Raw genomic sequence first — 72,089 nt, forward strand, 5'->3', positions numbered from 1 at the left:
TTCTGATCTAAGAGTTCTTTTTGGAAAATACATATTGATTAAAGGGGTAAGACCTGGGCAGGCTAATGGTTTGTGTATGATTTTATGTACTGTTATTAACTGAATGTAAGAGAGGTAGTGGTGGAGTTCCAGACAGCTAAGGGCATGCAAAGCTTTGCAGTGATGGTTAAAGGAGTAGCAAACTTGACAATTTTATTGTAGCAGCTTTCAAGTTTTTTTTTTTTTTTTTTATGGATGATTGTAAATTGGTGCTCCATAGAACAGTGAGGGCAGAAGGAAGGTTTTGGCTAGAGTAATGTTTGTGTGGGTGCTCAGAAAATGATTGCTTCTGTATAGCATCCCTAGTTTTTGATAGATTTTCTTGATATTGCTTTGGATGTGGAGATCAAATTTAAGATTATCATAGGTTCATAGATTAGTACTTGGCTTACTGCCCTTGTGGACCATTTTAAGCCTAGCCAATTAGCTCACATGAGAATCAAACCCTGCATCTTGTGTCTGTAAGGTTATCACCTTAACCATTATGCCAACCTCCCACCCCAAATGTATAACTATTGGAGATAGATAGGCGAGACAGACACACTGCTTCAAGGGAGTATATTTACACACACCCACAGCTGCCCTTTTTGAGATTAGAGCCCCTACCTATCTAGTACTTTATTCCATTATACTATGTACTTATCGCATGCATCACAGAGCTTATGTTATATCAGCTATTATGATTCCTAATAGTTTGGTATGGTGGACTAACTCAATTTCAGTGCCATTTGCAGAAAAGATTTTGAAAGATGCTTTGTTAGGAGTGTGAGTTTTGGGAGTAAAGAGGAGGAGTTTGTTCTGTTGGGGGTTGAGTAGGAGTTGTGCCTTTGTAAGACAGGTTTCAATGGAGATGATAGCTTGTTGAGTGATTTCTTGGAGGTGAATTAAGGCATTTGAAGAGCAAATGATTAGGTAGAGTCATCTGCATATTGAATCCAGGTGCCTTCACAAGAAGATGAATGTAGTTTATTGATAAAAATATTGAATAGTAGAGGGTCAAGGATGGATCCTTGTGGGACTCCTGTGGCAGTGGGAAGGTAGGCAGAAATAGATCCTTGCCATTTTACAGCTTGTTGTCTGTTGGCAAAGTAGCTAGAGAAGCACTGAATAGATGGAGATGCTAGACCTGGAGTGGAAAGTTGATTGAGGAGTTTACTCTTCGAGACTATGTCAAAGGCTTTTGATAGATCTAAAAATACTGGAGATACAAGTTTATTAGAGTTGTGAGCTTTACTGACAGTGTCTGTAAATGATAGTAATGTAGTAGAAGTGCTGTGGTCTGGCTGAAATCCATGTTTTGTATTGGTGAATAGCTTATTTTGTAAGAGATAGCGGAGAAATTCTTGATGAATACATCTTTCAAGGATTTTAGAGAGGGAGACAGGATGGTTATAGGACAGAAATTTGTAATGTCAGTGGAATTACCTCCTTTATGTATGGGGGTAATATGCACCATTTTCCGCAAGTTAAGGACACAGGATTCTGTTATTGATCTATTAATAAGAATGCTGATTGGATATGCTATTGGATCTGTAGCTAGATTTAAGTATTCTGGGGAAAGGTTGTGAGCTGAGGAGGAACAAGGTTTTAGTTTATGTAAAACAATTTTTATGAGAGTTATAGAAACTGGTTGAAAGGTAAAGTGAGTGGGGTTGTCTGCATGTGTATTGAAGAGGTTGCAGCTAGATGAGTCTTGTGAAGGGAATGTGGTAGGGTGTAAGGTATGGGAAGTTTGCTGTGTCAAAGGGTGTGTGTCTGGTGAGTTTGAGATTAATTTAGCTATGCATTCTATGAAGTATGTATTGAAATAGGCAGCTGTTTGAAGAGGGGGAATGTCTGTATGGACTGTGATTCTTTTTGTACCTGGGCTGATGAGAGAGGATATGGAGGTCCAGAATTTTTAGGATTGTTTTTATGGCTATCTTGTAGCTGAGTATATTACAACTTTTTATCTGTATTAACTTGTTTCTTGACTTGGTTTCTTAGTTGTCTGAATAGGTGCCAGTTTCTGTCATTTTTATTTTTTTGCCAGTTAATACATTCTTTGTCTCCATCTTTCATAATGAGTTTACATTGGTTGGTAAGCCATGGGGTATGTTTGTTTTCAATTCTTTTTGTACACTGTCAGGCTAAGGTGATAAGAATATTTAGAAATGCTGCATTGAAGTATTCAGCTGCATCATTTAAGGGGAGTGTTTTTAGGATGGACCAGTTAACTGCCTTCAGAGATTCAGTGAAAGACTCCTTGGAGAATTTTGAGAGATTACAGGTAGTTTTGAGCTTATGTTCCTCTGTTAGTTGTATAATACGTCTGTGGGTATAAGCTGTCAGATGAACACTTAGTGTATTAGGGAGGGTACCTGATGAGGAAAATTAGATGGGTTGGTAACCAGAATCCAATCCAGGATAGATTATTGGGAGTTATTTTTGCCATTTCTTGTTGTGTAATTATAAGTTGAGTGAATCTAATGAGTTTCATGCTGTTGATCACTGAATTTGTGAATAAAGGCTGCCAGTCAATGTTTACATCACAGAGGAAGATAATTTCATTTGTGATTGTATCTGTTATCCAGGATAGTTTGTTTTCAAGTATTGAAATGTTCTGGCCTGGGGGGGGGGGGTATATAGCATGGCAATACATATGCTTTTGGCTCTGTTATGTTTTAGGAATGAAATTAAAATTTCTGATTTTCCAAAAGCTGGGATTGTGCCTGTATAGGGAACTATGAGCATATTTGGAAAGATTGTAGCTATTCCACCTAGCTTTTTATGTTTTCTATCAAATTTAATAGTATTATAAAAATGGGGTAGTATTTCAGCATCTTTTATTTCGGGCTTCAGCCATGTCTCAGTTGTGGCTATGATGTCTGTGTTGTGTTGGGTCATCCACGCGTAAAAATCTGTGATTTTGTTGCATATGCTTCAAACATTTAGCATGACTATTTTTAAACTTTTAGGGTGTATTTTATGGTTTGGGGTTTGAGTGGGACCCGGGCTGGGATGGATGTCACCACACTGATGTATGGTAGACAAAGAAGGTTTGTTTATTATGGCATTTTTAGCAGAGATGAGTAGAAGCATTACCTTAACATTGGGACTGACATTTTTTAGTATTTTGTGGTTACAACAGTGGAATGGAGTTATGGGAAATAAGTTTGAAGTGATTTTTGAGTAGCTAGTGGGTAGATGGTTGATGGGTGAGGATGAAGTAATGGTTGAGGCGTGTTTATTTGTTACTGCTACTAGTGGTGATGTTAGGAATGACAGGAGGAGAATAAATAAGGTGATACAGGAAGGAAATACAATGGTTAGTTTCGTAAAAATCTTTCAGTATGGTTAGATAAGATAATGAGCAGCGATAATAGTGCGGAGGGAGCAGAGTGAGATTTGTGAAGAAATTTTGAACTTGCTTGTACTTCAGAGAAATAGATTCCAAACAGTAGAGGTTCCAGGACTGATCCCTGTGGAACATCACTGGTTACAGGTCTGCTGCTGGAGGTAGATTCCCCTATTTTTGACTATATGTGTTCTATCAGTGAGTCAGTTAGCGACCCCTCTAACAATATAAGGGTTGATACCTAGCTGGATGAGTTTGTAAATTTTGCCTGTGGGAGTTTGTCAATGATGCCTGATGGGGATAGTGTCAAAAGCCTTGGCTAAGTCTAGGTAGCCTGTATGTACAGATTTCTCCTCATCCAGGGCCTTGGTGACTATCTCGAAGATGTCTACCAGGTTTAACATGCATGATCTCCCTTTGACAAATCTAAATTGAGTTGGGTCAAGTGTTTGGAGATTACCTATATCTTTGTTGATAACGTCCATGATAATTTGCTCCATGGCCTTGCAGATAAGGCTAGTCAGGCTAATAGGTCCATAGTTCCCAGGGTCAGTGGAAGCACCACCTTTGTGCAAGGGAATAACAGTGGCTGTTTTCCATTCAGCTGGGATGAAGCCGGTGCTTAGACTGTGATTGAAAAGAGTACCCAATGGTGTTGCTAATTTTTGTTGGAGCCCATGTAGGACGCAGCCTGAGATGTTATCAGGTCTCATAGATGCTGTGTTTTTGGCCTTAGAGAGGGTGTTTATGACCTGCTCTTTAGCCGATACAAGGTGGGGGCAGGTGGTAGGGATGTCATGGGGTACGTGTGGTGGAGAAAGGATAGTGAAGTTTGCAGAGAACCTGTTGGCCAACAGGTTGGCTATGTCCACACGCTCATTATATGTAGTATCATTAACTACCAGTTCAGCAAAAATCTTGGCCTTTCCTTTTACTTTACGGATGTAACTAAAGAATGCCTTATGGCTGTCTTTAGTTGAGGAAGATAATTTGGATTCATAGTTTGCTTTGGAGGGCTTCACAAGAAGTCTTATTTGCTTGTTTAAACTGAGGAGGAAGTGTTTTGAGTTTAGGGCTCACTCACTCTGACAGCAATATCTTCCTCTTATTGTAAAGCTGGTTAATGGCAATTGTCCACCAGGAAGATTTGCTCTTCCTTGTGGAGCTTGTTTTGGTCCTATCAGGTACGGCTGAGTCAATGCAGTTATACAGGTGTTTGTATAAAGCACTGGTGTAGAACTCGGCATAGTTGCCATTTCCACCTGAGGGGGGAGGTGCAGAGAAGCTATTTATACCATCCCATAAGAGGTTATAATCTGCTTTGGGGAAGTTTTTTAGTTTAGTTTCTGCTGGGGGGGGGGGTCAGGTGTGATAGTTACTTCAAACAAGACTTTGTTGTCAGATCTCACCAGAGAAGACCTCACAGTGGGGTGCTACAATGGTCCCCCATATTGGTAAGCACCAGTGTGGGATGTCAACCAGCTGGTCCAGGGCACTGAGTTAATGAAATTGAGGAACCTTTGGGCAAGTGAGTTTGAGCACGAGTAATTTGCCCAGTCAATGGATGGGTAATTGAAGTCACCCAAAACCATGGTGTTCAGATGTATCTTGATAGACTCAAGTAGATACAAATAGGTAGAGTGGGTGTCCTGATTCATGAAGGGGGTCCTGTAGCTGGCAATGACTTGAACAGATGTACTACCAACAGTTAATTGCACCTGAAGTATCTCCAGGGAATCATATTTTTTAACCAATTTGAATGTGTATTTATTTTTAGTGAATATTGATACACCACCTCCTTTAGTTTAGTTTGTAGTCTGAAGTTGTGGAAGGAGGTGTAACCCTGTATTATTTGGGTGCTCTCCACAGCCTTGAACCAGGTCTCCATGACTGCACAAATGTCTGCGTCTTCCAAGGTGAGGACTGCTTGCAGTGAGTGCAGTTTCATGTTAAAGACTTCTAGCATTTAGCAGCATAACCTCGAGGCTGTTTTTAAATGGAGTTTTTACGTCGGGAATTTTGTCCTTGAGACACTGCCTAAAAAAGGCACTATGGAGGTTGGAAGAACCTTAGCCAGTACCTGAAATCCCATGGGTGACAGAAGAAGACCATCTCTGGGAAGGCATCGAGGTCTGTCAGTCATGTCATCCCAGGCTGACAGATACTGGATCCCTTTAGAATGACACCAGATTGGATAGAAAGTTAGGTATAAGATAGGAGGGTGAGTAGAGGAGGTGGAGTAAGTGAGGTATAAGTATATATGTAGTTGGGGCTGGGTGGGAATTTGGGATAGGGCAGGGGGGCAGAGTGAGTGCTGAATGGAGTGGGTTGGCCCACGGTGGAATATGTACCAGGAAAACTATCGGTAAGACAAATCCTGATAATTTTAAAGACAAGACATTAAGACAAGCTCGTAGATTGCTGTTAACATACACTTAAGTTAACTGTAAAAGGCAGTATTGCAGTGACTTTGGCTTGAAATAATGCTAAAGTAGCTGGAGAAACAAGTGAGATGAGGGGAGGACCAATCAGGTACTTCAATAGAATGCAGTTACTCCCCTTCACATATGGTTTACCACCAAAAACAAACAATCAGGGAGGTAGAATGTTTATGGATAGGAAGACAAAGTCTTTGAGCTCTAAATACTTGTCATGAGTCATATCATTTAATTTTATGGTTATGGGCTTTTATTGCCTTTCCAGGGATGTCTTACACTGTTAGAGTAAAATATACTAAAGTGTTAATTTAGCTTCACCCTCAGCAGTAAAAGGCTTGTGGGTGGTGGTGGGAGTGACTATCCAGCAGATTCAACACTATAATACAGAACACACTAATGCGTAAATGACGGAAAACAATAAAATTTAGTTTGAGTATTGGAAATTGCCTTACATAGATTAAATGAACATATTGTTTTTTTGTAACTTTTGCAACTAGATGTGAAATTCAGTACAAGTTGTAATTATGTTAACTTATCAGCAGCAGTTGTCAGGCTTATTGTGTGCTTGGTACACTGTGAGAGAGAGAAAGAGAGAGAGAGAGATTAAAACAACTGGGATTGTTTGATGGTTGAACTAGGTATATAAAGCAACAGAGTATAGACAAATAGAACTTTAAGTAGTGTTTGGCAAACATGAGCAAGGCACTACATTTCACAGCCATGCATTTCTGCTTTGTATCCTTTAAACAGAAGCCTAACAGGAGATATGTCTAGGTATGCAAGTTTGAGACTACTAAAAACAAAAATGGAGGTTTCCACAGTTTAAAAGGACATAAGAAAAATAAACTAACTAACAAGATATATGTGTTGGTATGCAAGTGTGTGATTACTGAAATGGAGGTTTACAGATTTTAGAAGAACAGGTAGAATGCCTATCTCAATTAGTTCTCACTCTTTGCTACACAACATACAGTCGGTAAATGTGATATTTAAGCACTTAAGAATAAGCAGCTTAAGCTTGTAACATAAAAGAAAAACTAGACAATGACCAAATTATTTTCATAAACAGAACTGTCTCATATTATTAACAATTGATTAGACTAGATAGTAATTGTGTTGTTCATAAAACATAACATTGGGTATTACAAGTGAAACCTTCAGTAGAAGCAAAGAGAAACATGCAAATATATATGCTAGAGAGTACCACCAGAAGGAAAAAAAAATAATTAACCAGATGGCAACACACTACAAACTTACTTGCTGTAACTGTACACAGTACATAAAGCAAACGTTAGATGGTTTCACTGAATCCTCCAGCAAAAAGGCAGTAAAAGCTTGCTAATATATTTGCTACACATTAACAGCAAGAAAGACAACACTTAACCAGAATTTAACACAGTAGGAAAAAATAGATGCTACTACTGAGTCCTAGAGCAAAAAGCCAGCAGAAACGTGTTGATATATTTACTACACATTAACTGCAGAAAGACAACACTTAGCCAAACTTTAACATAGTAGAAGCTTATTTGTAATTGTTTCTAGTAGAAGGTTGAACCAGAATGAAATAAACCATATCTGTTAAGAAATTCAAAATGCAATGTACCCTACTGTAGAGTGAAGCAGCTGGAGGGGGAGGGATACACCTGGGTCATGGGGTAAGAACTGATCTTGAATTTGGAGCCACAAAGGCAAAAGTAGTTGGAGAACAACTGAGATGAGGGGAGGACCAATCAAGTACTTTACATATCTTGGAAACCACCAGCTCCTTCAGAATTATATATATTTTGGGCACATTCCTCTTAACTTAAACCACAGTTTCTGAACTATATATTCACTAATCCCCAGTCTGTCATCATCTCATGGGCAGAGACCACGTTCTACACATATACTAAAATACTTCCATGCAATCTTCCTTCAGACTATAAATAAATAAACAAACATCAAATATACAAACATCAAACAAATAAATAAAAATAATAAACACAGTTATATTTTTGTCCAGAAAATCCAGAAAGTATACGTCAGGAAGACATTTTTAAAGATAAGTTACTTCTCTTGCACAAAGGCAAGCTTGGATTCAGGCAGGAAATACCATGAAAACTGTTTCAATCAGATTAATAGACCTTCAGAATGAGACAAGCACTTGAGGATGAGTATGGAATTTTATAACATTTCTAGAGACATTTACTGCCATAAACATGGCAGTGCAAGACATTTCTCGGTCTCTGGCTGGAACCAGTGATCAGAGCAATAATTCTATTTAAAAAGAATTAAGAAAAAAGAATTAAAAAAGAATTTGTTTTGAGGTATCATCTGTGAAAAATGACATCCATTATGCAGCATAAAAGACCATGTCTAAATATCAGATGATATGCTGTCATCAAATGCTATAGAAAATCAGCAGGCATACATTAAGAAACTAGAGTGTACCCAAAAAAGTTATTTTCCATCCACTGGTCATAACTGTGTTCAGCTTCTTTCTGATGTAAGAAAGGTAGTACGTATAACTACTATAAACACATATTGAAAAATATCTGACAAAGTTGTCATAGTGAGTAAAAGTGTTATCTTTTCAGTGCTGAAATGTATTTTTCTCTTTCAGGAAGGCACTTCCTGGTAAAGCTGTCACTAACCCCAAAGAAACAAACAGTACCAAATTTGCTCTGTCAGGGGCTTTGTATGTGTTAGGAGGGCAGAAAGAGCACACAGAAACAGAAGAAGAAGAAGAAGGGTACATATGGTATGCATCAGGGCAGGCTCTTCAACACTGTTCTACTGTTGTATTTGCCATATCAAAAAACAGTATTGAAAACCAGAGATGTCAGTATCTTCACTCTAACCCTGTTCCTCTGAATAACTGAACAAATATATTGACTTGTATATTTTATTGTTTTATTTTCAGAGAAATAATGTACATGCTACCAATTTATTTTTTATCCTGCATTACTAGTAGATGGTAAATATGGAACAAAGCCCTTTTGCCTATAGAAAAATATCTGTGGGATTTTCATCATGTTTATTTTATTGTTTTAGTCTAAAGTTATCTTCATTTTTTTATCATCTCATGAGCAGAAATCACTTCCTGCTTATACCAAAATACTTCACTTTCATTTCAGCAGCACTCAACTTTAGACATGGTCCACCTTCAAACTAATAAATATATAAATGAATGAATGAATGAATAAATAAATAAATACAGACCTATATTTTCCTCCCAAAATTCCACAATGTATATGTCAGCAAGAAACTGTATTAAAGAAAGTTAATTGTGTACAACAACAAGATTAATGTCAAACAAGACATACCATGATAATCTTTGTAATCAATACACAGTGACAGTTTGCGAGGCTCCATGATATTAAATTTAAGGAACATATACATGATATCTTTTCAGGCTGTGCATACAGGTATATCCAGAACTTATCCATTTTCTTTTTGCCATTAGATTACAAATTAAAATATGAATCTGTTCAGAGGTGTAAGCAGCACTTCTCTTCACAAAATGCTATGCAAAATGCAGTGCTGGCTGGAGCAACATGGCTGCAACATTTCCAGACAGATCTGTATGTAATATGTAATATAATACCCAAATATGTTTCACAGCAGTTTTACTATAAAATAATAGCTGCTTCTTGAGAGACAGCTTGATTTAATATATAACAAATACAGTTTTATATGAACAGTTTATGCTTATATCAAAACTTTACTCTAACAACTTCACATTCCATGAGAATGCAGTCTACATTTATGAAGCTGCATAAAAAGTAGCTTTATTTAATTTAACACAACTAACATATTGGCATTCTGCCTTCAGTGTTATAGATAAAAATATGAAATAAAATTGACATACCATGAATAAAAAGAAATGATATAATATAAAGCATACTCAGCAACACTGAAACACCTTACCAGATTACCGGATAGTTGAAAAATGTATATCTGGGCCATTATGTATGCATGTATGTGTGTGTGTGTGTGTGTGTGTGTGTGTGTGTGTGTGTGTGTGTGTGTGTGTGTGTGTGTGTGTGTGTGTGTGTGTGTGTGTGTGTGTGTATATCTATATATATGTTACAGGCACTAAAAAGAAACATCAGATATAGAGGAGATTCTTAGAGCTTTTAAAATACTATGAAGAATTCAATAAGACAGCTGGGGAAACTGATGAGAAACTGATATTTTTGACTGAAAATAGAAGATATAATTTACTCCAGGATCAGATTATTTTTAAAACTGATAACAATACTAGAAGTAAGAGAACAAATTACCAAATTAAAACAAAATAAAAATCAGGCTTAGCTGGCATAATATCAGATATATATTTTTTTCCTTGGGAGATAATACAGCTATTGAAAATTTTTCATATACAGAATACTAATTCTATACCACAATCTTGCAAATACTCACTAATCTGGTCAACACTTTAACAAGCAAAAACCCAAAATGTGCTTATCATGCAAATCTATTTCAATACTTAAAACATATATTATAAAATATGCATGTTTATTATATCAAATGGATTAAAACATACTTCTTTGTTTACTAGATGATCAGACTGGGTTCATAATAAATCATCAAACACTAGATAATATAAAGGAATTATAACATTAATAGATTACGTTAATAGTATTGATCACAAACTGCCAGTCAGCAGTTTAGAATTAGAAAAAAGTGTTTAATTCTGTAAATTAGATTTAGCTTTTTAAAACATTAAAAGCTTAAAGTTTTCTTGATGCATTTGTAGAATTGATAAGATAATAATCCATAACTACCCAACTTTATATGAAAAATAGGGAGTTTTATATCTCAGTCATTAAGTATCAAAAAGGGTAAAAAAAAGGTTCTCCTCTATTCCCATTGTTATTTGCCATGGCCATCACTGTTTCAAGGCTAGGCACTGGTGGGATTTAGTAGATTGGTTAGTGGCAAATTTAGCTGTCTTGTTATAGCATTATTCAATTTTTATTAGCAGAGATTGCTGAAGGTTAGTGTGGATGGGTGCAGTGTATAGTAGAGAAGGCAGGAGATATGCCAAGGGATTTTGACTCTGTTAGTTAAAAAGTGTTTGCTACACATGCAAGTCCAGTTTTTCTGTATTTTGTATATTATATATAATATACATTTAATTTATAGTTCAGTATAGGTCATTAGTGCAAAATAAATGTGACAGTTCTATGGTATCCAAACACACACACATATGTATATATATATATATATATATATATATATATATATATATATAGTGTGTGTGTGTGTGTGTGTGTGCGTGTATGTGAAAAATACATATAAAGACCTCTATCCATTCACCAAAAAAATAAAAAATAAAATGCTTTGGATATCAAATATTTATATGAATGGTTTTATTGTAAACCCAACTAACTTCAATTACATAAATAACAATCCAAAACATTTAGAAATTTCATATACAGGTTTCCCCCTTTAAAATGGACCTCTTACATTTTTCTGTTGCTTTCATACCAGGTTTCATAGATGTCTTTAACAGTTTAAAACATAGTGATATTTTATATTAATTTACGTTTGAGAGGTTGTGGAGTTTTCTTCACAGACGCAGTAATGTGTAATTTGAATTAGACTCCAATGGCTGCATACTGGTACAAATCATTAAATATTTTATACCATTGAAAGTTTATGTAGTTATATAAAAGGTAAAATAATCTCACCCTTCATTACTGGAACATGTTATTTTAAGTATATAAAGAAGTGGAGATTTAAAAGATTTTATAACTTGGCATTATGGACCGCCTCAAATGAAATGAATCTTGTATGAAATATGTACATCAAACATATTTTCCTATTCTTACTGAAACTGACACATATTTAATTTTAATATCCTCTAAAATGACAACATCATCATTTTGGAAAAAAAATCTCTCATGGAAATTTTTACACAGGGATTTCATTACACTATATGGCATTACTAAGATGCATAAAGTACAATATTCCAGATGCTGGAGGTTCAGTAATTCAGGAAAGCAAATTGCCAACATGCATTATATGACTATGATATTTTAAAAAAAGTTTTTCAAAAGTTCAGATATTTGAAAATCCTTATGGCCTGATAATTGTAATTTGTTCAAACAATTGACACTATTTAATACCACAAACCCTAGATTCATACAAAAACGCAATATCCATCAAAAAATTGAAAGAAAAATATAATTTCTCTCTTTCTAGAATTCTTGAATATAGTCACGTTTGTATGAAGTGTTCACTATCAAGTTAATATCTAAATCATCTACTTTGAATTTTAAATACTGGATAAAATTACAGACTTTATTAAAGAAAGAAAAATGTTAAGAAACAGATACAGTTTAGAGAGTATATGCTGCACTACATATACTTAAAATAATATTTTATGATAAAGAACATTTCATGCGTGTGCTAGCCAATCTCTGAGCCCAACGGTAATTTCTCAGCTGAAATAGAGCCCTGCAACATTACAAAAACAACCCGCTCTACAGGAAATGGACCCTTCAACTGTTTAGTAATTAACCAACTTGCTGAGCCCAACAGTAATTTCTCAGCTGAAAAATAGAGCCCTGCAACACTCCAAAAATAAGCCACTCTACCAGAAATGGACCCTTCAACTGTTTAGTAATTAACCAGCTCGCTGAGCCCAACAGTAATTTCTCAGCTGAAGTAAAGCCCTGCAACACTCCAAAAACAACCCGCTCTACCAGAAATGGACCCTTCAACTATTTAGTAATTAACCAGCTCGCTGAGCCCAACAGTAATTTCTCAGCTGAAACAGAGCCCTGCAACACTCCAAAAACAACCCGCTCTACCAGAAACAGACCCTTCAACTGTTTAGTAATTAACCAGCATGCATGTTTCTCTTAGAATAATAGAGAGAATTAACTGCCTAATTACCTTTAATACTTGGTAATTTTCTAAACAATTTGGCTTGCACACTGTTCTGACTGTAAGCTCCCTGGCATAGCAAGTAAAAATTAAGCCACTTAGAATAGGATCCGCCTTCACACTATACTTAGTTTAACCCCAGAAGTTGGTATCGGAAGCATATACCCTGCAAAACTAATAGAAATAAGAAAAAAATATAATATACCAACTGAAACAGGCTGTTAGTAAGGTAACATAGTAGGAAGCCTGCAGTGTTTGCTTGTGAATAGCCCTGCTCCATTCACTCTCACTACGCTCAGGCTCACTCCGCTCCCCTACCCTGCCCCAAACCTCACCTGCCCCCCCACTACCTCTAAATATATATCTAACTAACCACTCCCACTACTCCTTCAACCAATCCCCAAGCTTATCTACTCTCTCTCTCTCTCTTAAACTTCAACTTCCTATCTTCTTAACATTTTCTACCCACTGATCTCTTATCCTACCTTGGATATGTATCCCACTTCTAGATCAGCCCACCCCATATGCAGTCAAATACTTTTTTTCACTCCTCCTCATCCTACTATGTGTATGCTATCAAACTGCCTATGAAAACCTACACCTCCTCAGCTATGACTACCCAAAAGCCCGGACCACAACTATCCTACCAAGTTGCACGTTCCCTAGTAATTTAAACCACAAAAATTCAATATACCAGAAGCCTTTTTTCAGTCACACAAATAAAGCCAAAGATGTACCTATCTCTGCCAAAATTAGATGCTATCTTTACTTAGTTCTTAAACTAATCAAACTAATAACAAGTATCCAGGCAAATAAACTTAAGTATAAAGACATTTACCCCAACCCGAGCCCACAAATTAATGCCTGCAAAACCAACAATCCTCCCATCCCCACCCACCTTCAGCAAAGATCCTTATCAAATCTCTTGGCAATTCATCTGAACATTAGAATCATTATAAACAAACTACAAGAATTACATGCTCTCATAGCAACATATAACCCAGACATTCTTGGTCTTTCAGAAACCTGGCTAAAACCTACCATAGCTGACAATGAAATTCTCCCTCCAGGCTACAACATTCTAAGATTGGATCAGATAGGGAAAAAGGGTGGAGGTGTAGCACTTATATACAAAAACACCCTTGAAATGACCAAAGTAGTCCATGACTCTCCCCAACACAAAAATGTAGAGATCTTAATTGCCAAAATAAAAATCAATAACAGGAAACACATCAATATTGTCTGTGGATACATTTCCTCAGGTAATAACATAGATATCTTAGAAGCCTTCCCCAATGGACTATCTAACTCTAATCCCCCAACAAAAACTATTATTCTAGGGCATTTCAACATAGATTGGAACCTGTTTTCCTCACAATCCCCATCCATCCACAGTAACTTATATGGGTTCTCCCAACTAAGTAAATCACCCATTAGACGAAATAAAAATATGAACAAAGGAAGTGTCCTAGACTGGATAGTTACTAACCAACGACCTCATAACTACATTTCCAGAACCCTCCTAGATGATTTAAGTCATTACCTCCCCATCTTTATCATAACAAACAAAAATAATAAAATCCATCAGCCCATTTATCAGACAATCAGGAATAAAAAGAATTTCAATCCATACAGCTTCCAATCTGATCTAAATCATTGTAATTGGTCTATACTCCACCCATTGCCTATAGATGAAGCTGTGAACCACTTTAATTCCACCTTTCTCTCCATCCTAGACTCACATGCACCCCCACATACTTCCACAGTCAAACCTAAGTCAGCACCTTTGCTTACCAAAATACCAAAATTAAAATTTCAGAAAGAAACTCAGCCCGGTCCAAATGGAGAACCACCAAATCTGTTACAGATCAGGTCAACTTCAGGCAACTTAGGAATGACACAAAAAGATCCATCCTAAAAGACAAAAGAGACTACTTCTACTAACCAAACATCAAAATCATCCACAAAAGTTTTGGGCAGTTATAAATAAAATATTAAGACCTGGCAAAGTTACCACTCCCACTCCCTCCACTCCGGCAGGAACTAACATTAATAATCTACCAGATACTTTCAATAGATACTTTACGGGCACCATACTCACTCTTGCTAAACAGCAAACAGACACCTCTACTGAAGCCAAACGTTACCAATGACAACACTACCTTTAGTCTACAACCTGTCCCCACAAGTTACATTAGAAAACTATTGTCTAAACTTAAACCAACTACCCTGGCTGCTGGCTGGCTCCCAGCAGAATACTTATATCTGGCAACTGATGTCATTCCCATCCCAATCTCAATCCTAATAAATAGGACAATTGCAGAAGCCACCATCCCCAGCATCTGGAAGGTATCACATATCATACCTCTCCATAAAGGTGGAAACTCTCTGGAGTTTTCCAATTATAGGGTCATAGCCATCCTCTCACCTTTAGCCAAAATCATGGAAAAGTGTATTCATAGCCAACTTATGCACTATCTAATCCAAAACAAACTTCTTACAAACTCACAATATGGCTTTAGACCCTTTCATACCACCACAACAGCATTGCTATTATTCACAGACTCCATCAACCGGAATAGGAATAATGGTAAAATCTCATCAGCACTCTTTTTAGACCTTCTAAAGCTTTCAATATGGTTAGTCATAACAAGCTAATACTCTCACTTTGTAAACTTTCCCTACACAACCAAACCATCAACTGGTTTCAACATTACCAACAAGGTAGAAATCAAGCAGTGATCTGGCAAAATAGTCTATCCAGCCTTCTACCTGTATCATTAGGAGTTCCACAAGGGTCCATATTAGGTCGTCTAATATTCTCAGTCTTTGTTAATGATCTGCAGACAGTCACCCCTGAAGCTACCTGTATACAATATGCAGACGATTCTACTTTAGTCTGATCAGCCAAATCCCTTCCAGAACTCCAAACCCAGAAAACATTTAGCTTAGTAGAAAACTGGTTTTCCAGCAGACATCTTCCACTAAATGCCAATAAAACCAAGCTTCTGCTCTTTTCCCCAACCCTTCGCTCCTCTCAGGTCATTTTCAGTATCACATCCAACAACAGTACCATTATAGCCCCTGTTAACCACACCAAACTACTTGGAGTAGTAATTGGCAACAATCTGAAATTTGACCTACATGTTAACCAAACAATCAAAAATACCAATAAAAAACTGAGCTCACTGTACAGAAACAAAGTCTACTTAACCCCTTTGGCCAGAACCAACACAGCACGTACCCACCTACTCTCCTCTCTTCTATATGCCTCACCCATTCTCACTAACCTCTCAAAAAATGAGCTAAATAAATTAACCATCTGCTACAACCATATTGCTAGATTCGCTGTAAGATCTACCCATCGCACACATCACTGTCAAAATCTAAAAGCACTAAACTGGCTCAAGTTCCCCAATCTACTTCTCTACAATCAGCTTACTATATCCCACACAATGCTTTACCAACCAGACAGAGTCCCAGGAATACAACCCTTAATTATCCCTCAAACCAATACCAGACCACAGAGATCTAATGACAAATTAATGTTAAAGATCTCTAAATCCTGTAATCAAGCTGGTGATTTAGTATCCCCTAACTACATAGCAAAAACTTGGAACTTACTCCCTCCTGCCATAACACTTGGACCCTCTCTAACAAAGTTTAAAATTGCAGTAAAAAATTATCTCACCAACCACTGTATATTTATTTTTATTTTATTTATTTGCAGTTTATTAACCGGGAAAGTCCATTGGGCCAAAATGAGCCCATTTTCAATGGAGGCCCGGAGAGAAGATCTCCATATACAATTATTACAAAGCTAATATCAGCAAAGTTAAGTACAGTACAGTTTTCAAAAGTACTAAAAACACAGTAATATAGAAGACAGAAAAATAACATTTGAACAAGGTGTTGTAACAAAGCAGTGAATGAAATTAAAACAAGTATTTTGTAGTACATAAGTATAATTTGGAGTGCAGGCACTTATACACTCAGTTTCCTGAGGTGAGAGGTAGGAAGAATTAGCAAGAGAGTAGCACATTGAAAGGTGAATAGGCTGAATTATGAGAAAAGAAAAAAGGGAGGGAGAGTGAAAATGAAATGAAGGGAGTCACTAGGTTGAGTTTTGAAAAAGGAGAGAAAAAAAAGGATGGAGGAGCAGAAATGATATAGAGGGAGTCAGGTGGGGTGAAAGCATGAACATTCCCACTGAGAAGACAGATGGGAAGGGATATGTACCTGCACTAGCCCAGGTTAATCTCCCTCAGCTCACTTGCTAAGTGCCTCCCATTTTTTTTCTCATCATTGCTACTGGCACTTCTACCCAGATAGCATACTGCATTCTAATCCTTTCTACCAAAGTTACGTAAACAATTTTTTTCTATTAATTTCTCCTGGAATTATATACACGCATTGTTATCTGAACTGTTGATATTACACTTTTAATTTTATTTTGTATTTGTTAAATATAATTTGTGCTTCTGGAGCTTTTCTCCCCTGGCCTCCACCGAAAATGGATATGTATCCAGTTGGACTTTCCCAGTTAGCAAATGTAAAATAAATAAAATAAATAAATTATAATTATTAATGAATTCAAACTCACATTGTAAATTAAAACACACATTGTAAATAACTGGTTTAGTCATTAGAATTCTGTTATTGTTTTATTTGATTATATTTATGATGTAATCATACAATAATACCTTTTTATAAAAGCAAAAAAACCTTACAAGCTGGCCAAGAGTTATGTTCATAAATAAATTAATGTTACATACTAAACATGTCCTTACTAGTAATACATTACACTGTACTAAAAACGTCATATACATCTCATTACTGTGTACCATGGCCCTAAGTATTGTAAATGCAAAAGTAAAACATGCTTTTTTTTCTTTTACAGTGTATGACACATCCAAATATAAATCTGGGTACTTGCAGTGAAACATAAAAAATGATTTTAACAAACACATCTTGTTCATGTACTTCCAATAAAAAACAGTGCTACTGCACTAATCATAGAAGCAGTTTAAATACATCTGAAATGTTCCGGTATTCAAACTGCAACTTTTATTTTAACTTGCTATATATCCTACTTATTCCATGGAACTGGTGGCATATTCAACTACAAAGCCATAACACTGTTTATGTTTAAGGACTTAAAAAGGATAACTGGTGGCATGCATGGTTGTAACATCCTTATAGGGACATATACAACATCCTTTACAGTGCAGATCAGTCAGTGATGTAATCTCTCAAAAAAAAAATTGAGTAAACCAAATCGTTCATTGCACCTGCAGAATTTTAAAAAGAAAGTGTAACCAGCCTAGAAACCATATTTCTGTGGACCAAGTCACTAAATACTGTATTCCAGTGTTTTTAATAATCTTAGCTGTGTTTTCAATGAAGTGGGCATACTTTGAAACAAATAAGCATTTTGTAAATCAAAGCTCTTTCTCTGAAAACATGTCTGAAATTCACAACTCTCTTCTTTGTCAACTCACATTTCTAACCATTTTATTTAAAGAAGTGGTAAGAACTATTTCAGTATAATTCCTGGCACTTAATCTGTTCAGCATATCCATAACTATTTGTGAGAACCCAGTGTCTTCAGAAGAGATCTAGTATTGTTGAAGAACACCCAATAAGGTAAAGAATTTAGATTATGGGTCATATGACTGAATACCAGGAAACAAAAGACAAATCCAATAAAACATGTTGTGAACTGGGAAAAAAAAGGGAAAAAAAAAAAAAAAACGGCACCAAGGGGTATCAAATTCCTTTATTCCATAAAGATTAAGCGCTTTTGTCCCCTTATAACCATAGACTTCATCAGAATCTGATTTAAAAGTTAAAACAGTCAGTTCAAATTCCCCACTCATAGTCACATGATGATAAATACCCAATTAATAGTGCAGGTAACAGCAACATGTGTTCAAAACCCAGTCCATATAAAAAAACATTTCACTCTTAAAGTAAAATATACTGAATAGTCATGACCATAAGATATGATAAAATCATTAAAACACTGACATTTTTTCAAAGAATGTATATATATATATATATATATATATATATATATACACACACACACACACACACACACACACACACACACACACACACACAATCTGTAAATATTCAAATACAACCAATCACACATTATAAGACAGGAGCTTTAAAACACTAGCGATAGATATAGTCTTATTAAGTCCAAGGGGGTACCAGGGCATTTAATCTGATTTGCCAACTAAGCTCCTTAGCCTCTATCAGATCTTCCCATGGCCACCCTTTTGGATTCTTAATAACTATATTGAGACCAAAATATGGAAATGGTGGGTTGGAAACTTTAAAACATGTTTGAATAAAGCATTTTGTTCTTTTCTGTTCTAAATATTTAACCCATATTCATAAATTCAGTCCCTCAAGGTTCTCTCTGTTTTCCCAATGTAAAATCCTTTGCAGTGTTGGTAAAGTGTGAGATAGATCACACCAGCTGAATTGCATGTACAGTGGAATGAAGACCTAATCCTAATGTTGTTAATAACTACCTCATCTTTTTCTAAAAGCCATTTACACTGGGAACAGACCCCACATTTAAAAGTACCTAACTTCTTAAAAAGGTCATATTATCTAATTCAATTGATTTGAAAAATTGTTTCAGACATTTCCCTTTTCTGTAAACTATATGGGGAACCTCCCCTAAAGTTTTCCTGACTTTATCAAAACAAGAAAAAATCCTCTAATTCCTTTTGAATGTACCTGAAATGTTGAGTAAATCTGTGGTAAAAGTAATAATAAAGGAACTAGGATCGTCTTTAATTTTAGGTCTTTTTAGAGGATCTAGTCCTCCTTCACTCCTGAGAAGTGGTCTAAAAACACCACTTCTCCTTTTGTGATAGACCTTGTCATGAATTTCTAAAAATAAGTTCTCATGATACCCTCAAGCCAAAAACATGTCAGCCAGTTTTTTTTCCCTCAATTGCAAATAAATTGTCCACCAATACCATTCTAGCGAGTCGTATGTATTGACCCTTTACAATTCCTTTCTTTTGGAATTCAGGGTGACAGCTAGAATAGTGCAGCAAACTATTTGAATATGTGGGCTTTCTAAAGATATTACTAATTAAGTATCATGTTAGCAAGATCCTTACTAATTTCCACATCAAGAAAGCTAATTTAATTTCAGCTAAAGGAGTAAGTAAACATTACAAATGTGGTAGTAGAGTTTAGATAGCTGATAAAAGGCTCAATTCCATCCTCTAACCCATTCCAAGCAATAAAAATGTTGTCCACATATCAGATGTACATCTTCCATGGGGGAGGGTTGATTTTGTTGAATATAACCTTCTTCTTCCATTGTAGCATTACAATATTGGTGAAAATAGGGGTACATGAGGCTCCCATTGCCACTCCTTTCTTTTGCAGGAAATATTGATCATCAAGGAGCATAAAATTGTTCTTAAGAACTGTTTCCATGCAGATGTGTAAAACATTAATATCACTGATGTGATGATGTGAGGTATTGTCAGCTATGCCAGGAGAATTAAGGCAGTGGATGTGTAACATATGCCAGCATAGCTAGCTGCAGTTTTGTAAAGAATTATAACTCATTTGTAGATCAAGCTGATTTGTACAGATGCTTGTGTTGAAAAATGTATTTGTAAAGCTGCATTTGTAATGGGCATAGGGTGAGGGGGGTGCTTTAGATTTTATTTGTGATGAGTGGGAGGGTGAGTGTGAATCCCACAAGGAGTGTGTTATGGCATATGTTCTAAACCTCAGGACAAGACTTAGGGAGCTCATTGGCTTGGCCTAGGAGAACCTGTCAGGAACCCAGCAGTAGAAAAAGGTCTGGTATGATAGGAATGCTCAAGCCTGAAAGTATGCTGTAGGACAGCAGGTTATGGTGCTCATTCCTGTCAGACACAATAAGCTGCAGACAGCTTGGAAAGGACCCTTAAAAGTGGTATGGATGTTCAGTGATGTTAACCACATGGTAGAATTGCTAGGTAGGAGACAGGGGCACAAACTGTACCATGTTAACATGATGAAGCCATACCATGATAGGGAGGCTCTTCTGCTGAGTATTTACAGTGGGTGGCAGGAGGAGTCAGAGGGAGATCATGGCTACATCGAGCCAGCCAGCAAAATGCCAAGTTATTAAGGTGGAGCCTAGGGTTGCAGGCATATGACATGACAGTGTAGCACCGTTGTGGGGTCAGAAATGCCAGTTCAGATGGGTTCTCAAGACAGGGCATGGGTTAATGTGTCCTCAGACAGGCTTATTCCTGTCAAGCAACATTTCTCAAGGGTCACTTGAAAAACTAACTTGAGTCTTCAAAGGGGAGAGAGATATGATGATATGAGGTATTGCCAGCTATGCCAGGAGAAGTAGGGAAGTGGATGTGTAACATATGCCAGAATAGCTAGGTGGAGTTTTGTAAAGAATTATATGTTATTTGTATATCAAACCTACTTGTACAGATGCTTGTGATGAACAATGTATTTGTAAAGCTGCTTGTGTTAAAAATGTACCAACAGTGGGTCCTGCTGGATAGAAAAGAAATACACTTGTATATCATGCTGTATTATAACTGTTGAAATGAATATATTGTAACAGATGATACTGGAAGAGAAGAGGTTAATCTTAGTCTAGCTAATTTTGAAAAATAGCTTGAAATTAAATTACTTGGTTTAGGCCATAAAGATTGTATTTTACAGTTCTGACTGTAGCTAGAGACGAAATGTATGTGAGAATCCTAGCTTAGTAACTCTGTAGGAAGAATGGAAGTGTTAAATTGTTTTACAGCTTCCAGATGCTGCAACACATCTTAGCAAAGCTCTATGTGTTTGTATTATGACACATATCTGCTAGATTCTGGTTCAGTTTCTAATAAAGGGGGTAGTGTTGGAACCAGAGTCAGATGACCAGATGTGATGTCATTCTATAGCCAGCACTGAAATGATATTTAGATATTAGTGACAGATGTCGCTCAAATCTCAGCAGTCTGTTTGTGAAACCTGACAAAGAAGGACCACTCACTCACATCATATTGCCTTGCTCTAGTAAGTGAACTAGGGGACAGTAATTCTTTACATCAGTCAGGAAAATATAGTGAGATTAGTTAAGTATTATTTTTCTGTATCTGTGTGAATCTTTCCATTAATGTTATTTTTAATATTTCCTGTGATTGAAATGCTGGTGTTTTTTGTAAATAAATATTCAGTATTTTCATGTTTTTTTATTACTTATTATTAAATATATTTAAACTTTTCATTGTGGTTGGTCTTTTAGGGAATATTTTAACCTTTGAGAGTACTTATATTTATTTGGTGACACTGTGGCCACCCCTGAAAGCCTTGCATTTGGTGAAATACTACCATTTGTATAAGTATTAATTTTACTAACTATAATTGGATACTCTGGTAAGAGCCTTAGAGTAGCTGGCTTTGGTGTGTTCTGGTGGCAGAATCTACTTTCTAGTCTGGGCAGAGGGGGCATGGCTGGTAAATCTATGCCAGCCTTTCCCAGGTGAGTGTGTGTGTGTGTGTGTGTGTGTGTGTGTGTGTGTGTGTGTGTGTGTGTGTGAAATCTCAAAGAGTGTGTGTATCAGCTACTTGGAGCAAGGACACAGAGCACTGGTTTCACAGTGAGGGTATTGGAGAACGTCACATGGAATACTCGGCTGAAGACTCAACTCTACAGCCTTGTCAGTGGGGAGTCTTATTTGGGGTCTGGAGAGAGAGAGGGGGAAACCCAGCCTCAGGACTGAGTGTGTTCTCTGTGTGCTCTTAAGGGAAATTGTGCTTGGTGCAGAGAGCTGCATCTGGCAATTAATGCTTTTACCTCTAAAGGGGAAAAGTGGAGAAAGAAGATTGTAGTTAAATACCTGGCACATTGAAAGCCAAGGCGGAATCTACTGTGTGTGAGACATTTACTTTTCACTATAAATCAAGGGGTTCAGAAGACAATAGATGCTTATATGACTGAACTAGAGCAGGTAGAAAACTGCAAAGTTGATGAACTGGCTAATTAGAAATAAGATTGAAACTGGAATCAGAATTGATGAGCTAGGAGTCAGCCTATGGAGAGAAAATGATACAATATGAAGTAAGCTATTGACATACGTAGAGAGAGTGAATAGTCTAGCATATAGCATAAAACAATGACTAAGGAGTTGATGAGTTAGAAGAATGCAAAATAAAGACTGTGAATGAGAAATATGTAAAAGCAAAGCCTAAATAAGAATTACCTATGTCCTTTTTGTCTGTTGGTCATTGAAAGTAAAGAAATAGCCACAGAACTCTTACAAGCTAGGCAGCAGAAAAAGAAAATTTTCTATGACAAAATTTGCAGCTCTCTATTTTATAAAGTAAGGGGAAAATGTGTATGTCAAATACAGTTATAGTCCCTGACAAAGGTTACTATGGCATGAGTAATGCGGGTTTTGCACATGGTACAAGTTTTTTTTATTTTGTGTATTTAATACTAGCATGCATTCTGGCTGGAGTATTTCACTATTAAAATGTATGGTGCTTTGGATTTGTTGTCCTGGTTGAACATACTGCTGATTGATCACGTGCTAAACTGCAATGTCAAAATTTTATTTGCAGATTTAAGTCAACTACTACTAAAACAGATTGGAAGAAAGTAAAAATAAAGTAAAAATTAGAAATATATAAGCAACTGCAAGATATACAGCTTCAAATAAGCATCAGTATAGCCACATATGCAATGTATAAAGCCAAATATCAAAGATATTTAGGCATATACAGTTGTAGTCACACTTAACAGTGACATGCTTATACAGCCATGCATATCTCATATCCATTGCAAACAACTTTTACATGCATTACCCACTGCTGGGCTTTCATTGCTAATAATAATAATAATAATAATAATAATAATAATAATAATATCGTTTGTCTTAAAAACTAGATTTAATAGCTTTAATAAATGACAAGTACCTCACAAGCTATGTAAGAATATTTTGTATTTTGGTGAAAATCCAAAAAAGTCAGTTGCATTTAATGCATAGTGTTTTGATCCTTTATTTTCAAATTATTATTAACATGAATGCTTTCAATGAAAAATGATTTTCCTACAGAAAGTGAAGCTGAGGTAGGCTGTGGATGATTTATTATATAATCTATTGAAATCTCTATATATTTTATGTCACCTGTGCTGGCAAACTATTACTACAACATACCCTAATGCAATAGTACCAGTGATTCATAGCCCAATATTAAACTTTGACAAATGCTGTTAAAGCGCCTTTTGCATAGGCACAAACATTTTTATTTTGATGTAGAAAATGCATGTCATGCTAATATAGTGTGACTGTTAAAATATGTTTTATAGCTATCTATATGTATATATATATATATATATATATATATATATATATATATATATATGGATCCCCTTCAAAACATCAAATGGTCATAACATCTAAGCTCATAGCTTTGAGACCATAACATCTAAAACCCATAAAATCTAAAACTCATAACATCGAATTTCATAACATTGAAACTTTGTATCACAACTTGAAAACCTACAAATCACATGTAAATAACATCCCCTCACCCTAAAACACCACCAAAGTAGTAAAGACACTTTGTACTACGTTTCTGCATGGGGTTCAGTGTAGTGTGATCTCAGAGTTGGTATATTTAATTTACGAGGCGTGTGGTGGTGGAGCCCTCCCCACATGGGGTGCAGGGGGGCTTTCCCCCCCTACAGAAACATAGTACAAAGTGTGTTTACTACTTTGGTGGTGTTTTAGGTGGAGGGGATGTTATTTACATGTGATTTGTAGGCTCTGAAGTTGTGATGTAAAGTTTCAGTGTTATAAAATTTGATGGACGGTGCAGTGGTAGCATTGTCACCTCACAGCAAGAGGTTCTCTGGTTCGATTCTTGGCTGGAGTGCCTTCTGTGCGAAGTCCACATGTCCTCCCTGCGTTCGTATGGGTTTTCTCCAGGTGCTCCGGTTTCCTCCCACGTTGTAAAGACATGCGTCTGGAGCGTTTCTCCCTGGGCCCCCGCTGAAAATTGGCTTAGTTCCAAGTTGGACTTTCCCGGTTAACAAATGTTAAATAAAATAAAATGTTATGAGTTTTAGACGTTATGGGTTTTAGATGCTATGGTCTCAATGTTTTGAACTTTGATGTTATGAACTTTAGATGTTTTGAAGGGGATCCATATATATATATATATATATATATATATATATATATATATATATATATATATATATGGGTCTACTTCACTTGACCTAAAATTCGTTTGACCGACACCCAGTTGACCTAAATTTCATTTGACTGACATTTAAGACATATAGACTTGTTATAGGTTTTCCTTCACTTGTGACTTGCTTGTGATAAAAAGAATTACTGTAACTTACAGTGCTGACTATTAGAATTCCGATAGTCATGTAGAAAGTAGTGTCGTAGTGTTTCTAAATGTGGGTTTGTCTCCTTACATTTTTATAGGAAGTATCTAATGTAATTTGGTGAATGTTTTGTGCATTCCCAGCAGCAGTGGCAGTGTGTAGAGTACTGTAATGCAAGTTAAAGGTATATGCCCTTTTTCCAACTGTAGTGTGATCCTGGAATTAGTATATATAATTAGGGGGGAGGGAGGGCACAGCCCACCACATTTGGGATTGTGGGGGGCATAGCCCCCCACCTAGTTTGGTTGTACATTGTCCCGTTTCTGTTAAGAGGGTAAGTAAGTACTTTTTAAGTTCTGGAAAGGGTTAGTTACTGGTGTTCTAAATGTGCTTGTCTATGGTTTAAGATTTAGTATGTTGAGATTCAGCATTGTAAGCTCTCTGTGAAATGGGAGTTAGTCAAATGAGTTGTCAATCAAATGAAATTTAGGTCAATTCTCTCTCTCTCTCTCTCTCTCTATATATATATATATATATATATATATATATATCACTTTATGTTTGTAACCACACTGTTGGTTGTGAAAGATTGCTGGATAAAAATAAAAATTGGTAGTTAAACAAGCATTAACATTGTGGCCAAATAAAGCCTACTGTAACAATTGCACTAACTGAATGTGCTGAACAGCAATAACCCAAACACAAAACAAACAAAAAAACTTGCCTGATAGCCAGTTTGCCACACAGTCTGCTTCAAGAAAACATGAGACTTTCAATGTCCTTTTTGTTAAATCAGATTGCCAATGTGCTTATACAGATTTATCATGCCAAGATAAATCCAACACATAATACCATCAGCAAGTGAATCCATTTATTTTCATCATTTTGCAGTATCCATTTCTAGATACTGATTATGTCTGTATTAAGAGTTTGGTCCATCAGTAATCATCAAGCTAACCTCCTGAGGTTGTGGTTGCTTCCATATCCAAGTTTTGACCTTCTTAGCCATCAACATGAGCAAATAAAGTAAGTTCAGGTCATGCTTTTAAAGGATTTTCCTGTAATCTCAAATGGATAAAAGCAAAATAGAGGTATGTGTCACTTTTGTCGGCCACAATCCATAGTAAAAGGCCTGCAGCACCTGCTTAAAAGATGATAATAATGGACATGATAAAACACAATTTGCAGCCATCCTGAGATTCCTGTTTTCAGTGCCAATAACATGCTGAAACACATGGATGCAATTTAGCCACCCTAACTGGTGTATAAAAATATTTGATTTGACACTACAACCAATATGAAACCTATGTGACTTAGTGGCAAACCTTGGAAGTAACCATAGCTTTTGCAAAACCCTTGTAGCAGTGCCCTACTGGTACAGTACCTTCTCCCAGGACATGTTAATGGGGCATTAACATACACACCCCTTGACTTAAGATTCTTGTGTACATTGTTGAGAAGAAGAGACTTCATGCTTTCACCTTGAGACACATTCAGCATTGCCATAATTTACTTTGGATGCTGACTCAGAGACACCTGAACCCATTCAAATCCATTAATACATGTTTTAGTTGAATGAACTGAAAGAGATCACCCTCTAACAGTTCCAACCTAGCTGTTGCAGCTTCCATTTAAAAATCTTTCCCATGAAAATAAGCTGCAGACGTGTCCTAAGGAGGGGACTATTGCTTAACCAGCTGACATATCTCAAGGATCTTCACTTTATTATTTCCTCATTCAAAAAGGAGGAAAACTCAAAAGCCATTTCTGCATTCCAGAGCATTAAAAACCTAAAAGGTGTGTGTATTAAGGTGCTGCAGAGACATTAATTTACCTAATCCAAAGCCTAAGGGTCTGTCAAGGATTAGAGAGAGAAAGCATTCGCAGTGCCATCACAGCCCTCAACTAAACTGTGGATAGACAAACTGCAAGACTGCTGTCAAGTTACTCTAAATCTGGAATACTCAGCGCCTCCTCACTCTAATTGTGCTAATTAGGCAAAGCCAACTTAGTCAAAGACACTTTTTGCCCTCTTGCCACACCATGTACATTTCAATATGTGTCTGTTTTGAGAACAAAAATATATATATATATATATAAAACAAGTGGAAATCAGCCAGCATTTCCAGAGGAGAATTTAATAACTGTGGCAAAATAAATATTTGCAAGGTCTGAGCCCTTTGAGAGAAAGCTAATTGTAAATTAGCCCATCTCATTAAAAAAAACTGTTTATATTTTAATATTTTCAGTGTATACATGCTTGATACCATTTACTGAATACTGTACCCAGGAATAAGACCACGATATGGAGAAATATATGCCCCAAAGAACTAGAAAATCCCTAGTCAAATCTTTAGAGGGTTAGAAATTAATAGCCAGAGTCTTTGTCTTAGTAACATTAATTCTATTACAAAAGAAAACCCTAAATCTGCATTAGCAAATTTAATGGGACCTTAACATCAGCCTGGGAATTAGGCGTATTAAAATATCTTTCGCAAACAGTACTATTTCTGGGTGCAACACACAAGTCTTCTCAAACCTGATATGGGAGACTGCCCGATATGTTGAGCCAGAGGTTTTGAATGAAATGCAAACAAAAGAAAGGGCAAGTGATAATCATGGTGTGTGCTACTTTTTAACATTATTTTAGAAAAAAGCCCAGAGCCAGTCTTAAATTTGGCATTGGAATCTCTGTGGATTTCAGTCGACAAGTTATTTTAACTGAGGAGGAAAGGAAAAGTTAACCAGTACCACAAGGGAATAGCCTCAAGGGATCCTATCGAAGGTCTTCTTTTTGTCTACTGATAGCCAGCAGTAGCATTTTACTAATACTGGCTTGTTGCATCAAAAGGAGGTTAAGTATTACAGTATTAATTCTTGTCTTTCCTTAACAAACCCAGAGTGATCATAGTTAACCAATTAAGCATCAGCCAAACCACAATCAAAGCCATAAAGATTTTATAAATCTGATTTAGTACTAAAATAGAATGGCAAGTGGACATAAAAGCAAAATACTAGTCCATCTTTAAAATAAGAGAGATTGCTATAACTGTCCAACATGAAGGAATTTTTTTAAGGCTGTATTAACTAAACAAAAAAGTGAATTCACAAAGTTTTACTATGCTTGTGCGTACGACACAACTGTCAGCTGCTCCACACCTGGTGACATCCCTCCTTTAAACACCCCTTATGCCCATTGTAAACTGTTGTAAAAGAAACCACTAGCATTTGAACTTCTATTTTATTTGAAATTGGTATCTGGAAACCCTCCAAAATAATGGATTGAATTATCTTTCAGTAGTACAGGCTCAACAAAAAGTGAATACAGCTACTCCTGTTAAGTCCTCAGGTATATACTTCATGAGTTTCAACTAACTGGCTTAATCATTCACCTATAATTTTAGAAGTCATAAGGTCTGCATCCTACTGCAACAACCCGAGAGAAGATGTTTTAGAAAACCAGAAGATTTCTTAAATTACTTTATATTCTGTGTCCAAAGGCAAAATGCACATTCCTATCTGATATCTAGTACCTGGTATCTTGCATTTGCAACTTTCTTAAGTAAGTCAGATAAAACTTGTTCCATCTGAGGCTGTAATTCCAACAGTCAATTTTGGCACAGCTCTAGGGGTCTCTTTGTTGATGTCCTTCTGGACTTAGTACAGTGAATGGTTTTATTTTGCAACAATTCATTAACATTTTTCAATCTCCATATCACCTCTCTTCACTGAAGTGTTCTCAAAAAATAAGACTATAAATTAACATTGTATCCAAAGAAGTCTGAAGATCCACTAAAGTGAGACATCTCTAATGCCTTTACAGGCCAAACTAGGGCCTATTTACTTCCTACAAAAGGTGCACATGGCCAGAGACCACAATGGGAAAAACATCAGATTTTATACATAAATTAAGCTCACCAATTAGGTGTGCTTCCTTACTGCTAATTTGAAAATTAGCAGTAAGAAAGCACAACTGATCTGACAGCTTCAATTTCAGCAAATTAAAAGGCTAATTCTGAAAACCATTTGCAAATTAGAATCAAGGAAGGACAACTAGTCGAGAAGCTTCAATTATAGCCAATTAAAGGGCTAATAAGAAAACCTGTCACATCAGCTACTCCTCCCATGCTGCTTTTTCTGAAATTAGAATAAATGAACAATGCCTTAATCAGCATTAATATAAGTTTTTCTTTATCTGATGAAATCTATAAGATGCAAGCTGTAGTCCAAATAAAGTTTCTTTAAATGAATACTGACTCAAGGTGACTTTTTTCAAAGATTTGAAGGGATATAATGCAAAAACTATGGAGATTTTGGATAGAAGCTAAGGTTCACTCTCCTTCCTCAACCACAAACTGCTGTCTGGCTACTTCCTTTAGCATTTGTTCCATTCATCCTGGCTGGGGTCTCTCTGCTCCCCTGGGTTGGTTTATCTTGGAATGGGCTGCTTCCACCACTTGGGATATTTACTTATATATTCATCTAAGGACTCATCAGACAACTAACATTCTGTAATACCAAATGGAGCACCACTGTTCTCTACATTATAATAATTAACTATATTGACAAATTAGACCAGGGGGCAGAGCAGTGAAAGTTTTAAAAAAAGGAATAAAAAATCAAAAAGTACAGCTAATAGTACATAAACATTATCAAGAATTAACAAGATCCACTGGGCAAAAAAGACCTTGGATAAATTATATACATTCAAGAGCTTTGAAGTAGTGGCCAACTCGCTCCTATTTGTGTGCAAGCTCACTACAATACTTTGCCTCACATAGAGAGATGCGCAGATGAAAAACAGTGAACAATTTTCACCTCTCATTTGTTCTATCAAACAAACCCTTTCTACACCCCGGACCTGCTGCCGTATCACAAAACTTATTGAATAATAGAACCATATAACTTGGACAAATCTTTATGCAACCTCCCAATGCATCACTGAAAAAAGGCGGCTTTTTTTCCCAATATTACTTTCACTTTTCAATAAAGTGATTAAAAATGTACTTACCAAACCAAACTGCAACACTCCAGACTTTGGCTAGTGTTAAAATTTTACCCCCCCAACCAAATGTGGGAGTTTAGAATGAATATTTAGATTAAGTACTGACAGTTTAACCCTTAATTACAGGGGGGGGGGGCAGTCATTACACTTTCCCTAGTTAGAGTGATTTGGTAACTTTATTGCAGTGAAAATATAATGGTGATCTGAAATAGCATTCACAAACCTGTAAACTTGTTAGAGCATAACTCCACATATACTGTGGTTTGTTTGTGCTCCATTGACTGCAAAATATGTTAAACCATGCACAAAATGCAGTATTTCTGATGTCAAACATTTGTTTCAAGACAGCAGAATTTATGTCATCACAGAAGTAATTAACTACAGAAAAAAAAACAGGATATTATTCCTTGCCCAAATAAGGAAGTTCCCTGCCCTGATCATCAGCAGATTGTTAACACTGTGGTTCTCCTATGTGAATTATTGCAGTGTTTTGACAGTCTTATGCCAGAAAGACATGTCTGCAATTAGGCATTAGTCATTTTACAAATTTAACCTGAGAGGTCAGCAGCATCTCCTATATGAAATCTGTAACACCTCAAAAACCAGTGCACGCTCATCCTATGTGTATATTAATTATTGCAAAAGAACCCACCTATATGATGGAGATCTATCTGCTTTGCAGAGGCCCACTGCACTGCTCAAAGGGGTTCCCTAGAACATCATAGACAAAATTATGTAGCAGACGGGGAATCAAATTAAGAGATACCCTTATTAATAAGCGAGTAAGGAAGTCAGGACCCAACCAAGAATTGTAAAATATACTGTCCTGAATGAGGGCATAGAAACAAACAATAATCTTAAACATCATAATATTATTGTATACAAACATGTCATGCAGTCGTAAAAATGGTAATATTTAAAGCATCAACAACATATGTGTTATAGGAACAACTTACTAAACCAATATAGTTTTTATTACCATATTTAATATATATGATTTGTACCTGACTGCCAAAGTACATATGAATTGTCGTGGGGAGTTGTAGTCACATCTCTTGGATTTTGTCAGCTCCTTACTGTATGGGGGGGGGGGGGTGAATCTACAGCTGAGGTAGATGATGGCTCTGTCACATCCTTCACTGACTCCTTCCAATGCTTTCTCACCATTAACTTATCGCCAGGACTGGCTTTTGTAGTAAGCAGAAGTTTTCCATCCTGTTAGAAACAAGTTTCAGATTCCTAAGGTAGTGCAGCTGAAATCTCACTTACAGCCAGCATTGCCTAACTACTGGTGCATTCTGATTCCAATACCATGACTCAACTTAGAATAGGCCACAGATGTACCAATGCTGCATTTTTTTTCTCTGGCCACTATAATTTTCTCAAGACTTGTTCCTTATGTAAGAAGGAAGCAAACTGAAAAATTAGGGCTCTGGCAGAGAATGCGGAGTCCTCACCCATCCTATGGACATAGATTCATTAGGCAATCCAATGCAGAGCCAATTATTACCTGATAACCTCCTGATAGCTCATGCCTTCTCATTTTGTTTCATTTCATGCAAAAAATGTAGGTTTTCCCACCTAGTCTATCTATTCCTTTACATCTACTGTCAAGCTTCCAGTTGCTCCATATCAATCTTCAGTGCCAAAATCTATGTTATGCTTAATTTAGTTTGTTGAACATCTCATGAAGTTGATCTGAGTTCTCCAAGAGGGTGACACCAATTTCCTGAATCTTCCTTGTACTTTGCTGCATAAACTCAGAGAATTTGGAGCTTATTTTACTAGCTCTGATGTCATCACTGGCAAGGTATTTTCCTGATGTAAGGCTATGTTCATTCCCCTTGGGGGAAGTGGTTCAAAGTCAGTGGTCAAGGACAGCAGTACTGCTCTATGTAGACCATGTGGATGCATTAGCAAATACTTCTTTTTTCAGTTTTACTGTGTGTGTGTGTGTGTGTGTGTGTGTGTGTGTGTGTGTGTGTGTGTGTGTGTGTGTGTGTGTGTGTGTGTGTGTGCGTGTGTGCATGTGTGTGCTCCTATCATGGAATTATCTGTATTCCATTAATGCTAGAGATGTAAATCAGTACCAAGAGAGTATACTGTGACATCACTTATTTAACATAACATGGTGCAGTTCACTGTATGAGGTGATTTAAAGGGGTAATGGTGTAACTACAGTCCAGCACTATTTATATTAAAACAGCCACATCATCTGGAATGTAAGCCATTGCTACTGCGATTCAGCACTATTTACATTGCAATAATTACATCAGCTTGCATCTTTAGCCATAGAATATATTCGGTTAAAAAATCATAGAGGTTTTGGTTTGTTAGATATGATAGAGCTTCAGATAGGAGAATGCATTGATCAGAAAGGACATTAGGGAATTGAATTTCACACTTACAGTCTTTAAACAAGAAGTTTAAGTGCCAGGTTTTATGAAAATATGTACCCATCTCTGTTTTTTTTTTTGGTCTGGCTCCTATTGTACAGGCCAGCTCTACTACCTTAGCTATGCCCAGTGTTTTGCTTCAGAATTACAATAAAGGAATACATATTTAAATGTAGAAAATGGTAAGATTTGGGACCAGTCTACCTGTTTTAAACTCCATAATACATATTTCTAATATTGAAAGGTATTACTGCAGTCCAGCCCACAAAGGCTTCCATGCTTACCAAAGTGCCTCGGTCTGAACTTTATAGTTATTTAACATAAACATTAAAACAGCTCATGTCTATGGTGCTCTTGATAATGTTTGTCACAACTTTTTTATTTTATTTTATTTTTTTATAAACACTACCTACTCTTTGTTTTTGTGGTTCACCAACCATCACCCACCACAACTGCTATAGGAACATATTATAGCATGTCAGCCCTGCCTATTCTTCATATTTCAGCAGTTTTACTTTCCCTTATGATTTCACTGATGTGCACATCTGAGCTCATATTAGGAAGTTTAAATAAATTCTCCAGAGAAAACTTAAAATGCACTGAGCACCCAGGGTGTCAACATTTTTTTAACTTAGCTTTTCCTTGGGGGACAGACAGTAATTAGCCTCAGACTTGTGGATTTGTATCTGTCAGTGCCTGTGAGCATATCACCCACTCTCAGAAATGGTGTGAAGCATGCACCAGATGTCATAGCGTCTCTTCCACTTGATACATTAAACACTTATGCTTCTGGCCATTTGTTACCAGGAAGAGAGTTTGCACTCTTAAAGTAGAATCTGTGTCTTATCATCACTACAGCTACATGTTTGAGTCTTGTTTTAATCTGAATACCTGAATGAAAATTATAAAGGGATAACTAATGGCTCCCAAATCTTTGAATATATTTGCCATATATAAAATAGCATGCCTTACAATTACATGTTCACACAAAGTAACCCATATGCACCCAAAACATAAAACTGGCTATACTTTTAACATATTGTATTTGAGTTCTTAGCTCTGGCTAAAAAAAATACCCAAAACTCTTAGGTTTACACTTAACAAGTTATGTGTGTACAAGCATACTTCTCAGCGTGTTAATGCAAAATATCAAAGCCTAAAAAACTGTGGTAAAGGTGAAAAAATAGAGACAGACATTAAATACTGACATTATAAACTTAAAAAGTTGCTAGAATAACAGGATTTATGTTAGAATGTATTTTCTGAAGGATACAAAGTCTGGAACCCATTTGTATATCAGTTTAGTGACTTGAATCCTCAGTGATTTGCCAGAAAACCACAAATTGTATGAGGAACAGACCAAAAATATGAGGCAAATATCTGGACATTCTGTGAAAATCTGCACAGTTGGGAGGTATGTGTGCAAGTATTGTTGACATGCAGTGCTTTATTCTGGCTTCCTTTTCCATGTATTTATTAATTTATTTAGAGTGCTATCATCCAAACTTGCTAAAGATGTACAGATATGCTCCACTCTACCAAATGTCATATTCATTCATTTTGGACGTGTTCTGCTGCATGTATGAAATAGGCTGGCTTTACTGTAAATGACCCCTGATTTAATTCCACTTCATGTACTGATGTGGGTGAAGCAGGAAACAAAGCATTCAGTTGGGGACATAAATTTAATTTTTCACAGTTCCCCTAATGGGACCACTGAGATGCAGCTAGGGAGTTAGGACCTTAAAGTCAGCTACTCACCTACATTTGAATGTATTGTTTTCCTAACTGGGTCTTTTAATATTAGAGTTCTTTTCTGAGTTGCAAGACCAGTAAAAGGTTTGAGACCAGCTCCACCCTGTGAGTAATCAAGATTCAGGTTTTAGACAGATCCCTGTCTAATTTCAGACTGCCCCCCAAGGATCATGCTGATACCTTTGCCTTCAACATTAACTGTATTTCTAAAACACTAAATGCTGTCCTAATAAATTACCAGTACATTTGAACTGAAGTGGTAGTGATAACCTTGTAACATCTGTAATGCTTACTATTTGACACAAATATACCTATTAGTATCTCATCTTCTCATTGAAGAATCAGCCTTATAAAATCCATGAGTACACATATACTTCATAGTAGGTACTCAGTCCTCATCCTGACACGCAGTATGAAATTGTAATACAGTTTTGTGATGAACATATACTTCATAGTAGGTACTCAGTCCACATCCTGACATGCAGTATGGAATTGTAATACAGTCTTGTGATGAACATATACTTCATAGTAGGTACTCAGTCCTCATCCTGACACGCAGTATGAAATTGTAATACAGTTTTGTGATGAATATATACTTCATAGTAGGTACTCAGTCCACATCCTGACATGCAGTATGGAATTGTAATACAGTTTTGTGATGAACATATACTTCATTGTATGGCACTCAGTCCATGTCCTGACATGCAGTATGGAATTGTAATACAGTTTTGTGATGAACATATACTTCATAGTATGGTACTCGGTCCACATCCTGACATGCAGTATGGAATTGTAATACAGTCTTGTGATGAACATATACTTCATAGTATGGTACTCAGTCCACATCCTGACATGCAGTATGGAATTGTAATACAGTTTTGTGATGAACATATACTTCATAGTATGGTACTCAGTCCACACCCTTTCACACAGTATGGAATTGTAATACAGTTTTGTGACTAACATATACTCCATAGTATGGTACACAGTCCACGTCCTGACATGCAGTATGGAATTGTAATACAGTTTTGTGGTGAACATATACTTCATAGTATGGTACTCAGTCCTCATCCTGACACGCAGTATGGAATTGTAATACAGTTTTGTGATGAACATATACTTCATTGTATGGTACTCAGTCCATGTCCTGACATGCAGTATGGAATTATAATACAGTTTTGTGATGAACATATACTTCATAGTATGGTACTCAGTCCACATCTTGACATGCAGTATGGAATTGTAATACAGTTTTGTGATGAACATATACTTCATAATATGGTACTCAGTCCATATCCTGACACGCAGTATGGAATTGTAATACAGTTTTGTGATGAACATATACTTCATTGTATGGTACTCAGTCCACATCCTGACATGCAGTATGGAATTGTAATACAGTTTTGTGATGAACATATACTTCATTGTATGGTACTCAGTCCACGTCCTGACATGCAGTATGGAATTGTAATACAGTTTTGTGATGAACATATACTTCATAGTATGGTACTCGGTCCACATCCTGATATGCAGTATGGAATTGTAATACAGTCTTGTGATGAACATATACTTCATAGTATGGTACTCAGTCCACATCCTGACATGCAGTATGGAATTGTAATACAGTTTTGTGATGAACATATACTTCATAATATGGTACTCAGTCCATATCCTGACACGCAGTATGGAATTGTAATACAGTTTTGTGATGAACATATACTTCATTGTATGGTACTCAGTCCACGTCCTGACATGCAGTATGGAATTATAATACAGTTTTGTGATGAACATATACTTCATAGCATGGTACTCAGTCCACGTCCTGACATGCAGTATGAAATTGTAATACAGTTTTGTGATGAACATATACTTCATAGTATGGTACTCAGTCCACATCCTGACATGCAGTATGGAATTGTAATACAGTTTTGTGATGAACATATACTTCATAGTATGGTACTCAGTCCACACCCTTTCACACAGTATGGAATTGTAATACAGTTTTGTGACTAACATATACTCCATAGTATGGTACACAGTCCACGTCCTGACATGCAGTATGGAATTGTAATACAGTTTTGTGGTGAACATATACTTCATAGTATGGTACTCAGTCCTCATCCTGGCACACAGTATGGAATTGTAATACAGTTTTGTGATGAACATATACTTCATTGTATGGTACTCAGTCCATGTCCTGACATGCAGTATGGAATTATAATACAGTTTTGTGATGAACATATACTTCATAGTATGGTACTCAGTCCACATCTTGACATGCAGTATGGAATTGTAATAGTTTTGTGATGAACATATACTTCATAGTATGGTACTCAGTCCACATCCTGACATGCAGTATGGAATTGTAATACAGTTTTGTGATGAACATATACTTCATAGTATGGTACTCAGTCCACGTCCTTTCATGCAGTATGGAATTGTAATACAGTTTTGTGACTAACATATACTTCATAGTATGGTACTCAGTCCACGTCCTGACATGCAGTATGGAATTGTAATACAGTTTTGATGAACATATACTTCATAGCATGGTACTCAGTCCATATCTTGACACACAGTATGGAATTGTAATACAGTTTTGTGATGAACATATACTTCATAGTATGGTACTCAGTCCATATCCTGACACGCAGTATGGAATTGTAATACAGTTTTCTGATGAACATACTTCATAGTATGGTACTCAATCCACATCCTGGCATGCAGTATGGAATTGTAATACAGTTTTGTGATGAACATATACTTCATGGTATGGTACTCAGTCCACGTCCTGACACGCAGTATGGAATTGTAATACAGTTTTGTGGTGAACATATACTTCATAGTATGGTACTCAGTCCACGTCCTGACACGCAGTATGGAATTGTTATACAGTTTTGTGATGAACATATAATTCATAGTATGGTACTCAGTCCACATACTGACATGCAGTATGGCATTGTTATACAGTTCTGTGATGATTATGGCACATAAGATAGTGAAATGATTTAACTCTTAACATTTATAGTGTACTTAACTAAGTACTTTTTCTATACTTATGGATTGTTCTGAATTTACTGCATGTGAGTATGTGACGTTTATAGGTCAGTGAACAATGTACTTTCACAATAGAGATGTTTTGCATTGTATTCTTTGCATTCCTTGTATGGCATAAATGTAGTCACTAATATTTTATTATGCCTTGTGCTCATGCTATAACTGAAAATGATTCAGTTTAGAGCAACACGCCTGGCTAATTATTATCCAAAAAATAAATAAATGAATGAATAAATAAATAAATAAATAAATAAATAAGTAAAATATGTTAATCTTTCTTGTGTTATGTAAGTTATTTGAATTTTGCTGTTGAGGTCACTTCTTATAATCACTCAGCATTTATTATTTGTTATAGTTACTGACTTCTTGGAGAAGCATCAGCATCTTTGATAATGTCATGAGCTATTTTATCAAATCAGTTAAACTTCAATAATTCATGTAAAGTTTCTTGCATAACTTAAATTATCCAAATGCAATGGGTATATGATTTTTTATACCACTCAATTGCAAGATATTTTAACCATCATGCTTTCCTGTTTATTTATTTATCAGACTTCACCTGACCTATGACAGTCTCAATAACTAAATGAAAAGAAAATACATTTTTATGGGATTTTTATTGATTACAAAATATAATACAAAAAATATGACTGAAATTAACAGAATATAGAGTATATGACAAGTTACAAACATCTGAGACATACAGGGCCAGATTCATGAATGCCTACACTTCGAGCTAAGAATATGTACATGTCATGCACTAGCAAAAGAGCTAATTGATATTCATTAAACAGTTCTGCGCTCAACACCCATCTTCAAAACAAGGGTAAGCAGCACAATATGCTAATGAAGGCATAAGTAGGTGACATGCATGCTGATTAAGCAATTCAACATGGCAGTGCTATTCAAGAATGTGTAAAGCATGTGTGTACATGTGATGCTCCCTTTTGGCCTCATTTCCAACACTCTTTGGAATACAGCCACAAACACACTTAGGAAAAGATGTTAGGGGTTGCTGCTGCTATCATTAAGCTGTATGTGCAACAGGCTTTAATACAAGGTGCTGCCGCTGCTGTTATATCTCAGCAGAAGTGTTCAGACCATGTTTGACTTATCATTGGACTTCATGATACAGAAATTGTAGAGCAATACAGGGTGGAGAGGGATACCCTGGGGGAAATATACAACCTCTGTCATCTTCACCTGTAGCCCTGGGGAAATCATGGAAAACCCAACCCAATGAAAACCAAGGTAACTGTAGTATTAAGTATACTAGCAACCACAGGGAATGTATTAGGTGTGCCACATGTGTCAGCTTCAAGCATATTACATCACTTTCTAAATGCAATGCCATAACATATTATGGATCACATCTGGTTTCTACATACCCCAGAGGAGAGACCAACAACTGTGCAACAATTCTATACCATGTCAAACTTTCCTGGGGTTTCGAGGCCACAGATTGCACAAACATTGTAATAAAAGTCCCACCTGGTAAACAGGGAGGGAGGTACATCGATAGGAATGGATATCACTCTGTCAACTTTCAAGTGGTCTATAGTGCCGAAGAGATCATCTACAATGTGTGTACAGATAACCGTGGTAGTTTTCAAAACTCACATATATGGCACACCTGGGACATTGAAATAAAGTTTGCTAGGGTTGACTTTCTACAAGGGCATGCACTGGAACCTTGGCTCATGACACCCATGAGAAACCCACAATATCCTACTGAGCAAGGATACAATGATGGACCCACTCAAACTAGGAATATTATAGAGAAGGTATTCGGCTTACTCAGATCAAGGTTCTGATGTCTAGACACATCTGGTGGTGCCCTACAGTATGACCCAAGCACCTTAGCCAAAATACTCATAGTTGTACAAAATAGTTGTCAGGAAACAGCTACAACAAGGATAAAAAGGACTGCAATTTGCAGCACCACAGCCAAGGCCAGCAGATACAGATCCTGCAGACTTAGGTGTCCACAATATATCATGGCCCTGGCTAAGAGGCAGAGGATAGCAGGCACGCAGACATGCACACACACGCGCGCATGCATGCACACATACATACACACACACACACACACACACACACACACACACACACACACACACACACACACACACACACACACACACACACTCGTTACTTAAGTTAAAATCTAGATGCTAAGCACATACAAACTGTAAAAATTATGCATGCAAAACTCTCAGCCTTTACTTACCCATGAAACAGCTGTGTTCTCTGAGCATTAGACAGAGTCAGCCTCAAAACACACAACTTGTAGCTGCAGTTTTAATCAAGGCAAGTGATGAATCTGTAAAAAAAAGAGACATATAAATGATTATTGTCATATGCAAGTATTGTATGTCAGTAAGATGAAGCATGGATCAACTGTAGAAGAATTTCAGCAGTAATTTATGGGTGATGTATGCAGTATAGAGATATGATTCTGCTAAGTACTGTGCATCATGCATTACAGCTGCCCAGTGTGACACAACAACACTGACCAGGCAGTCTTAGCAACATTTGCACAAGGTGCAGAGCAAGCACTAACTACTATCTAGTAGGACTGCATTAGTAAGAATATTGGTTGAAATACAAAGCTGATCAAGAAGTACATAACAAATCATTTACAAATGCTCAAGAAGAGCTATAAAAATAGTTTTTGCAATATATTTGATTTAAAGCAAGCATCTGAGTAAACAAGCATTAACTATCCACTCTAAGCATCAGACATGGGCAACCCTATGTCGCAAAGAAATGTGCACAGGGAAGGACACAGTCATCATCACTTGCACAGGGTGGAGGTGGGGGGGATTACAGGAGAGCAAGTCTGACACCAAAGAAGTGAGTGTGTGCAAGTGAGAAATTGGGTTATCAGCAAGTATCCATTGTCAGAGCCAGTAGCAACAGATTTATATCATTCAGTAGTAATGTTTATATACTTGTATGGCTAAAACAAGTTTTAATATGTGTATGGGCCTGAATAAACACAATTAAAGACTTCAAAAAAGACTCAAGGCAAGGTTCAACAAAGGTACATCCACAGTTTATCCACAGTTTATCCACAAAGAACAAAACAAGTCACATATAATAACACAAATACTCTACTTTAAAAAGTTTTTTAAACAATTTATAGGTAGCTCAAAGTTAATGCCTTTGGCAGTCCTGGCCTCAATGACCGGTGCTCTCTGAAATGTATTTTACTTTTAAAAGCTTTAGAAAGATAACTTTTATGTTTAAAAAACTTTTTAAAGTACAGTATTAACATTATTATTAACACTCTGGAGAGTACTGACTCAGTGAAATAATGTACTTGTAAGCTACCTGTCTCTGTGATATAAGCTGCAAATGCATCGAGTAAGTACAAATCTAAACTACTGATACTTTTACTTATGGGTCAGATTAAGTATTGTCGCAGATTTTTGATTATGAATTGAACAGCCTACCTCTATGTCATAAATGCTAAAGATGTTACCTATAGTCGTTGAGAATTGTTGTTACAAATGTTGGTGGAAACTCAACTATTCTTATTATTAATAGCACCGTTTGATAATGCATACTGTAAAATATGACAGTTTCTAAAGTGTGTGAAAAGAACATCAGTAGCTATGATGAATGTGGAAATAGGTATAATATATTCAGGATTTCTTATGCATCTGTCCAAGGATGTAATTACAACAGTAATGCTGTCATTATTATTTGTGTATGCTGTGTTACAAATAACCTAATGTAATCTGCTGTGTGACCCCTTTCTCAATAATTGGCATTACCTGAAGGCCTGATGATGTATAGCAGAAATGCAAATTATGACATGGCAAGCAGATGTTAAAAGGATGGAATGTGTCAGATTAATGCTGTAAGTGCTCTGTTCATTGCTAGATATACCCTATAATTGGTTTATTTTTAATTATAATATTTTTTTTACTTCTTCATTTGCACGCCACTTGGCAGTGCACAATGACAGTTCAAGTTGGAAGGCAAAAACTTAAAAAATTGAATTTGGGCTGCCTTTAGTAGAGCAAATGAGACTGGTGCTGGTACTCTACGATCAGCACTTTGGACTGTACTGACTGAGTAAAGAAAATGCACCTTTACCTACATACAGCTGTGGCACAAACTGTAATTGCATAGATTTTATAGGAAAAGCACAGGTAATATAGGGTTCAAATCCACTTTACAGATTTTACATAGGGGTAAAAATAAGTATCGTCACACAGTTTTTAGGAATGTAGCACTAAATGCAAATGACAGTTACAAAGATGAATTTGGCAACAAGTATCATTAATGATTGCTACATAACTCAAATATAATCTGTGTAAATTATGTTAAGGATAACAATGATGACAGTGAATGTAAAATGCACTTAGGTTCATAGGTTCATAGGTAGGTACTAGGCCATCTGCCCGAGGGCATTTATAAACCTAGCCAGAGTGTGTCGGCTTTCGCCGCCCCATTGATTAATTAACTGATCCTCTGTCAAGCAGAGCCAATGAAGTGATCCCAGGGGTGTATTTTCTGTTACCCATCCACTCGCCAAGGTTTCTCTTGAAGAGTGGTAGTGAGGGGCTCTGCCTGATGTAATTTGGAATTTTGTTCCAAAGCATGGGGAGTCTCTGTGACAGGAATCTATCCCTCCAGCATGTTCTATTTATTGTTGTGGTGAGGTTTAGCTCATTAGACCACGCGGCTCGCAGTGACTTGGACAGGTATAAAGTACATAACATGTATTTAATTAGTATGACTCATCGCATATAATAATTATGTGTGTAGAACAGTATGTCATGTAAACTAGGTATGGAACCTACCCCAACATATATTATTCAGGCCATGCAGCACCGTGCTTATGAAATGTATTTATAACCACAAATGCTGCCTTTTACAACAAATCCAGTCCCATAAATAGTTCAAGTCAAACACAAACAGGCATCTCTTAAGTACATCTCCATTCAGGTTGAAATTAGCGTACCTCAACTTATGATTTTAAAAAGAAAGTTTTCTGGTTTCACAGTTAATAATCAGCATTTACTGCTTTATACTTCTTTTTTATCATGGGCTCGATTTCCAGTTGGTATTAGTCAATCTTTTTTATTGTATATACCCCAACAACCCATTCTGTTCCAGTTCATAACATTTTATCTATAAACAGCAAACATCATAAAGCATTTCATTATTTAACAGTGGAACGTGTGTAAATAGAGTGAGCATCATGCATGGCCAAGTCTCACTGCCATATTTCACACCTTCATTGCTTTTGAAGGAATCATTCCCAATGTCTCTGCCAAGCCACTTTTGTGCTTTCAATTGCGCAAATGTAGCTGGAAAGGCTGCATGCCATTGCACACAGGCTGGTACATATGAGATCTGAACTGGGAGCCAATTCAGACACATAGTTCTAGGTGTCTTTCAGAAGACATAGCAGCAAAGGTGAGGATGGCGCTACATTTAGAGCCCAAAGGTGATGTGAAAAGGAGTTTAGGACCTTTGTGGCACTCCTTATAAAGCTCTACAGGTGTAGGCTTCTGCATGGGGACTACAACAGGTCTCAGTACAAGACCGTGGCTTTGAATGGCTTAGCCAAGGATGACTCCAGTCCATTGCAACTGGCATTCTACACAACGGAGACAAGAGGCACAAGCAGCACCTCCTGAGCTGATGGAAGGTTGAATTTAGATCTGCAAACACCCCTGAGTTGTGTAAGTGTAGTGACACATCACCAGTCTATGATATAGCATGGATTTTCCAGCCAGTACATTTATTCATTAAGCTTCCACTTCTTGTCTTACTTCTGTTATGTACAGTTGCTGAAATGATTTCCCAGAACAGACAGTTACATCAGGAGAGACTGGCTCACCTCAGAGAGGCACAAAGTATGCATTAGGTATAAATGCAAGCCATATCATACTTTTCAAGGCATCATCACATATCTGCTTGAGAAGGCATACCTAACTTTTATATCATGCATACATACCTGATCCCATAGCTCTTGATGATTTCATTACGCAATGGGTGGCACAGTGGCGCAGTGGATAGCATTGCTGCCTCACAGCAAGAGGTTCCCTGGTTCAATTCTCAGTTGGGGTGCCTTCTTTGTGGAGTCTGCATGTTCTTCCTGTGTTCAGTGAGTTTCTTTCAGGTGCTCCTCCCACATTCCAAAGACATGCAGTAGGTGGATTGGACACTCTAAATTGGTCATAGGTGTGAGTGTGATAAGTGTATGGTATATATGAACTACCATGGCAGGGCTAGCCACCTGGTGATGTAAACATTGGCTCTAGATGATTGTCATTGTTAAAATGACACCCCAGCCACATGTGCAAAAGTGGGAAAAAGGGGTTGCTGATGGATGGATAGATGGATGAATGGATGGAATGACTACATCAGCTTAGCTGTGTGTGGGTTCAACTGTCAGAGTAGAAAAGGCCCTACATCAAATTGCAAAATTGATACCATGTCCAGCACTGACCCAGCCAAATGAAACAGGAGACAGTGATGACAGTTCTAAGGGTGAGGACTAGGTTCACACTGTGCTCAAACTGGATGTGGTTGCACTTCCAATTTCACCCACCTAACCCCAATCATGGTTCCCAACCTTTTGTGTCCATCACCATCTCTGTCTGTTTTGTATGTCCTGTATGTCTGCACCTGCTACCCAACCTGCCCTACTAAACTGACCCTCTTATTTCTAAGCACCTTCCCCAAAAGTCCTCTCTACAGAAAAAAATAAAAAAATGGGAACCTGTACCACAACCAAAATAATATGATCCATACATAACTCTCCACTTCACCTATGTGTCTGCATGAGACACTTGATTTAGTCCAATTAGCATATAACATTGTTCTGTTGTTGTCACCCAGCCCTGAATCAGTGACTTCCAAACTCATCAACTTTTGTTTGCAAGCCTACAGTCATGTTGTGGAGAAATGGATAGCTATGGTGTTCTCCCACCACCATCTTGTACAGTCTTTCCCTTGTGTCCTACCCTCCTCTTGCCTCCCCTTTTCACCACTGCCTATCAGCCCTTTTTTCTCACATTTAATATGGTCAAAGAATAAAATCACACACAGCACACATGATCTGAAATGGCTTATAAAAAACCCCATAAATTTATGTCCTCAGCGTTTGCTTAGCATTGCACACCAGTGCTGACTGATGGTAAATGGTGTTTTACGTCTATGGCAAAAACTGGGGAGTTTTTGCCTTTGACCACACTACTACGGTTATCTCAAGCAAATTTCTTTAGCCCCATTGTTCAATAGAAATCAGTCTAAAGGCACTACTTTGAGACATTTATTCTATCATTTATTAGGCTACTGGATGTAATGTTCACATTATGGGATATTACAATTGCCATTACTTGATGAAGTCCCATGCCTATATTCTCCCTTGCTTCCATATTTTGTCACTGTCCCTTCAACTAAGTGATTTTAATGTTGGGAATTATGAGTTCCCGAGTAGTGTGGAGAGATAACTCACATGTCTATAGACTGTTTTTTGCATGCTGTCAAGGTCTCAAATCCAGAAGTATGTCAATGTATTATTTAATGTTACTTTATGTTACTATTATATGTGTATAACTACTGGATTTGATTTGTGATGAGTGGGAGGGTGAGTGTGAATCCCACAAGCAGTCTGCTGTGGTATACGTCCTAAACCTCAGAACAAGGCTTAGGGAGCTCATGGGCTTGGCCAAGGAGAAAATGGCAGGAGTCCAAGAATAGAAAAATGTCTGGTATGAAAGGAATGTTTGAGCCCAAGAGTATGCTGTGGGACTGCAGTTTATGGTGCTCATGCCTGTCAAACACAATAACCTGCAGATAGCTTGGGAAGGACCCTACATGGTATAACTGCCAGACAGGTGGTGGAGGACAAACTGTACCATGTTAACTTGATGAAGCCTTACCATGATAGGGAGGCCCTTGTGCTGAGTATTTGCTGTGGGTGGCAGGAGGAGTCTGAGGGCGTTCTATGGCTACATTGAGGCTGCCAGCAACATGTCAAGTTACGTGAGCCTAGGGTTGCAGGCATATGACATGACAGTAGAGCACCATAGTGGGGTCAGCAATGCCAATGTAGATGGGTTTTCAGGACAGTGTATGCGTTAATGTATTCCCAGACAGGCTCATTCCTCTCAAGCAATGTTTATCCAGGGTCACTTGAGAAACTAGCTTGAGTCTTCAAAGAGGGTGAGGGGTGGGAGATGTGATGATGTAAAGTAGTGCCAACTATGCCAGAGAGAATAGGGCAATGCATGTGTAACATATGCCAGCATACCTAGCTGGAGTTTTGTAAAGAATTTCATGTCATTTGTATACCAGACTGATTTATACAGATGCTTGAGTTAAAAATGTATTTATAAAGCTGCTTGTGTTAAAAATGTATCAACAATGGGTCCTGCTGGACAGAAAAGAAATATACACATATGTCAGGCTGTATTGTGGTAACTGATAAAAATGTATATATGTTAACAGAGGATGCTGGAAGGGAAGGGATTAAGATCAGCCCAGCTTGCCTTAGGAAAAATAGTTTGAAATTAAATTACTTGGTGTAAGCCATAAATATTGTATCTCAGGTCTGAATGCAGACAGAGATGCAATGTCTGTGAAAACAAGGGCTAGGAGTCCTGCTGTATTGTCCTTAGTGGTGAACTAATTGCTAACCTGGAAGGGTGGAAGTGTTGAAATGTTTTTATAGCTTCCAGATGCTGTAACACATCTTAGCAAAGCTATATGTGTGTGTATTGTGACACATATGTGCAAGATCCTGGTTCAGCTTCTAGTAAAGGGGGTAGTGTGGGAACCACAAAGTCAGATGAGCAGATATGATGTCATTCTGTAATCCAGCACTGAAATGATGCTTTAATACTAGATGAGACAGAAGTCTCAGGCAGTCTGTTTGCGAAACCTGACAAGAAAGACCACTTACTCACATCATCTTGCCTTGCTGTATTAAGTACATTGGAAACGGTAATTCTTTAGATCAGTCAGGAAAATATAGTGAGATTAGTTAAATATTGTTTTTCTGTATCTGTGTGAATCTTTCCATCTGTGTTATTTCCTGTGATTGAAACTCTGGTGTTTATTGTAAATAGATATTCAGTATTTTCATGTCCTTTTATTATTTATTACTAAATATATTTAAACTTTTCATTGTGCCTGGTCTTTTAGGAAATATTTAACATTTGGGAGCACTTATATTTATTTAGTGATGCTGTAGCATTATGCTTCTGAAAGTCTTGCTGTTTGGTCAACATTACCATTGGTATTAGTATTAATTTCACTCAGTATAATTAGATACTCTGTTAAGAGCCTTATAGTAGCTAGCTGGTGGCAGTGGAACTACCTTATAGCCTGGGCAGAAGTGGTAGAGTGGGTAATCTGTGCCAGCCTTTCCCAGGTGTGTTTGTGTGTGTGTGTGTGTGTGTGTGTGTGTGTGTGTGTGTGTGTGTGTGTGTGTGTGTGTGTGTGTGTGTCAGCTACTTGGAAAAGGGACACAGAGCTCCTTCGTAGTCAGTGTGGATTCTTATTTGGGGCCTGGACATAGAGAGAGAGAGAGAGAGAGAGAGAGAGTCTTGCCCTAGGACTGGAGTGTGTTATCTGTGTGCTCTTAAGGGAAATCATGCTTGGTGCAGAAAGTTGCATTTGGTCAACACGTAATGAGCAAATGCACTAAAGCGTGAATGCTCAAAACAGTGGTTTCTTTCCCTGGGAAACACACACACACACACACACACACACACACACACACACACACACACTATAAAAAGAAGTTGTTGTATAAAGAAAGTATTTTTATTTTGAAATATGACACTTTATTTCCTCAGGGTCTGAATGGAGAATGTAACTGGAGGCTTTTAATTTGATGAGGTTTCTTAATGTTTATTGTTTAATTGATTAATGTTGATTATTTAATTGTTTGATGTATTAGGGTATTTAAACTGTGTTGGTTATGGGATGTTTTATACTCCTTGAAGGCATTTGCCGAAGTGCTAGAGGTACAATAAATTGAGTGTATATAGTGGATTCTTTGTCTGTGGTCTTCAGTTCAAAAATAATCACAATAGCTGTTCTGAAGGATTACTCAAAACTGTGCAGAAAACCATATCATGTTCTACCATGTCATTGTCATGCAGTGGGCAGACAACAGGGATATGATGGTAAACAAATGTTCCTCCTCACCACAACCATATATTCAGTACACTTACAGTGTGGACAGATGTCATATCTTCACAACAGTCTGGGCAATGTGCATTTATAAGTTTCAGACTGAAACACGTTGAATACTCAATGAATGTATGAGAATGACAGTAGTAGCAATATAATAGGCAAGGAATGTATGAAAATGACAGTAGTAGCAATATAATAACCAATGAATGTATGAGAATGACAGTAGTAGCAATATAATAGCCAAGGAATGTATGAGAATGACAGTAGTAGCAATATAATAACCAATGAATGTATGAGAATGACAGTAGTAGCAATATAATAGCCAAGGAATGTATGAGAATGACAGTAGTAGCAATATAATAGCCAAGGAATGTAGGAGAATGACAGTAGTAGCAATATAATAACCAATGAATGTATGAGAATGACAGTAGTAGCAATATAATAGCCAAGGAATGTATGAGAATGACAGTAGTAGCAATATAATAACCAATGAATGTATGAGAATGACAGTAGTAGCAATATAATAGCCAAGGAATGTATGAGAATGACAGTAGTAGCAATATAATAACCAATGAATGTATGAGAATGACAGTAGTAGCAATATAATAGCCAAGGAATGTATGAGAATGACAGCAGTAGCAATATAATAGCCAAGGAATGTATGAGAATGACAGTAGTAGCAATATAATAACCAATGAATGTATGAGAATGACAGTAGTAGCAATATAATAGCCAAGGAATGTATGAGAATGACAGTAGTAGCAATATAATAACCAATGAATATATGAGATTAGCAGTAGTTGCAGTATATGAAATCATGTAAACAAACTTCAATTCAGTGACTGTGACCCAGGCTACTGCAAGACCAAACAAACTCACAAAACAACACAACTACACAATTTCAAAAACTGGCAAAGGGTCAAAAGAAATTCATCACCCTATTTTTACACTTGGGGGGCAAACTTGTTGTAAATTTGGTGTTGGGATGCCCCTAGCACACCTTCTTCTATCTGTATTCTGTTTCCATGGCCACCACTGCCACTTAAGAAAGGGCAAAGTGATCTTCCAAGTTACATTCATTGCTGCAGAAGAAAAGTGTATAATAGCTTACCCTTAATGTGTTGGTTTGGCACTATGTGACTAACACTTTAGGGTTTTGCATGCTGGAATTTTGCAGTTCCTGCCTCAAACACCTGATTGTTAAAATAGTGTTGAATATATTGAATGCAATCTATAGATTACATTTCCTATCAAATGGCTCTATGCAGCATCCTAAAAAAGCATCTAGAAGACTTTACTATTGTACAAATATAAATTGTAAAGACAGGGGAACCATCTTGAAAAGAATGTCAAACCACTGATTTTTCACTGCATTATATATACCAGAAGATGTATGTTTGCCTATAGTTCTGCAATGCAAGTAGTTTTCCAGACTTTAGAGGGATATCCTTCATGGGTAAAGAAGCTCCATAGTGTAACTGTGTCAGTCACCATTGTCATTATTGTGAAAGAAAGGGTTGCCACCATGGAAAAAGGACAGGTCTGACAGTTTGAAGTTCATGTACAACACATTAATTTCTGTCCAGTATTTTCTTACAGTGGACTGTTATAAATGCTACTATGCCAATCATGACACAAAATTATCAGCAGTTAGTCAATATATGTACCTGTGGGTAGTATTAGTAGCATTGCAAGCAGGTAGTATAAAACATCATTTTAAATGCTCCTAATGCTCCTTATGGTATGTAATGCAAATAAGATGATATAAGTGTAGTATGTAGCTTGTATTTTCATGTAATGCAGTCACACTGACATTCTCATATCATTACCAATGGTAAACAAGTATACAGTGGAACCAACATAAGTAGACTGATAAAACATGAGCATATCCACTGACTTTGCCACATATGCTGCTGAATCTCATACAGCCCATTTCAAGTACTTGCAATACTGCCAAACAGTTCATTCCAGTCATGGTAACATTGCTTTACTATCCCTCAGGATGCCATTGCAGTGAGTAAAGCACCTGGTGACTGCAGCCCACAGATCACATTTTGCAAAATATAATATTTAAACAGATAACTCTCTTCACTTTCATTGAGATGTGACAGAATGAAGCATGAAGTGCGGTTGCCTCAATGTGCTATACATTGCAGTGGTGCTCAGCCTGATGAACAAGTAGCTGCAACGTGGGATCAGGCATTCTAGTGGATAGAGCAGATGGAGCATGCAGACACTTTCATTATGTTTCACTGAAACTCCACAAAGATCAAGCACCTGCTATGGCAAAAACTGATCCAAGAATCCCCCTGTTGTATCCTAAGTAGAACATGCTGTTCATGGATGCTGCAGAGAGCTGCAACTCCACCTTCTTCTTTACAGGAACAAACTCCAGAGGAAATGGGGGTGGGGGTAGGTGGGGATGGGGTATCAGGTTTCACTGTAACAGGCTCTCTGTCCTTTGAGCTGCACTGAGCTGTGGTGGTTCCCATTCAAATTGCATATGTTAATACTGAGCACTGCTCATTGTTACCAGGCAACTGTAAGCAGCTCAAGAATACAGTACATGTAGCAGTTTAGGCTGCGCCATAGTGCAGACGCACATCACACAGTATTTGTTAGATATATAATTTGCAACTGTTTCTTTTTGGAAGGCAGTACAACTCATAGAAATACATCTGCTGTGATGCCTCATGCGTATTCATGATGTTAAATGCTGTAAAGTTTTAATATTTCTGTCATTTGCTTGTTATTTTATTCTGCTGGATGAAAAGTTTTTTGAAGGTACTGTAAAAAGATGGCTGAATTTATTAAATTTCTGCAAGAGTCTCGAAGTCCAAATACCATTCTACATTCATCCCTGTACTTATTCATTTTGAAGTGAAATGTTGTTTTGTATTTTTGCAGCAGAGGTAAGCATTCTATTGTAAAATCACAAGGGGCATGGTGCAGTTTAGTTCTACTACATTCTGGGACATAGTTACTGATACCACATGTTACAGAGCTGGTGTGCAGTGATAGCATGAAATATTACATCTGTGCATTGATTTGGTGGTATATAGATGAATCTGTGGTTGGTATGACGTTAGTGTATGCCACATGCATATAGTATTGTTTCACATATTTTGACAGCATTGCTGTATAATTTTACATTAATAGTGTATTGTTTGTAATGCTACTGCGGTGGTGGTGCTGCGGTAGCATTGTCGCCTCACAGTAAGATGTTGTCCTGTTCAGTTCTCAGCTAAAGCGTCTTCTGTGTGGAGACATGTGTGAATGAGCGTACCTTCGTTGAAGGTTGTGCGTCAGGGCTGATAACCCGGTACATAAAAATCTACTGCCAATCATTAGCAGACCGGAGTTCTGCTGTGGCGACCCCTAACCCGGAAAAGCCGAAAGATACAACAAGTGTATTGTTTGTAATGTGAGACATGCAATTACAAGGTAGAATAGTAGTTTCATGTTCAGCATCCCATGGACCAGATCTCCAGGACACACAGATATGTTCATAATATATATGACTTATCATTGCTGGGGATTGAATTATTGGGGTACATGTTGAAATTTTGAGGATTTTCAGAACAGCAAACCTTTAAGTATAATTAGGGAGAATATATACTAACTCTGAAATTACAGACTCTTGGAGTACTCCCACCTTAGAAGCGAGTTTTACAGTATGCTGTTTTTATCAAAGTGTGATGACTTGCGATATTGGGTCTTGCACTTTTGATAGGTATGGTACACAGTGAAGACAATCTGATGGGGTAAATACTGCACTGAATATGGGGAGGGTGGAAAGTTGGTAAGACTACCAGCTCATGACACATTTCTGTATTTGGCTGATACACAGGTGTGCTAGGGATCACCAGCAGGAGTGGTGCAGCATGATGCTGCCATCTACTTGTCACATGATGGTGGAAGATGGTACAAGAATCAGTGGCATCTACTTGTCACATGATGGTGGAAGATAGTACAAGAATCAGTGACATCTACTTGTCGCATGATGGTGGCAGATAGTACAAGAATCAGTGAGAGATACCAAAGAATGGAACTTGAAACTTTGGTATAGACAGCAGTGCTGATAAAGGTTGTGCAGACACACTGCCTGTAGGTGTTTGAGTGAATCACGGCAGGTGTATCATCTGGAAGAGAAAATGATCCAGGAGCAAAATGTACTGCATGGTTAAGTCAACACCATTTGTGTATGTAGGTATAGACTAACTAATATGTAGGAAAAAAATGTAAAAGCGCACTGACTCTGGATCTGGAGAGGAGGTACTTTGGTGGTGGGCTTTTGCAGGGGACTGTGGTACTTGGGATACGGAAGTGGTGACTGTACAATGGAAATCATCATTAGGAGTAGCTATAGTTTTAGCATTAAAAGGTGGGGTACAGTTTAATGATACTGTTTTGACAGGCTATACTGACAGTGATGTGTATGCCTTACGATAATAGCTGTTGCTGCATGGGTGACCGTGAAACAAAAATAGTTTTCAGCAGTGTAGACAAACACCTTGGGCAATGCAAGCTCTTCTGTTAGCACAGCACAGAGACCAGTTCAGCTAGATATATCTCGTGGTGCACAGTCTGATTACACTCCTGTATTTGCACCATATGCTTCTCTTTGGCACACAGGTGCCATTGCTGTCCAGGAATTCAGTCATTCAGCATAGTGAATTTCTGGTAGTGTGTACTGACATCATCTCCCTTTTGCCATACAGGCACTGCATCTGGTAGGTGTTGTTTATATATATATATATATATATATATATATATATATATATATACACACACATATATATATATATATATATATATATATATATATATATATTATGTCAGATATGCTTGTCCCTTATATTGACTATACCATCTGTAAGTCATGTTGGATGAGAGAGTGTTCATACCTTAAGGTCGCTGATGCCCTGGCTACTGTCTCTACTTCAGGATGTTGCTATAGCAGTTAGTAGTGGGCATTGATGCAGCAGAACGCGTATTGTCCCATACTATCATGAGTGATAAGAAACTCACAGCTGTGGTCGAAGTGATTGTACTGATACATGATACTACTGTCAGAGATGGTACGTGACACTTCTGTCAGCAATTAAACATGACAATATAGTCAGTGAAGCCTTAAATTGTGCAATTTGAAGATGTTCCTATGTCATCCAGTAATAGTATTTAGATCAGTAAGTGACTGTAGTATAAAGGCATAATCACTGAAACATGGTTCTACCTAGAACTGCTTTGCTGGACATGTGTGACATTGAGAAAGATTAGTGATTGAACAATAGCTTGAGGCATGGAGGGGGCACCTGTCAGAGGAGACGAATGATCTGAGCAGTGAATCACCACAATAAAGGGAGGTTTATAGCTTCTGTTCTGCTGTACATCTCAAAAGAAGTTGCTAAGGTGGGATCCTGGCACTGCTAGATTGGTGGCATCAGCCATTATACCATGTAAATCTACACCATCCCAAGTGCCATCCTGTTTAAGGAGCCATATGCATTGACATGAAGCAAGGTGATCTGCCTGCCATGGGCAACAACGTCCATTTGCAGAAGTCCTCACCTTATGTAGGGTCTGCACTGCATTGTCCAACATCAGTGCTTAAATGTATAGCATTGGCTGCATAGTCATTGCCATGATGCTGTCCATGAGATCCTGGCCTTGTTACAAAAAATAATGATATGGGCTCATAGGAAGTTTTTAGGCTAGTGGCTTTAGAGCCTGTACAAGCCTAGCTATGTTAATCCCAAGCATCCCCATGTGTCATTTTTTTGGGTAGTTTGCAGAATTAATGGGTCTATGATCAATACCAGCTACCTCTGTCCATGAGGGACATGGGTCCCACCCCAGAGGCAAATTTGCTGTCTCCCATCCAATTATTTAGGTTGTGTTTGAATTGGGTCTGTGAGGAGTTCTGTTTTACATGAATAGGGAGTCTATTCCAGAGAACTGTCAGCCTCTAGGAGACATATGTCTCTACAGTATGATCTGTTAATGTCACAAGCTAGGTTGAGATCTCTAGAGTGAGTGACTTGAGCCATCTGACTTGTGGATGTGCAGCATTTCCATTAAGGCAGGGCTGGAGATTACCCTATAGGCCAGGCACAAGTCATCTCTCAGCAGCCTATAAGATTCAACATGTCCATGTAGGTCATGGTTTGGAGTCCCTGTATTTTCTTAGTGAGAAACCTCTGAGGTCTCTCTAGCTGCTTCAGGTGTCTGGTGAGGTACATGCAAAAGGCTGCATTATACTCTATTAGTGGTCTGATGAGGATCGAGTACAGTGGAGTTATAACATCCCTTGACCTGGATGCTATGCCCTTGCTTATGAGGTGCTCTATGTAGAAGGCTTTCCTTACCACTGTGGAAACTTGTTGGTCAAAGTTCGGATTGCTATCAGCCTGTATTCCCAAGTCTTGCACCATTGGGTTAGAACACACAGGGGGGGGGGGGGTGCTGTCAATATTGTCATTTTGTAGGGAATTCCATTTTGCCAAAGGGAATAATCGCACATTTTTTGCATTTAGTTTTAGACCACAGCTTTGGCACTAATCATTTTTTTTCATCAGCCCTTCTTGTAATATGTTGACATTGTTGGGGGACTCAGTGATTGCTCCAAGTTTGCAATCATCAATGAACCTGGTAAGCCAAAGACCATCTACTTTGGCCTGGACATCTGAGAAATAGATGCCAAACAGTAAGTGGTCCCGAACAGACCCCTGTGGTACTCCACTGGTGATGGGTCTACTGGTGGAGGTGGAGTCACCAATTTTGACAGACTGTGTTCTGTCAGTGAGCCAACTGGCTACCCATCTAGTAACATAAGGATTAATCCCTATCTGGGAGAGTTTCTCAATGATGCCAGAGTGGGGAATTGTGCCAATAGCCTTGGCAAGGTTGAGATATGCTGTATGCACTGTCTTACCTTCATCCATGGCTTTGGTGACATTCTCAAAGAAGTCTACCAGGTTTAATAGGCATGATCTACCCTTAACAAAGCAAAATTGGATTGGATCCAATGTTTGGTGGTCACCTGTATCCTTGTTGATAAGGTCCATGATAATTCTTTCCATGGCCTTGCAGATGAGGCTGGTTTGACTTATGGGTCTGTAGTTCCCAGAGTCAGTTGATGGCACCCCTTTGTGCAGGAGGATTACTATTGTTGTTCTCCATTCTGCAGGCACATAGCCAGTTATCAAGCTGTGATTAAAGAGAATGCCAAATGGGTCCACTAGTTCTTGTTTTAGATTGTTTAGTAAACAACCTGGGATATTATCTGGTCCTATTGAGGCCATATTGTTGGCTTTGCTGAATGTAGATATGAGGACAATACATGTGATAGTTGGCAGACTGGCACAGATCATGTATACCTTATCTGTTGCCTGTTACATACTGTCATGCTGAGTATGTTTCAGCTTACATCTTTGGTGCCACCTTTTACGCAATTCCCATACCCGCTGTGTCCACTGTGAGGGTGCCACACAGCATACGAACAGGCAGACAGCTATGGTCATGCTACTTGTACTGCCTTTGGTACTACACAGTCCACAGATTAATTCATGCCATTTCTTAGTGTGTATGTAGCATTGTGGGGAGCATATGTGTCAGATGCACAGGCTGCACGCAGATACAGACATGTGCAGTCTAACATATCTGTTGACCTCAGCCACACCATCAGTCTGACTGCTGTGCTTAAATGTGTGCCTTCTTGTGCCTTCTGTGTTGTACACATAATGGTATTCTATGCTTGTGCAAGTATCATCTATGAAAATACTTTGTCAGATGTGCATCACACTTAGTATGTTTGCTGCTCAGCTTACACTGTGGTGCTTAGATGGTGCAGTGCATTGCAGTATACCACTTTAATACATGTTCATCAAAAGGTACTCATTTGGTAGCACTTGTCACATATTGCCATTTGCCTGTCATTTTCTACTTACTGCAGCCCATTCATGTGGCACCTGCTATGTGATATATGTCATGGATGAGCCATCCTGATTTGTATTCTCAATGTTTTCCAGGCTGTTGCTGTGATAACCCACCACTGCCAACCAGTAATCAAAGAGCCTCAATCCTCACCACTGGCAGCTGTGAGGGGGATGTTCACTGAGAGAATAATAAGTACACCCACACAGTATTTCAAAATGCAGCTCTCTGTATCAAGTGCAATTTCCCTTAAGAGCACAGAGAGACCACAGTCAGTCTGTTGCTAGTTTCTCCATCTTCTTCCAGTTCTTCAATAAGACACCCCACTAGTGCAGCTATGGAGTTGAAATCTCAGCTGAGTGACCAAGCCAAGACCTCCAGCACCCTCTCTGTCCAACCAGTGATTTGTGTCCCTGGCCAAGTAGCCGATAATACACACACTCTTTGAGGTTTGACTTACACACACACACACACACACACACACACACACACACACACACACACACACACACACACACACACCTGGAAAGCCTGGCACAGGTTTACAAGCTATGCCCTCATCTGCCCAGACTGTAAGGTAGTTTTCACTGCCATCAGTCAATCTTGCCAGCTACCTTAAGGCCCTTAACAAAGGGTGTCCAATCTTACTGTGTAACATTAATATTAACACAAATGGTAGTTTGACCAAGAGCAAGGCTATTAGGAGTGGCCCACACAGTGTCACCAAATAAATATGCAAGTACTCTCAAAACTTAAATATCTCTACACAGATCAGCCACAATAAAAGGTTTAAATATATTTAATAATGAATAATAAAAGAACAAGACAATACTAAATATATATTTACAATAACGTCAGAGTTCAAACCCACAGGAAATATTTAAAATAACATTGCAGTATAGGCTCACACAAATAAAGAAAAATAAAATCTGAACTGAGCTTCACTATATTCCTGATTGTGTCCAACAGAATTATACTGTTCCCTAGAAATTCATTAGATCAAGGGAGATTTTGTGAATGGTTCTTATTGTTGTCAGGTCCAAGACAGAATGCAGAATGCTCTATCTCACTAAGAGACTTCTCAAAATAATATCCAAAATATTACTGCTGAGATAGCTTGCAGAATTACATCATTTCTGGTCATCTGACTTCTAATTCTCATGCAAACCCCCATTGATGAAGCTGGCAGTATTTAACATCTTCCTGTAAAAATACCCATACAAGGGCTTTTGCTCAGATCTTTGGCAGATGCTGGAAGTCATAAAACAATTGCATTCTTTCATGCTTCAAAAGTAACAATTAATTCACTCCAAAGGCAATACAGAAAGCTTCCTAGTACAGACTTTGTGTCTCTAGCTGCATTGAAAACATGAGAGATAGCCCCTACTCTGCAGTCTATGTCTGTACCTCTGGCAGTGCTTTCCAAAAACCTGCTGTGAGACTACAAAAGATAAATGCTTATTTTCAACTGTTTTCTGCACTTCTGATTAACTAAAACAATATTTGCTGCATATCTGTTTAAACTGTGCAACTGTATTTTAGGCTTAGTGATTTGAATCCTTACCTCTGTTCTGATCTTGTATCCCCACCCACCTGCCCAGCTGTTGTTGTGGTCTTAAAGCTTGGTGGCTTTTGAGCTGCCTGCCTCTACTATAAATTTGATATTGGACACTCCTCCCAGTCCCATTGCATCAGCTCATTCTACTGAGTACAGTGAGATCAATTGTGAAGGTCCACCCTTTGCATCAGCTCCTCCTACTGAGTACAGTGTGATCAATTGTGAAGACCCACCCCTTTAGCTTCTTAACCTTGAATTATCTTCTGTCTCCTCACTTTCTACTAAAAAAAATAAAAAAAATTGTGTCTCTTCCTTCTTCACTTTGCTTGTGTTTAGTTGTTCAATTGCATTTAGTTTGCTGCATTTGTTACTGCTTGTCAGTAGCCTGATTAAACTTGATGACAAAACCCACACTGTAAAAGTAGCCAACTCCAACTCCAGCTCCAGACAAGTGACAATTGGAGTACCTCAGGGTTCAGTCCTGGGACCTCTCTTCTTTGGCATCTACTTCTCTGAAGTACAGGCCAACACTAAGGGACTCTGTCTAACGAAGTTCGCAGATGACTGCAAACTGGGAGCCATTATTGAATCCCCAAATGATGTGGATAGTCTACAAAAGGGCCTTACAGAAACAGATGCTTGGTGCCAGAGTCATGGACTCAAGCTCAATGCCAAGAAATGTATAGTTATCCCCTTTGGGTAAAAAACATGTACTCGTGAATTACCACAGAGGGCAGTACACTAAACGCCAAAAGTGTGATAAGAGACTTGGGGACACAGGTGGACAGTGGTCCCATCTTCGATAACCACATCGCCACAACAGTCAGTATATCCTTCTATGTGGCACACCTCATCACTAAGGGCTTTTCATCCAGAAAAAAAGGAGGTCATTGTCCCACTATACTCATCCCTCATTAGACCCATTATAGAATACAACACCCCATTTGGTATGTACCTCTCAAGACATCTGCAACAACTAGAAAGGCCGCAGAAATTCTTCACTAAAAGAATCACAGGCCTAAAGCACGTACCCTATGCTGACAGTCTGAAAAAACTCTAGCTATACTCTGTCACATATCGTCTACTCAGAGGCAATCTCTGCTTAACATACAAGGCCATGTCAAACCCAGAGCTGTTGGACATGCTACACTTAAAGAAATCTCAAATCCCCCAGAGCCACATGCTCCAGGGATCTAAACCTTGTCATCACAATGAACAAAACATGCTGGAGGGATTGGTTCCTGACCCAGAGACTTCCCAGACTCTGGAACAGACTGCCCATACATGTCAAGCAGAGCGCCTCTTTGGCCCTTTTCAAAAGGAACCTTGACAATTGGATGGGGATAGGAAATTCACCCCGAGGATCACGTCAGTCGCCCTGCTAGACAGGGGTCCAGGGAAGTAAATACTGTGGGAAGAAATAGCCAGGGAATTGTTATGGCTAGGCTTGTATAGGTCCTAGGGCCGATAGCCTAGTACCAACCTATGAACCTATGACAGTATTCTATTGAATCACTGCTTTATTTGAGCTGTTTTTTACTGTTGTGATTATGAGATAATTTAATCACATTTGCACTGTTTTAAAGCAACTTACTGATTAACTGCATTTCATGACTAGCTATCCTAACTGTATGCATTGTCCACAAATATACCTGTACATATGACTATATAGCCTAACTGTGCGCATTGTTCACAATATCATTACCTCCTACTACTGTACAAATTGTCTTTTAGAAGCATTGTTATCGATCCATGGGCAGGTCTCCCACTCATCAAACTTTTTCTGGCTTACTCTTTTACCAACGTGAATGTGTGTTACTATTTTATTTACTTTGTATTTTAAGAAGTTTTTTCTATTATATCTTTGTTGTATTTAAGATTTTGTTTCTACTAACAAAACTGTCTACTAACAATGGAGCTTTTCTCCTTGGGCCTCCACTGAAAAAGGGTTTTATGCCCAGCTGGACTCTCTCGGTAAACAAATATAAAATAAAATAAATAAATAAAATAAATTACTGCTTAACTGTATTTCATTGCTATTTAATGCAATTCATTACAGTTTAAATGTATTTTACTGCATTTATTTACTGTTTAACTGTATTTTTTCATACCATGAGTTCTGCTTTTGTCTGTAAGTGGTTAATTTCAGTATATCCTTCTATGTGGCACACCTCATCACTAAGGGCTTTTCATCCAGAAAAAAGGAGGTCATTGTCCCACTATACTCATCCCTCATTAGACCCATTATAGAATACAACACCCCATTTGGTATGTACCTCTCAAGACATCTGCAACAACTAGAAAGGCCGCAGAAATTCTTCACTAAAAGAATCACAGGCCTAAAGCACGTACCCTATGCTGACAGTCTGAAAAAACTCTAGCTATACTCTGTCACATATCGTCTACTCAGAGGCAATCTCTGCTTAACATACAAGGCCATGTCAAACCCAGAGCTGTTGGACATGCTACACTTAAAGAAATCTCAAATCCCCCAGAGCCACATGCTCCAGGGATCTAAACCTTGTCATCACAATGAACAAAACATGCTGGAGGGATTGGTTCCTGACCCAGAGACTTCCCAGACTCTGGAACAGACTGCCCATACATGTCAAGCAGAGCGCCTCTTTGGCCCTTTTCAAAAGGAACCTTGACAATTGGATGGGGGATAGGAAATTCACCCCGAGGATCACGTCAGTCGCCCTGCTAGACAGGGGTCCAGGGAAGTAAATACTGTGGGAAGAAATAGCCAGGGAATTGTTATGGCTAGGCTTGTATAGGTCCTAGGGCCGATAGCCTAGTACCAACCTATGAACCTATGACAGTATTCTATTGAATCACTGCTTTATTTGAGCTGTTTTTTACTGTTGTGATTATGAGATAATTTAATCACATTTGCACTGTTTTAAAGCAACTTACTGATTAACTGCATTTCATGACTAGCTATCCTAACTGTATGCATTGTCCACAAATATACCTGTACATATGACTATATAGCCTAACTGTGCGCATTGTTCACAATATCATTACCTCCTACTACTGTACAAATTGTCTTTTAGAAGCATTGTTATCGATCCATGGGCAGGTCTCCCACTCATCAAACTTTTTCTGGCTTACTCTTTTACCAACGTGAATGTGTGTTACTATTTTATTTACTTTGTATTTTAAGAAGTTTTTTCTATTATATCTTTGTTGTATTTAAGATTTTGTTTCTACTAACAAAACTGTCTACTAACAATGGAGCTTTTCTCCTTGGGCCTCCACTGAAAAAGGGTTTTATGCCCAGCTGGACTCTCTCGGTAAACAAATATAAAATAAAATAAATAAATAAAATAAATTACTGCTTAACTGTATTTCATTGCTATTTAATGCAATTCATTACAGTTTAAATGTATTTTACTGCATTTATTTACTGTTTAACTGTATTTTTCATACCATGAGTTCTGCTTTTGTCTGTAAGTGGTTAATTTCTGCTTTTTTGTGAGTTTTACGGTGTTCTTAACCTTTAAATTGAGTAGCATAGTTTGGATAGAGGTTTGCTGCATCCAGAGCTATTTGTTTTTGCCATCTATGTTTCTGGCAGCCATCTTGTCTTTGCCTTCTATGTTTCTGGCAGCCATCATGTGTTGGTAGGGGCCTATCTTCTCTGCTAGGGACTGTCTGGATCTTGTCTGGCACACGCTGATTGGTAAAGAAAGCAGGGACTAGCAGGATGGGCTAGATTTCTGTGTTACTCGAATCTTCTATTTTTTGTAGTATTTAAACCCCGTGTTTGAGCTGGTTTGGGCTTGGTTGGACATCATGCACCGCAGCTGCACTGTTTTAACCCATTGTTAGGTATTCCAGCGACAAATTTTCCCTTAGTAGCACTTCTCTTAGACCTTCCACCCTTTATCCCCTTAGCTCTCTCTGGCCTCTCTCCCTCATACTCTGACAAATATGGATAGACAGTTTCCTATGGTTTCTCCTGCCAGTCTGGTTGAGATGGGCATCCTGAGACAATGTAGCAAATGCCTCATGTACACAGACAACTCTCTACTACTACCACCTAGGAACACAATTTGTGAGAGATGCAATTAAATTAAGAACCTAGAGTCTATGCTCTGTCCCTTGCAAGACAGTTTATCTGACACTGAGAAGGCTGTCAACACAGACATCACACCTCAGACACCACCCACACCTACACAACACACACCCACATATGCGGAGGTCCTCAACAAAAACATACCCAAACAAAAGAGACCTCAGAGGCAAAAACACACACAAACTCCACTGCACACCACACACCACACATAGTCCACACACCTGTTTCTCACAGCCACTAAGGCCTAAACATAAACACAACATATTAGTTATAGGAGAGTCCATTGTGAGACACACAGATGTGCCCCTCACCAGGCTGGATAAGGAGAAAGTCACAGTTAGTTGTTTGTCGAGTGCTAGAATCTGCCATAGTCACCAATTGCACTCAAGCCTCTCAGCAGGTACTGTTATGACTCTGTCATAGTCCGTGTTGGAGTGACTGACTTGAGATGTACCTCCCTGGACTACATGAAGAGAGACACATGATCAAGCTCTCTGAATATGTGTCCCAGGCAGGTATGTTCCTAGCCTTAAGCAGCATTCTAACATCACCCAGAATGATGCCTCAGTGCAAACAGAAAATTATTTTTTTGCCCCCCAAAAATGCAAAAGCAAGATGATTTTGCAATGGAGCAAGCTCTCTGTTCCCCCTGACTCACATGGGAGGGTGTGACCCCCCTACACTGCTGCAAACTATTAAATTCCAACTCCAAAATCATGCAAATTCCTGTCTCCTACAATCAAATGCCAGCATTTTCTGCTCACAAAATCACATGACTATTCAGTTACTTGTGCCAAGGCTCAGTCTGTTTGATAAACTGAGCACTGGATCATCTATACGCAATTCACAAATGTGTGTGTATATATATATATATATATATATATATATATATATATATATATATATATATATATAATTTTTTTCAGGTGTTGATAATGGGTGACCTGAATGCACATATCGGGGCAAAAAAATAAAATATGAGTAGTGAGGCCTGCCTGGGTCTATATGAGTGGGGAAACAGGAATAAAGAAAGACAGGCCATTCTAGACTTCTGTCTAGCAAATGGCTTGATGGTGGCCAACACATGGTTCATCAGTTCAGCAAGAGAACAGTCACAAAATCACATGCAAAAGTGACCAACATTCATCTCACATGGACTTCCTCCTAGTAAGGAAAGAGCATTAGGGTCGAATCAATGATTGAAAAGTCATCCCCAGTGAAATAATCAGCCCACAGCATACACCACTGCTTACCACAGTCAGCTGCAAGCAATAGTAAGAGAAGACTATAAGGTCAGCAGAGACTAGGATGACTACCTGGAAGTTGACTGGAGAGAAAGCATAAGATTTCAAGCAATTACCCAGGGATCTAGCTCCCCAGGAAGAACAGGAAATAGGTGGATCTAGCACCTCAAAGCAGCATGTGTGAGGGCTATGGAACAAATATGTGGTTGAGCCAGGTATGGAAGCAAGGTTCCTAAGGAAAAATGCTGGTGGAATGCAAAAGTCCAGGAAATTATCAAAGGAAAGAAGGAGTGCAGGAAAAAGTGGTTGATATAAAAGACGGACCAAACTAAGAATGGATTCTGGTTGGTTAACAAGGAGGCTAAGAGAGAAGTTGCAATAGCAAAGAGCAAGGCATCAGATGTACTCAACCAGCTTCTGGAAAGTGACTCAGTAGATGGCACAGAAAATCTCTATCAGGTTGCAAGGCTAAGACCGAAAGATAAAGAAGACAGTCAGATACCCTTCATAAGGGATGCCAGCAATAACCTGCACATCAGTCCACAGACCATCAAAGACAGATAGAAAGAGAACTTCCAGCAGCTTCTGAATGAAGAAAATCTCACAGAAGCTGTAATGCCCCAGACACAGCTTTCAATGAAAGAAGAGGAGGAGCCCACCCTTGAAGATATAAGAACAGCACTAGTGAAAATGAAGCCAATGAAAGCAACAGGCTCAGATGAGGTCACAGCAGAGATGATCAAGATGTTAAGTGAGACACAGTAAAATGGTTACTGATGGTAGTCATAGCAGTATGGAGAGAAGGAAGTGTCCCACATTACTGGAGAATAAGCATACTAGTGTCAGTGTACAAGAACAAAGGGGATATCCACATCTGTGGGTAGTATCAAACTCCTGTCACACTGCATGAAAGTTCTGGAAAAGGTGATTGATAAATGAATGTGCAAGCTAGTAGAAAGTAAGGTGGAAGATGAGTAGCTTGGATTCAAAGCAAGATGCAACACAACTGACCCAATGATTGCAGTGAAACAGAAAGCTGAGAAAAAGCTAAAGATAAGGAAAGAGTATAATTGGGCATTCCTAGACTTAGAAAATGCATATAACAAGGTCTCATGAAAGCTGATTTGGGCAGCCCTGTGGTATTTTGAAGTCCCAGAAACACTGGTAGAATTAGTGCAGGCTATGTACAAGGATCCAATGACTAAAGTATAAACAGTCCTTGGTCTTACAGAGGAGCCATTAGTGGGAATGGCTGTGCAACGGGGTTCAGCTCTGAGCCCACTGCTGTTCATACTAGTGTTAGAGCACATTAGCAAAGAGGTTGGAGGGAACAGATCAATAAAGTTGCTGTATCCAGATGTGGCATTACAGGCAGACTCTAAGCAAGAACTTCAGCAAAGGAAAGAGGAACAAAATACAAAACTGAAAGCACATGGAATGAAAATGAGTACAGTTAGGACAGTTGTCATGGGAACAAATGGGTGAATCAGAAGAGGTTGAGGACTGACATAGACAGAAAAACAATGGAACAGGTTAACAGCTTCAATTATCTGGGAGGGGTGGTTGAGGAGAAGGGAAGTCTGAATGAGGAGGTCAAAACTAGAATCAGAGGGGCTGCAGCCAACTGGTACAGAGTGTCATGGGTAGTGTATGATCGAAGAATGCTAAAGAAGTTGAAAAGTAAGGTGAACAAAGCAGTGGTGTAACCAGTACTACTGTATGGTACAGAAATCTAGGCAGTAAAGGCAGAGCAGGTAAAGAAGCTTGAGGAGATGGAGCTGAAGTGCCAGAGATGGGTCGTAGGATGCACACTGCAGGACACATGAAGAAATGAGGACATCAAAGTGTGTAGCTCCAATTGCAGAGAAGGTCAAAGAGAACAGATTACAGTGGTTTGGACACATGTTTTGAAAAGCAGAAGGCAATCTGGTGAGGAAGATTTGAGAGAGACAGGAAGAAGACAAGAGTGAAAAAGGGAGTCCAGCAAAGAGGTGGATGGATTGTGTGAGAGAAGACCTGCATGCATGTTAAAAAAGGCAGGCTAGTGGCACTAAATAGGGTGAGATGGTGACAGTTGACACGACACCCTGACCATGTAGAAAATGAGGAAACAAGAGTTGATGATTTTGTGTGTGTGTGTGTGTGTGTGTGTGTGTGTGTGTGTGTGTGTGTGTATATATATATATATATATATATATATATATATATATATATATATATATATATATATATATATATATATAAAATGTGTGTGTGTGTGTGTGTGTGTGTGTGTGTGTGTATGAAATAGAAATAGATAGATACAGATATATATTTGTGTGTGAGTGTGTGTATACATATATTGCCTCTGCTATTTCATCAACTCCAAGGAAAAGGAAATACATTTATTCCCTGTCATCTGAGTTGGTGTGACCTCAAAGCTGATATGTTTAGAGATCAGGGGTTTGGGGTGAGACTGAGAGCATTCACATCCTGTTAATGTATACCACACTCTGAAACCCAAGTGAGGTTTTGATGGTAATGTTGTGGAGTATTATATATAGAACCAACACCAAACTTATTACCTTGTGGAATTTGTGCAGGGTGGTATAATACTAGACTGCAGCTTCAAATGCCTGTGAAACATCACAGATGTGGCACAGTATGGCTTTGATAACACTATACTCATCAAGAATTTACTGGTTAGATAGTGACAAAGCTCTTACCTGCATGGAATGTCCATCTCTGCCTTGACCTGGAGCTAGCCCTCTCTACGTTACACCCGTGCCACAGATTTAGTCCTATACCATCCATCTCCTTGTTGCCTGTGCATGTGCTTTCCTAACTTTGGTTACATATAGCACTGCTTATCAGCTTTTCTGAGAAAAGGGTAGATGCAGGTCTGAGAAAAGGGCAGATGCTTGTGTCATGCTAAGCTCATTCTTCATTTGTTTTGCTGCAGTTCAACATGGCAGTCATGGCACTCATGGCAGTCACGGCAGTCACAGCAGTCATGGCAGTCATGGCAGTCTTCTCAAGTGCTGTCACTTTTGTGCTTTGTGTTGGGCACATTTATGAGCTGCAGACCATTTCCTTGATTTTATCACAGTACTGCATGCATTTATGCCTTGTGCAACTTGGTTATGAATTAAAGTCACTGACTGCAAACTTGTTTTTTGCCTGTTGTAAAAGCACACATGTTGCAAGGATATACGACCCTTTGTGTGGGCACAGAAATTAGGTAGTTCTAAATGGTGACTGCTGTGGCCGAGTATGTTTTCTAAACACTTAGTCTGATTTGTATTCAGTGTGTAGTGAAAACTATGCCAAAACAATAAACACGTATTTTTAAGAATTCAGCTTAAAAGAAGTACCGCCATCATTTCCATAGCACAAATTTCTCAGCTATGAAGTGACAGCATATTATTTGTTTCATCTGTGTGCCCATCTGTACAAAAAAAGAGATCAGCAACTTACCGACTGTTGTATTGCTGAAATCAATGACATCACACAGTTTGTTCATAGGTTCATAGGTAGGTACTAGGCTAATGGCCCTAGGGCCTATATAAGCCTAGCCAAAAGATACCCTGGCTTTCACCAACTAAGAAAATTATTTTCCTGTGCCCCTGAAATTATCAGCCCTGCCAAGTCTCGAACCCAGGACCCTGTAAACTATAGTCATAAAAATGTACCACTGTACCATTTTAGTGCAGTGTAACACTAGACAGGCAGATGAAACACTACTGATTTTAGGAGTAATTTGGGTTGCAGAGCTCACTTTTAAACTGTGCCAGTGAAATTCAAATATTTTCTTCTCAAAAGACATTTCCTCTGCAAATTGTCTTTATTATCACACAATATCATAAGACTCCAGATTTATTTATTTATTTGTACTTTGATTTGCTGAATTACTAGGAGGCATGGGATTCTGCATCCCCCAGGTAAACTGTACTACTGCATTTGTTTGATAAACTTTGCTGTGTCTGTACACGGACTGCAAAGCTAAAACAAAGTATGACGCCAAGTACATTTCTCCAGAATCACATGTGCACAATCATGAAAATGATAAAATCCTGAAAAAATGTGCAAAATATGAGCAGATGGGTAGAAATGAACACAAAGATGTAACACACTTGTGTACCTTGTGTACAACAAAGGGCAGCGTGCATCTGTGTATGTGTGTGTGTGTGTGTGTGTGTGTGTGTGTGTGTGTGTGTGTGTGTGTATTTCCTACATTTGACATTAGAAGTTCTTGTTGATTGGTAACATAGGGAAATCATTAGGCTGCTGTATGAGAGAATTACTAACTAGACTTGGGCCTAGTGAAAGTTTGACCTGATGCTCTTTATTAGCCAAGCTCCAGTTTCCTGCATTCTAACCACAGGCCCACAGTTTAAGGTCAGAATTAACTGAAATTTTTTCAGCCTTTATGGAAATAAAAAAAAAAACTGATTTAGTGAAAGTGAAAACTACTACATTTCAAAGAAAATTTTAAAGAATATGACAGATGGCTAGGTGAGTATGGTACACAGCTTTATTCTGTTCAGAATGTTCTGAGGCCTGTTTTACTGTAGTGATACCATGAATTATGAAAGTTTATGTGATCAGGGTCTATATTAGAACATCAAAGTTTCAAAACTTCAAATGTTTAATATAGACCCCTATTTAGCGAAAGTTTAAAAATGGAACATACAGAACAGCAAATTTTTTTCTAGGGAATTTGCTGTTCCAAAACACATACACACAACACAAGCACACCAAACAAACAGCAATCCACACACATACACCTAAAATCTTACACCTAACCCTACACTAAACTATACATACACCATTAACTATCCACTTACCGTAACCCAAACCCTAACCCTAAGGTCCGTCACTATTGCACACTCACCTCACCCGTGCCCTAACCCTAACTCACCTACCCTGCCCTAACCCTCACATCCACACAATAGCACACTTACCTGACCTGCACCCTAACCCTAACTCACCTAACCCGCCCTAACCCTCACGTCCACACAATCGCACACATACCTAACCCACGCCCTAACCCTAACTCACCTAACCCGCCCTAACCCTCATGACCACACAATCGCACACATACCTAACCCACACCCTAACCCTAACCCTAACTAACCTAACCCGTGCTCAATTGCACACTTACCTGAACCCGACTCGTAACTTTCCATTAGCTGAAAATACCGAAGCAACAGAAACGGACAACCAAATTCTTTCCCTAGGAAAAAATTTGGTTTTCTGTAGCTTCGATATTTTCAGCATTCGCTGAATATGGGTCAATATTAGACCATTCGAAGTTCTGAAACTTCGATGTTCTAATATAGACCATGTGATCATTATACAGAGTTGCTACTTTTTTTTGTTCATACAGTAGACTGTCACTTCAGAAATAGCACTTCTTTTTATTTCTTGAAATAAAAGAAAAGCAGAATATGCAATAATCTGCTCTGTTTGCCATAAGCAGTTAATATAACTCACATATTACTTTCAGACAAGCTTCTGTATCAGTAATCCATTTACTCTTTGCCTTCATGTCTTATGTGGGTATGTGTAGCAGAAGAATAATGTAAAGGAAGCTACGCATGTTGTTGCTTATATTTTTTTTCTTAGTAATTTGTAATTGTGTCTTTCCTTTTTATTAATGCTTATCACTCTTTTCTATTAATGTGGTTCATTTTATGTAGGTACGTACTCATGACTAGCAAGGTATCAAGGTCCAAGTATGAAGGTAAAAGACAAATTAATCAAATACTTATCTCAGTGTGAGCCAATCCTCCCATTACATGCCTGTGCCATTGATTACTTCAACTATGCAAACTTATCTTTTGTAATAACTTGCAAGAAATATGGTATTCTCACACATTGAGGGCAATGTCATTTTATACAGCTTCCTTTCCACTGAGTGATTTCCGTGGCTTCAGGAAGTCTGGGTGCTTTTTCATTATATTTAAAGACATTGCAGTGTTTCCCTTTGGTGTGTGTTTGTGTGAAAGAAAAGAAATACTGTTAACTTTAGTGTTTTTTTAAGTAAGGTTTGTTTAACAGTTTTCAATGACAGAGGAAGTGGTGTGAATTTGGTTTGCTTGCATTCAGAGGTGTCCTTCCTGTTGGGGCCCAAGTAGGCACATAGACACTCATTTTTTTTTTTTTTTTTGTTAGCATGATAGGTTTTCACAAGCGAAAAGACCTGGGAAAATGATTAATTCAGTAATGGTAACCCCTCTGATTAAATACTCCTTAAATATCAAGCAATAGATTGTTATGATTTCCCAGAAAATCATAATGTGCTGCTTAATATTTAAGAAGTACTGCAGGCCATGTAGCCAAGAAAATTGCATTTCCCACAAGGAGTCACAGTATTGCATATATTGAAACTAAACTGGCATGCAACACCTAGTAATTCATATGCAGGAGTTCACTTTCCTTCAGTAAAAAATATACTTTGTCTCATACATGCATAACACCTTCATATTGTGATTTGTTGTGATGCAGCAAAGTTTTAAGTAAACCATGAGCTAGGATCCAAAATGGCATGGAAGATGACCTGAAATTTTTGTAAATGTATATTTGCTTATGCAACCTTGAGGGTTTTTAAGTAGAAAATGAAAGATACACACAACACACACACACACACACACACACACACTGAAAACCAATGCAAGCACTTGCTCATATTCCAAGCAGATTGTGGCTTAGCTGATGCCATTGTCATTGGCAATGACAGAAGAGTTAAGTAGGACTATGTTCTACATCACAGGCACGTAGGAACAAAGGCTTTTATGTTGTATATCATTGCTGTTGGTCATATGTTTTTATCTGTGTTATATTATGGAACATTTCTCCATGGGTCTCTGCTGAAAAGGGGCTTTTGTCTGGTCACTTCCCAGTCAACAAAGACAAACCAAAAGAAATATTTATTTATTAGTTTACACTTCGTCAACTGGGTTAGTCCCACTAGGCCAATTGCCTCTTTTTAGGGGATGCCTGAGGTGGTATTCATACTGACTAGGAGAAATATAGCTGGGGCACTGGAGAACTTCCCTTACTCTTTCAAGCAGTAGGTGGTGTGAAGGAGTTGTCTGTAGTGCTTGGAGAATTCAAAGATGGAGGAAGAAATGAGACTGCAGGTTGAGAGTGGAGTGAGGTTGAATTACTGCAGACATGTTCTGTAAGAGAAGAGATAGCTGCTACAGAGTTGGGGGAAGGAGAGTGTTGATGGAGATAATGGATTGAGGTGAGCTGAATGCTGATAACTAAGTAAGCTGGAGTACTATGGTGGACCACATTCTGGGAGAGATTACAGCATCGTTGCTAGAAGATGAATCAGGAAAAGGAGCTGAGTTACTGGAAGGTGCTGACATCAGCTTGGCCAGTAGAGCAGCTGAAATTAATAGCATACCCCTGCAACAGGGTGTCATTGTGAGCAGTAAGAAAACATTTTCATATGCAGAAATGGTAAACAAAGATTAGAAAGAAGCAGTGCTCAAAGATGAAAAAAGACTAGGAATAATGCAGATAACAAAACCAGAAGAAAAGGCCAGCTGTAAGAATTAAAACAGAGAACAGTGACACTATTAAGAGGCAGGAAGTCATGAACAGTATTTTTTATGTTTGAGGTTTAAAGTACAGGACATGAGCATTAATACACTTAGGAACAGAAGACTTGCAAGGTTACTTTTGAAATGCCTTCTTTGCTTAAAAAATTTATGAATGAAATGAAGAAAAAAGTTAATTGGCAGCATGAAATGTGTATATGTTTTAGCACTTGGAAATGCAGTTAAGAAAGAAAATAAATGTGTAATTCAGAGAATCAGACATAGAATGAACTTGAATTGAAGACTTTATTTGTGCCCCTTTGTAATAAGGTCCATGAAATTAAAAAATGCATGATGGAAGAAATGTTTGGAGAGGGGATGGAAAGTATGGGTGACTCTGAATGTGCATGAGGGACAATGCAGCATATTTCAAATGTTATAACTGTGAATGGGAAACACGGAACACTAAGATATTAGGGTTAATCCAAAGCATGTTTCTTGTGGGGAAGATAGGCACTTGTTGCAAGACAGCAATAAAATAAGATGTGATCAGTGTGGGGAACAGGACATACAACTAAAATTGTAGGTCTATGTAGAGAATACAATGAAGTTAGACATTTGTAGTTTGATTGTTCTGTTTGAGAAAGGAAAGGTTAGAAGAAGAGCATGTTTCAGAAGAAAGACAATTTGATCGTAATATACCTGGATATATTGGTGGGAAACGTATTATGGGGGATGAATACCAAAGAAGAAAAAGTAAATAGTATGGAGAAGGATAATGGCAATGAGTTAGAAAATATCACAGTGCAAGATAAAACATACATTCAGCAGTAGAAAGTGAAAAAGGTGAAGAGGGAGGATTTGAGACTGGAGAAATAACTGCAGGAAGAAAATAGTGATAAACCCGTTGAAGGGGGGGGGGTAGACAAGGAAAACAAAATATAAGTTGGAAATAAAGACACAAGCAAAGGGAAAAGGATGACTTAGGAATATTAGCACAAAATGTAAATAGCATCCATAATGATATTAGAAGTATGGCAGTGATCAATTGTGTGAAAAATAAGGAAGGAAGAAGGAAGGAAAGGCTTAACGTAATATGGGTCAATGGATGCAGTGCGATTACTTGATGTAAAATGTGTAGGGACTTTCAGTTGTTGCAATACTTTAATATCTAAAAGGGTTTGGCTATTGGAAAGTTTGGAAACATAAAGTTAAATAAACTTTGGCCTTGAAATAAACCGAATGGGATGTCACATTCCAAAGAAATCTAGTTAGAATAATGGGCCAATATTTGGACACTCTGTTTCCTTCTCCGCAGCTAATTATCTCCCACCTGAACTGACCTCAGCTGGTTCCAAGCTATTAATACTTACCTGTTGTGCTATGACTGAGGTGTTCCAGATGCTCCTAATTTCTCCCTAAAGTGATCTGCCCATTGGTAGGCACCTACGTATTACAATGTTACAATAGTGTCATACTGTATTGCAGACACTATAGAGTTTACTAGGAATCTTATCCCAATCCAACTTGCTTTTGTTAGGTTTTACTGGACTGTAATTGGATTTACTTATTTATTTGGCAACAATAAGTAGAAATAAAATAAAGCACCCCCAAAGAGTAAAAGCTCCTGTGGTGTAAAAAGAAATAAAAATGCACGTATGAATAAAGAACATCCACAGGAACTAATACAGCAACAGTCCTTTCTGAGATGAACTATGTCTCAAATATCCACGGAAATATGCGAAACAAATACTAAATAATCGATTCCGTGAAGAGTAAAAGTTTTTATTCGACACAATAAGAAACGGGTAAGCACTTTCACCATGTAGGCTTCATCAGACCATTAAGTTATACAAAGTAACAGCATTTAAATAATGGTACAATTTCTCCAATTGGTTGTATGAAAAGTGACGTCATTTCAATTTTGTAATAACCTCTAACTGATATAGTATACATATGATATGTAGAGCAGGGGAAGGAAATAGCAATAGTGATGGACTCTAATTTAAAAACATGCTCTGGACCAGCCACCATATTGTGTTTAGCAAGCACGTTGGAATCAGAACCTATACGTACATGATGTTTTTAAATTCTCGGTAATACAAGCTATAAATCCAAACATACATGGTGGTGACCTTAAAAATTATACAGAGGAAAGTGAACTAAGATGGATTATTAGGTGCAGAGCAGACAAATTACCAGGGCTTAATGATAAAGTGCCCTTAAGACCAATACTTCGGAAAAGACGACTCAAAGTGACCAA

Source organism: Protopterus annectens, chromosome 9.part0 (genome assembly GCF_019279795.1).
Source record: "Protopterus annectens isolate FY-2018-M chromosome 9.part0, PAN1.0, whole genome shotgun sequence".
Classification (NCBI taxonomy): Eukaryota; Metazoa; Chordata; order Ceratodontiformes; family Protopteridae; genus Protopterus; species Protopterus annectens.